At 46.0% G+C, this 58,744-nt stretch overlaps 1 protein-coding gene across 1 annotated transcript; it reads left to right on the top strand.

The window, feature by feature from the left end:
• The first annotated feature begins 31,403 nt into the window (after positions 1-31,403).
• Positions 31,404-58,437, top strand: THBS1 (thrombospondin 1). Its single transcript, XM_078602293.1, has 22 exons — positions 31,404-31,574; positions 31,824-31,927; positions 32,851-33,398; positions 33,897-33,978; positions 36,745-36,914; positions 37,660-37,788; positions 41,354-41,447; positions 43,524-43,694; positions 44,204-44,380; positions 46,059-46,232; positions 46,800-46,927; positions 47,085-47,228; positions 47,785-48,003; positions 51,132-51,239; positions 51,664-51,823; positions 52,352-52,470; positions 52,840-53,074; positions 54,163-54,390; positions 55,118-55,389; positions 55,874-55,971; positions 56,159-56,298; positions 56,424-58,437. The coding sequence occupies exons 2-22, from the start codon at positions 31,867-31,869 to the stop codon at positions 56,429-56,431; spliced, it is 3,465 nt and encodes a 1,154-aa protein (XP_078458419.1). The 5' UTR covers positions 31,404-31,574; positions 31,824-31,866; the 3' UTR covers positions 56,432-58,437.
• Positions 58,438-58,744: the final 307 nt, after the last annotated feature.

Below are 58,744 nucleotides of genomic sequence, written 5' to 3'. Positions count from 1 at the left end.
AGGATCCGCCCCTATCATACCCCATATGAAATCAGATTGGATATTTTAACATTATAGTGCAATCATATATTGGTCATATTGTGTCAAACAGTGGCAAGTTTCAAAAGTCTCGGCAAATAAAAAAAAATCTGCCTCGACTGCTTTTACGTTTATATATATGGAAGTATTTTTTGAGAATGTATAATATTATGACTTTTTTCGAAAAAGTTCTCAAATTTAAATTGGCCTAAGCACAGCCACTTTGTAAAAAAAAATCAACCAAACCGTGTTTATACAAATACATTGCTCCGAGTTATTCTGTAAGCCATGTTTATGACAGAGAAGCAAACACAGGATGCGTAGCTGTTTACTGGAGTCTTTGCATATGTTGATGAGAAAACTACGTTCAAGTGGTCAAGCCAACAAAATTGCATTTTCTTACACTGTTCACATTGTGATTAAACCGACTGGTGTAAGTGTACTTGGATTTGCCCATTAATGAACTCCACTCACCCCAGTACAACACAAACGGCCTCTGACCAAAGAAAGTGATCAGTGTCAATTTCAAAAGTCTCTACAAATTCATAAAATCTGCCTCGACCACTTTTATGTATTTATATATACTATGTATTTTTTTGTAAATAATTTTAATATTATTTTAATAATAACAATGCCATTTATTTATTCAGGAAGGTCTAATAGGGGTGTGAATAATGTTTTTTTAGGAGGGTCCTACATTGGGATGTTTTGCAATTTCCTTTTTTTTACAAGAATCTTTGTATGTGGGAGAAATCCAGGGTACCTGGAGAAAACCCACACTTCAATTGGGCCAACACTCCGTGGACTACACGGACGGGTCAAAAAGCCACGCTGGCTGTACTACCATATATGTACCATGTCACAGCCCCAGTGAGTTTCACAAATATCTACACGATCCATGAAGCCTTGCCTCCAAAGTGCTGAATCACAGGCGTATGTCGCTTTGCCTGTCTAATATCACGTACAATATATTTATAAAATGTTCCACGAGAAAGCCTTATTTAGCTGCCTGAATCTGAGGCATATCTGTGGAATCCTTGGATTTTCTCAAGGGCGTTGTCTGTGTATTCAAGGCTACATGACCAATCTGCTACGTGGTGCATGTGCATCTTCCGGATTATGGGAGGGGGTCCCATTCTTAATGCCCTTGATGCGACAGCAACTAAGTGGAATGCCTGTGAAGTCTTGTCTGTTACTTGCTGGCAACTGAATCATAGAATCAGCGGTAAATTACCAAGGCCACAAACAATATTACTATAGCTTCAAGTATTGTTACGAAAATATTTATACATTTAACGCTGAGCAGTAACCCCAGACGAGCGTGTATGTGTCCCACGCCATTACAAACTAGGTTTGAAATATATATTTGTAAAGTTTACAATAGGGGGTGCGGGGATGGGTTGGTGCAGTGGGGCAGCACTCTGCACAACGCACCCACCTGAGTTCAATTCCTGGCCACGGCTAACATCAATGGCAAAAAAATACATGAAATGGTTATTATAAAAATGGAAACTAATGTCAACACGGGAGTCGTAGCATAGTGTACTGGCCATGGTGAATCTAATATACTTTATCGAGTGTCTTCACTCAAGGCGCTTGACACATCTTCGAATACGATGACAGCATAGAATGATGTCGCTGACAGGGCCGTACACGAATTGAGGAATAAGATCTCAACCGGTTTTGCACCAACTCCACTCACCTGCACTGACAGGTACAACTAAGTATGGTCAAACAATCCCACGACCGACACAGTGAGGGAAGCCTTCATCCAGCAGTGGACTCACAATGGACTGTGATATTCTATTGACCCTTTGACTTTGCTTGAACATCACTCGCAAACAATCCATTTGGATTCCAATGTCATAGCTGTTTTTTATGCTCTCTTCAAGTTGAATGCTTTACAATGTTGATAAATCAACCCCATGTAGTGGGTTGACAAAGATCGGTTGTATGAACATTGTTTTCTAGCTTGTGGAATTAACAAGAACCGAATGCCCGTTTACATAGCCATGAAAGTTTCAGCAAAAAGTTCAACTTTAATTACTTGTTCCTCATAAAGTGTACATACGATTTTTTTTTTATGTTGATATTGGTATACAGGTTGTTCTACGTTATATTACTAAAGTTCTTGAAAACTATATTCACACAAACTCCCATAATACATCGTGCAAATCGTTGCACAAGCCAAACTATTTGCAAGAGAAATCCTTTCCGGTTTTCATAACATCGATTAACATAGCACACTCCCTCTCATTCCCCACAGAAAAAAAATACGTGCCCACCCATCCCTCCAGCTTCGCCAACACCCAATTTTATAGCAATTCCCAGGCTGATAGAAGGAATCTATAACAACGTCGTCTTGGCAACGTATTTCTTACACATCGAGATTTCAAGGACTGCAATGGAAACTTGTATTCATCTGCACAGTGAGTCACCGCTTCTATCTGTTTTACAAGATGCAGTGTAGTCATCGCCAGAGCACGTCAGCTCCTGCCTCATGGAATACTCCGTAAGGGTCCACATTGCAACAAACCTTGGGAATTCATTATATATTTTTTTTACGTTTGCAGTGATGTTACTTTAAATGGAAGTCAGATGTATTGACGCAATTTTCTATATACGAACCGATGCACAAATACGTGCTAGTAGTGCGGACCCACACAATTACCTCTTCTGATGTGTGAACGTTATTTGTAAGCAATCATTTGGCAGCGATTTGCACGGCTCATATGTTTAGCTGCAACTTTTAGCAGAAGGTCTCTACGGCAAGTAGAGTGCGTTGAATAAAAGTGGACGCATATAATATGAACACAAATGTATTCAAATATGTATCCAATGAAATGTAATGAACATAAATAAACTACGGTTACCACTTTGTCTCTCTGGGGTTTATCATGCATTAACAATTCATTGTCATAGATTTGTATACTGCCACATGTATTTGAATTTTGTATGCAAAAATAATACATCGTTTATTATTCATGCAAATTGTATCAAAATCAGTTTAACACGTAGACTTTCGCATCCAATATCATCCATAATGGAGGTTTTCGGGTTAAATCGCATAAATATAAATGTGTCGTTAAACCAACCACCACCCGTTGTACTCGAATGCTAAATGTTGTGGGTTTACTCTCCAACACACCGGTGTGCTGAACTAGTAACTAATTGGCATGTTTTCTTTACGTGACAAACCTTACTAATTGGCTGTGTTGCGTGGTGGCGGGTTTAACGACAAATTTATATTCATGCTATCCAACCAAAAACCCTCTTATGTATCCAAATCTTATTCTCATATTACACATCGGCAGATGGAGTGAACAAAACGGTACAAATCATACAGAAATAAAACATGAATAAGACAATACAAGACAGTAAAACCCGACACCAAAATAATAATTGAACATTCAACCAAAATTACAATTGAACATTCAACCGAACTGTGACACCCGAATTGTAACAAATAATTTTATTGCTGGGGAAGAGGGCAGTGGAGAATCATTACATTTCTAGAAAAGTAATAATATTAAGGTGTTTAATTATACGTGTTCATGGTGTAGTTGTACAAGTGGCATGGATTGATTTGTATACTGCGTGTAGTAGTTTTTTCGAAAATAAGACGCGACACTGCGGGAACGTACATAATAGGCGACGTTAAGGGCAATTGCTCTTCCTCCGAGTACGTAAATAAAAAGCATGTTTGTGTGAATTGTACACCCACTGCCAAAGCAGCATCACCAAATAAGCTATCCAGTTGTATTTTAATGACTGAGAGCTCATTAAAAAAACGCAAGCGGATATAAATATTGAACAACGTGTGAATGGATACTGGTCGGTAATAGGGAATATAGGGCGCCACTGCAAGATGTTAACTACCTCGCCTGGTATACAGGAGGTCGTGGGTTCAATCCTGACGCCTGTATATTTGGAGTTTGCATGTTCTCCCCGTGGTTGCGTGGATTTTTCGCTTCTTCTCCGGGTGCTTCGGTTTTTTTTTACCGGATAATAAACATGCGTTTCGAGTATTTTGCTACTACAAATGTCCACGTGATAAGGTCACTTCGCCGAGCCATCATCTGTGGCCAGGTTGCTTCTGAAAAAGAACGGAACTGCATAGCTCGGTAGCAATTCTTTTTCTCGTGGTGATGGCTGGGTGGTCAGGACGGACGACGAACGGAGTGGCAGCCAAATGAGGGACGGAGCGCCCGAGAGGGCATCCACCGGAGTGATGAAATCAGCTCGCGTAAGAGAGCGAGATTGCAACATTGCATCATGTGACCTCGAGAGAGGCCTCCATCCAGCAGTGGCAAGTTCACGTCTTATAATGAACGGTGCGTGGTTTAAGACCGCTCTGCGGCAAGTTTTCCATCACTCTGGGGTCCACCTTGCCGAGAGGGCTATTGCTTCCAACGCATATCTATAAATAAACATAAAAGTACCGTGACTAAGACAATTTGAATTGTACTCGCCGTGAAATAGATTAGTTAAGAAGGCCATGCCGAGACAGGCGGACATAATAGACAGACCCAAATGTGGGTGGGTAGATTCCATCAAATTCCTCTAGGAGTGTGGGAATTAGTGCAGAAAACACCTCTGCGTTATCTCTCGATGTGAACCGAAGGAACCTAATCATTGTTTAATAAACAACTGGCTCCTGCACACTTGTGGTTGTTTGACTTGCATCCCACTGGGATTTTTGCACACAGCGTTGGTGTACGGTGATTTTTTGCTGTCTTTTCTTGGATTTTCTGTTTGCACTCAGTCACATATTCACTTTAAGATGTTTTTGTTCATGTTTTTGTTTTTTGTTTGTTGCGGTTGCACCCGATTCAAGAGCCGAATGGCTCACAGGGCTATACCTAATAAATGAACTTGAACTTGTGGACATGTCTTTTTTAAATCCTTTATATTAAGTTCGCTTGCTTGCTTGCGTGCTTGCGTGCTTGCTTGCTTGCGACCGTGCAGATCTTTCGGTCGTTTTTTATCCCACTTCCCGTGATCCAATCGAGCTGACATTTTCCACACCGACTCGTTGTGCGAGACAATTAATGTTCGTGAAAAAAAATTCCCAAAATTTTACACTGTTTAGGGAAATCAAAATTAAATATTTAATTACCAATTGCTTAATACTGGCAGACAATCATCTGACCCATAGGTGGCAGCCATCTCAAGCCAGGGGACGAGAGGACTCTAGCCGCCACGCATATAAAGGATTTATAGTGAAAAACTTTGTTTTTACGGGTTAATTTTATTTCTTTCCATGCAACTGGTAGAGGGGGAAACGAGTGATACTTGGCACGCAAACAGGCCAGTGCAACACTGCCAAGCAGCACGTGTGTTGACTTTGAACATGTAATCTATTCGTAGTACAGCAGTAGTCATTACTAAAAATGGATACTGAACGTGTGATTCCATACGTGTGCACGTACAAAAACACCGTAATAATCGTCCACGATCAAATCTACTGCTGGGATGAAGGCCTCCCCACCCCCCCTCCCAAACCGACATCACCCCTCACCAACTCGCGATACAACAGTCCAAGCGACACCTGTGCAAGAGCCAATCTCATCGCTCCATCTCTGTGGCGGACGTGCCCATGGGTGTATTCGCATGAAGAACATTCACGGACGTGAAGCCAGTGATTTGAGGCACTGGCTTACTACGAACTGAGTTACCTTATCAAAGCCTTGGAAACTGAAACAGCTGGTGCCCGGCTTCCTCCATCCGTGAGTGCAAATGGCACAATGAAATCTCTCCACTGGCACATAACAGACGTAAAAACAAGGAACAGGCATAATGTGAGGTGAGCGCATAAAGCCAGCCATGTACATCGTGTTTCCTCCTCTCCGCCACCCTCATTACAAATTGACGAATGACAGATGTGGTGCCCAAGTGCCCGCTAAATTTAATTAACAACTTATTCAACAGGCGTGCAGGCTCGTAATGATGGAGGATGGTAGGGGGGGGGGTCACACGAGGATCCACTGCCAGGCGATGCCCCCCCCCAGCCCACGCACACACACACACACAATGTGTACGCGGGTGATGAACACCATCAGCTAATCAGCCCGTCTCAGGGCACCGAAAACTCCGTGGAGAAAGGAAAGGCGGTAAAGGTGCAGCACTGAAATGTCTTCCTCGTGCACCTGCTGGCGGAGAAAGCTCTAGAAGCCCATATAGAAGGTTTTCGTAGAGCCATCTCTTCCACACTTGGCCACGCTCGATCTCACCACACGTGACCCCGTCGATCGACTGGCCGTGGTTCATTCACTCATCCACACTGCCGACTTGGACCCAGGGCGTTGGAGGGGGGATGCGTAAGAAACTCTCCCCCCCCCCCCCCATTGTTTCAACTGCTGAGAGATCGATCGACACGAATCGGAGGGTCCTCTGTGTGGATTGCAGGCCGCGCGTGCGAACCATTACACCACGCCCGTGTCCGCGTAAAAAGCCCCGCTTGCTCGCTCGCCCGCCTCCGTTAAGGCACAAAGGCAACGCAAAGACGACTTCGTGGTTCACGGGGTTGAACGCCATAATTGCGGCAATCGCGCGCGGCAGATTGTAATAATTTTCCCAAGCGCTGTTTTGTTTCAATACCTTTGGCATCTTTCCTACCACAATAAACTCGAACACCGAGAACTGATACCACGGCAAATATGTGTAGTTTTTTTTATATCATCGCTGTTGATGAATAGATGTACTTTTCTTGAAAACTAAACAAAAAAACCCGTAAAGTTTATTTACATTCTTCTCAGTTATGTTTTATACTTCATTAAATACGAGGTTGTGTATACAATGTGACTGTTTTGTACATTGCAATGCTATAATCTTAGATTATATGTTTTGATAGCTGGGTGATGGTGATTCGTAAAGAGCATAGAACACGTGAGTTTTCGAAGCTGCGGCAAAAATAAGAAAACATTTCAGGCATTGGGCAATCCACTGCCTGCTGACTAATTCCTCCCATGTTGTATTGGTCATGGGGATTACTTTGACTATACTTCACCACGCTGATCAATGCAGGTTGGTGAAGGGGGTGGGGGGACTGGTTTAGATACCACATGCCGCTGATGGTAGTCGTGACCGGGAAATTAACTCAGACACCACGATCTTTGTAGCGCAGCGTACCAACTACTGTACCATCAACAAGGGTAAGTTACAATAAAATCAGGTTGTATAACGTTGTTATAAACAATACAGTTGTTACCTTCAACATGTATATACAATCACGACGGAACCACAGTATCTTCCTAACATTGTAACAACACATTTTCCTCTCGAATATGTTCTACACGTGTATTTGCAACAGCCTTTAAAAGCTTGCAGCATGTAGCGTTGTTTATTATTGGCGGAGTTGCTTTAGCACAAAAGAGATTGCCGATTAAATTCACCCCCCAAAAAAGAAAAAGTCTCGCTTGGTTCGAAGCTACTGACACGAAGATGACCTGATAGTCCTCTTGTTATGAACTTCTGTTGTTGTGCAGTTGTTTTCATGTTTTACATTTTTCTGCCGCAATTATTGAACATTGACACGCACACCCTCGGTTTGTAATCAAGAATCATCGCAAAGAACGGTTGACGTTTGCGCTTTATCGTCCGCGTACACAGGCTGCTCAAAAGGGGATGAATTTGCCAGAATAATTACGAGGCTCATGACAGCGTTGTGGCATTGCACAGCTCGTCGGGATTCATCTTCTTGGTTGTTTCGGTAAAGTCACGTAGAAGGGAAGTAATAAAATAATAAAAATAAAACATAATAAAATAATTCTCACGACGTTTCGGCCACAACGCAAGCAGCCGTCCTCAGGTGAACACCAGGTCTGTCGGGGAGACAGCGTCTGAATGAAACACCACCACGCTTGGAGCGTCTATTTAAGCTGGGTTGGAAGGGGGGAAGGGCGCCTTGACAAAATAATTTGCATATCAAGAGTAATTTAGCATATTTATGGGAAATGCAGGTATGTGATTAGTACTACTTGTGATGATGTCGTGATGTCATTTACCACCGTCCGAATCTTTACTGTGGCACTCATGCACATCACATTCATATGCAGAGGATTGTATACATTTGGCGAGCACTTGAATGATACATTAATAATGCGCATTTACACCTTTCAACAGTAACTTATTCCTATTTTTATCAATAATTACAATATATTGAAAATCAATTACCCTGCAATGCACACGTAGTTCTCTGAAGGTAAAAGGTGAGAAGTGCAGCCCTGCAATCACATGCTCATGACACTGCTGGCAGAATAAAATAAAAAAAACTATTTTACTGAGCGATTTAGATCTTCAACGAAGTGACTTATTACGTGTAAATCGAAATCAGCCAAATACTCTAAACACGTGTTTCTAAAAGTGGTGGGAAAAAAACAAGCGGACCCTGAGAAAAATCCACGCGACAACCGGGAGAACATACAAACTCCAAATGTACAGCAGGCATCTTGTTCTGGATCCAACCCACGACCTCCTGTATACCAGGCAAGGTAGTTAACATCTCGCCACCGTGGCTTCTTCTCGGGGGGAGGTCTCCACACTGGACTTTGTGTGTATCCATTTATATTGCTGTGAAATTCGCCCCATTGTTTTAACTGCATTGCTGAACGATTGCATCGGCGACCTTTGGATTGCCAGTCCGGTGTGCTAACCATTACACCACTGCAGCGTCCCTTTACATGAAAAAAACAAATATACCATATTTAAAGTTAATTAGGGCCATTCTCAAGGGAGCCCCTTTCTCGGGCTCCCTAATTGGGAATGAATGAGGCTGCTTGCACATGCATAAAAAAAACCCCAGCACTCTTGCCCTTAGGGATGCTGCAATGGTGTAATGGTTAGAACACCGGACTTGCAACCCAGAGGTCGCCGGATCGATCTCCTGGTGTGGCTGTTGGAAATAATGGTACACGTTTCTTAAATTCTCCCTGCCTCCGTCAAACCAGCAGTGCAAATTGGTGCCCCACAATTTGTCACTTAGCAGGTCGTGTGCGTTTGAATAACGTGTGCATACTCCCAGTGTGAAGGAGCAAAATAAAATATCCTCAACAGGGGCTTTCTAAGTGCGCAGTTGGCTACGTACGGTGCAAAAGAACGTACGTGAGAAAACACTTTATAGCTCATCGGATTCTTCCAGTAAAAATAAATATTCTGATTTATGATTCTGAAAGAAGGGCAACACACATACAAGCGCTCCTTCTCGTGCAGGTCGTTTCTGTCCGCCAGCAGTGGCTCGAGCTGGAAATTGCAGGGGATGCACGTCTATCCATGTTTACTCTTGCGTTGCAGCCCGCAGGCAGAGAGCGTGCATTTTGTAATTACACTCGTTTCAATGTGGCCCGCACAGCTGCACGTCAAGCAAAGGGGACTGCTTTACCCTCCCTGATTCTACGTTGCCACAGCCTCCTCGACAACAACAGTAACAGCAACAATAACAAGACAATAACAGCAACCGGCCTAGTGGCTGTGCACACCAATGTATGGACTCTTGATTTCGGCTAAAGTTTGCGGGTGGAGAGAGGTTGGGGGTGGAGCAGACAGAGAGACAGACAGGGCGGGGAGGGGGCAAAGGAGCTGATATGACCGTAAGGCCCCGTACGACAATGTTTCTCAATTCCAGTCATTGTTGTGATCCCCTCCAGGGTCGGGTCTGCCTTGTCACGATTACCGATCTTTTCTATTCGTATGCAAAAGCCCTCTGCGTGCTATTTAGGTGCAGTGGCCATGCGGGTGGGTTGTTTTGAGCATAATTCACAAACATGATCATTAACAACAACGGCAGCAAAACGGAACGAGAACCCTGATAAGTGCGCAAAGTATGCGCGGAGAGAGATGCGCGGCTTGGGATTGCACTGAGAGACGGAAATAGGAACACGGGGATTAGAGAGAATGCCGAGGCTACCTGCATCAATAGTTGGGAGGACTTGGGCAAAATACACCTCGTTAGAAGGGATCATGACAGCCAATGGATGGTCAAGAATAAAGACGGGGTGGAAGCCAATGAATGGAACGCATTGTCTGATGCCCAGGTGCTGGGTGTATTATTACATTGTAGGCAACGGCTCAGAGAGGCCTTCATCCAGCAGTGGATTGATCATGGCTAATGATGACACTGCACACATCTGATGGTTGGTGATCACGGGATGCTATAATGTGAGGGGACGTATCGTGAGGACTTGCTGACCCGTCCATGCCGGACATCTGTGAAAAACAGCTTAATAGCTCATCGGATTCCTGCCGTCTAAATAAAGAAACTGATTCTGGACTGGAGGTGACCGACACTCTGTCTATGTCTCACAGCAGGTGGGTGGTGGGTTATATTCACGTGAACGCAGGAATATGGCACAAAGTGTCTCCACATGAAGAATGCTTAATTCTTTTTTTATGGAATGGAAAGTGGGACGGACACTGCGGTTAAAAACTGAGAAGCACTTTCATGACTCTTACTAGCCAATATGCCAATTGGCACGTTCTGATATAACGATCCTCAACAAAGCAAGGTCGCAATAAAGTCGCGCAGCTCGTAAACATGAAGCGCGTGGAGGTACGGCAGTTTATTCTTTCACCATTTACCAGGCGTAATAAAAAAACAAAACCTCTACTGTAAAAATACCAGCGTGCCAGCTCTCTGATTGCAGTACCACGATGGATAGACAAGGAGCAAGTGTCTTCTTCGACCTCCCCAACATGCCTCAGTGTACGGTATTTTGATCAACAGGAACAAAAGCTTCCGTTTGGGCCCTCGTGATCAGCCTGTTGGCACAGTGGCTGACGCACAAAGCGAAGGTAAAGGTGCGGCCATGAAAATTATTGCTCAGACCCCTGCTGTTGGAAGGACTTCCACAAGACTGGGCCCCCTCTAGAGGGCCCCTATAGAGGGCCCCTATAGAGGGGATTTATGGCCAACTATTCCATGCTGAACAAACGTCTTGGAGGAGGTGGGGGGGGGTACCCAGACTTGACCCCACTACACATCATCTGCAGCAGATTGTCTAGTTGTGGGGTACCCATTTATAATACTGCTGGGCGGACACAGGCCGGGGAGGATTTGTTAAACGTTGCCCATTGTTTCAAGGAGGGTTGCCACCTGCTGTCCACGTTTGTCCCAGACAGGCCAGGAATTGGCATCTACGTTCGGGTGGCCGCAGTTGAAAAGGTGGCAACCCAAGTTTCAACTACCCCGTGCCTGGGATCTCGAATCCCATTCAACCGGTGGACCGCTGGATTATGAGCGAGCTAACCGGGAGAAATTACAGCGTGAGGATAATGGCACGCACCTCATTATGATTTCCTCCACTGTGTTCCCACGCAGCTTCTTGCCCTTAGCATCCAATGAATTCGAAAGCCGCGGAATGTGACTCTGCACATGCATGCTAAGCCACGCACGCCGGCTAGGCAGCCATGCCCCGACTTGAATGCGCGCTTTGTTGGGTGTAAGATGGCATGTTTTTGTGCATGCCTCGGTCCTCCCGACTTTGTAAACAGGTGAATAAAAAACAACACCGAAGCACCTTCCCCCCTCTCGAGAAAGTCTGTGCAAAGTCAAGTCGAGGTGGCCGCGTGGCAACAGAACGTGGCAACCCCAAGACAGGGACGGCCGCGGCGTGGACAGCACGCCACCTCATTTACAGCGCAGTTGGGAATTCCTAATAAACAGAGCAAAGGTCGTCAAGAGAACCGCATTGCATTTCGTTCACGTCGGAATGTGTTTGCGTGGAACGCGAGTCTAGGTTTTGCTTGTCAACAGCCAGCATCTATTTCTATCTCGGTGTGTTTACGAACATTCAAGCAACCGTGCTTGCTTTCCCTGAAAAGTGATTTATCTTAAAAGTTCATCGGAGACAACAAAACTGCTTAGGATGGTATGAACATAATTAGTGTGCGTACATCCACTAAACGGTTTGTGATAGTTTGGGAATGGGATAATGACTGAACATTTCCATCCATTTATCTATGTTGTGTGGATCATGTGTGGTTATTGGACTCAAATTCACCATGCTGCTCAGTGTATGTTGGTAAACGGAGACACAGGGCCGGTTCAGATAACAATTGCCACTAATGTTAGCCATGGCCAGGAATCAAAGTCATCGTGCAAGATGACCATCGCACCGATGCACCGTTGTGCCACCACGATATGAATATTCTCCGACACACTAATGCGAATAAACATTCTTGGTAACAGGTTCTTAAAAAAAAAGACGAACCATAATTATTTTCCAGAACACAGATGAGCTATATGTTTTTTTGAAACGTACATATTCAAGTTTGGTAAAGAGATGGGTCTGTAATTCCCTACAAGCTGCGGGTGCATGCCAGGTTTATGCAGAACCGAGATCCTGACCTCGTTCATGGAGCTTAGAAGGCGGCTGGAAGCGAACGCCACGTTGATGGTTAGTGGAAGCTCTGGGATTAAAGGGGTATCCAATTTTCGTTGTAAAAACCAACCGGTCAACCATCCGGGCCTGCCACTTTCCCCAAAGGTAACGACGCTGTGGCCTCGTTAAGTTCCTGTGGGCCTGCCCAGGTCCTCACACCATTGCGGGTCCAGATTGGGAAGGGGGAATCTTGCACAGAGAAGCATTAACACTTGCTTAGCAGGGGAGTCTGGGGTGTACAGGGTCTCGTAGAAGTTTGTTTTTTTCAAAAGCGAGCTAATCTGAAACGTACATATTTAAATAAAGGAACCCAGCTCTGGCTTTCTGTTGAACTGTCGCTCAGCCTAGTGTAGTCACATCCCGAAAAATGGACATCGCTGTACACGCAACTCCCTAATGAGACAGACTTCACAGACATCTCAAGTTTATAGCGGGAGGAAACCCCCACTTCTCGTGCAGATGTGATTTTTTTTTATGGCGGAGGTTCTTGAAAATTGACAACTTTTTATAGTGTTTTTCTCATCCGGCTAATTTTTTGTTGGGGTTGTGGATAATAAATAACTTCCAATATCCTTTTCCAAGTCGTGGCTGGCACAGTGAGCCACAAATCAAAATCTATTGAAACCGTCTGCTAAGTAAACTGCAACACATGTGTTCTAACGAAGAGACCAACCTTAGCAATTATATCATATCCTCTTTTACTCATGCAATCACCATCACCGCCACAAAAATTAACGGCAGTAATTAATTGTCATGCAATGAGCAGACTATAACTCACTTGATAAAGTTACAAATTCCCAGTTGTAAAAATTGTTCAAAACGTTGAGTTCAACTGTTTTGGGCAAGGTTACCCAACTAACCCACTTGATTAAATGCAACGATCACCCCTCATTGAAGTTTGACTCCTTGGTATGATATCGACACTGTAACTGGCCTACGGATAGACTGCTCCCTTACATGACAATGTGGAATTTCCAGTACTGGCTCAGTAGCACCAATGGAGATGAGCACTGGCCAATACTCATTGGAGCATTAAGGACAGAGTTTTTTTTAATAGTTAAACGGAATGGCACATGATAAAAAAAAAAATCCTCAAAATATATTTATTTGGTCAATAATTTTATAGCAATACATATACCATGTACAAATCGTGCAAATACAACTCCCACAGCCCATGATAATCCTTCTCTAGCATACTTCACAATGTGGCCGATCTCATCAGAAGTCAGACGCTAAGCATATTTGAGTCTTATTCTTTGGGTCTTTCGGTAAAGTCACGTAGATAGGTTAAAAGAAAATAACAAGAAATAACAAAAAACTACGACGTTTCAATCGCTTGTGTTGCGATCGAAACGTCGTAGTTTTTTGTGTTGCAATCGAAATGTCGTAGTTTTTTTGTTATTTTTTGTTATTTTCTTTGAACCTATCTACGTGACTTTACCGAAAGACCCAAAGAATATGAATTCCTGCAGTCACGAAAGCTTTAGGTCAAGACATACTTGAGTCTGGTTGGTATTTGGATGGGTGAAAAGCAAACCTGGTCAGGTGTTTTAGGCATGGGGTTGTGAGGTGACCAGAATATGGCATTGAATATGCCTGTCACCTCCTCTGTTTCCTGAGCACACAAAAAGCCAGATATTAAATAGCATTGTCCAATTATCCCAATGCAGCATTGTCATACGAAAAAAGAGTTAAATTACCATCCTAATTTTTCTTTTAAAAAAACGCATGCTAGTGTAAAAACATACATTATTTTAATGTCGCACGAAGCTGTGAATATGAGAGTTTGTACAGAGGAGCTAATGGGCCTTACTCTTCCTCATCCCTTCACTCATCAGAATGAGTTGCTGAGTGACAGTGAGAGGAGAGAGAGAGAGTGACGCACAAACGGGGGCGGGGGGAGGGGGAGGAGGCTTTCTTTCTGCAAGATCACGCAGTGGGCAACAGCAGCAGCGACAGCCACCTCCAGAAAACCTAAATTCTGCATCTTGCCCTATCCGTTGGCCTTTCACACAAACAAAAGGGGCAACAAGTGAGACATTGTTGTTGTTCTCTTAGTGCGAGAAGAGAAAAACGTCTCGCACGGCACGCACGCAGAAACAAGCCGTACTTTGTGAGCAAGACGCCAGGCAAAGCCTTACGTGCGCCGCCCGTTGCACCAAGTGACCGCGCGGGTCCTTTGTTTTGTTATGGAAAAACTTGCGCTTGTACTGTAGTGCGAATCAGACTCCCAACATACGAACGCATGTAGAAGCTTTATCAACACAAGATTGTGGTTTTCGCCAACCCAATCCCCCCCCTCTTCCTCCTTCTTCAACCCAAAAAAATACGGTTTGAATTCATCGTTAAATATCTGAATTGAAATTTGTATAGGTGGACAGCATTTGACCAAAATTCCCAGAATGTGCCCGATTGCATGAGATATCAGAATTTAAGCGGGGGTTTAAGCCTGGATAGTGTTTTTATGCGTGACCACAAGCACAGACAAGTCGTCGTTTTTTACAGGTTGTGGGGCCCAACCCACACTGACTAGCTTGGTGAAATATGGTCAAATAGCCTCCCACGACCTGCACGATGGGGATAGGCTGTCATTAAACAGTCGATTGACAAAGGCAAGAGCTATACGTGTACATAGGCACACAGTATATAGGGGTGGAGCAACGGTGTAGTTGTTCGCGTGTTGCGCTATGAACCCGGAGATCCGAGATTGATTCCTGGCCACAGCTAACATCAGCAGTGAGTGATGATATCTGTCTGAACCAGTCCTGGACTCACCCTTCACCAACCCGCACTAACCGGTATGGCAACGTACGGTGCGAAAAGAGTTCAACATACTGTACATACAGACAACACCCATGACCAAACTGTGTGTGTGAGCAGGGGGGGGGGGGTGCTCCATCCAGCGGTGGATTGATAAAGAGATGTACAGAACAGTGCATCTGAGTGTATAAGCAGTAAATCAATGTAGGGAGAGCTATGCAACGGTTTCTCAAAAGAATGGAATATAAATGTGCATTTTAAAGCCATGCAAAACAAGTCGCCCATTCAAAAGTGAAGTTCAGTGAGCATGTTGGTGGGGTTTTATCAGTTCTCTTGCAAATAACGATCATAACTACAGACAAGGTGTCCTTTATTGACATTCTATGCTCAGTTCAGCAAGGATGCAAAAATTGAAGATGTGGGCAGATAGCAAGCAGAATACCACGTGCGCAGAATATGAGGACAGACGGGAGTCAATTTCCAGTGGCAGTGTGGGCTACTTTTCAGGGATTTATCATCATCATCATCAACAGGCACGATCTATCAACTGCTGGATGAAGGCCTCCACTATACCATAGTTCATGGTCACGTATTCCATCTCGCTTACACATGAGCTAATCTCATCGCTTCAGCATTGTGGTGGGATTTTTTTTTGCGATAAAATACAGTGAAGGGTTACAAAAAAACTCCAGCTTTTGGTCCTTTCCATAAGCAATATTGTTTTGACAAGTTCTCTAATGTATTTGCAATAATGGTGACAATACAAATGATGGAAATTATTTGGTGATACTGTGTTGGCCGTCGAGCACAACCACAAATCACAAAAAATCTAAACACATTCAGTGTTAACACTGTAGCCTAAAAGTATATGTGAGGTGACATTCCCGGCACATAACTATTATTATTTGAACAGGTAACGCCCATTGAACCATATAGCCCTTGTTCAGAAGCGACCTGGCCACAAATGGTAGCCCAATGAAGTGGCTCATCATATGTAAATGTATAGCAGTCCAATTCTCGAAAAAGTATATTTCTAAATGTGGAGGGAAAACCCGGAGGACCCGGAGAAAAACCCACGCGACCACGGGGAGACACGCAAACTCCAAATATTCAGGCGTCAGGATCGGGATCGAACCCACGACCTCCTGTATACCAGGCGAGGTAGTTAACATCTCGCCGCCATAGTACTCCATAAGCAGTGAAGTCAGGCCTTTCTCCTCTATGAAGAAGGTCCATTGTCGAAATTATCACCCAATCTGCACTTTTAAATTTAAGGCAGTTTATTGACGAACGTGTTGAGCTTTTTGTCATTTTAGTGAAATACTGGTTTTTGAATATCCTTACATGCAGACTATTTCCCCACAAAACAAATAAATGAATAACGTAACTGATGAATACACCATTATTCTTGAAGGTTTACTTACAGGTGTGGCTAGTACTCACATTTATAATTTGCATACTCTTGTGCTCACTCATGCACTCAGCTCTTCACCCAAGAGTCCTCCCTGTATTTGTGTTTTCCCTTTCCCCAATTCAGCTACAGTTGTGTGAAATGTATCGTTCACTTATGTAAACGCCATCAGAATCAGCATAGCTTTGGTTAATTGTGTTTAATTTACATTTATTCAGTGAGCAATGGTTGGAGAAATCAGGGTGTTGGAAGTTACAATTCTAGTCATGAGTCGACACTGCACCTTATCCTACCAGTGGGTTGATAAACCAAGTGCCACTTGTGGGAAATCAACCATGATCGCCCTCTTGGTAAATCAATCGCCATAGGAACGAGGCATTTCCACCATTTGGCTCAGGGACGTGAACGGGTGATGAGCACTCCCTGGTGAGTCTTCGGTTCGTGCCGACTATTGTTCTGCACGATGTCCGGCGTTTCGCCCCACGTCCTAGGAAACTTCTTCAGGAACTGAAAACACGTCGGATCGTTGTACAGCAGAAGCGAAAAAACATCTACACAGCCGGAGGAGATAAGCACTGCCCCATATGCGTGTTTGACCAGGAAGCCTCTTTGATTTAGACTGCGATTAAAACCCTAAGCGCATGTGTGTCTGTGTGAGACTGAGCATACCCTCTGCACAATCCCTCAATTTAAGACTTTCTAACCGAGGCTTTAACTACTCACAAACTCCCTGCCGCAGTAAATCAAGTCGCTCCAAGTCCGGGTGGCTTGGCATGAACGATGGGTGTAGCGCAGGGAGATGTCCCACCCCCCCCCATCGGATATCCAGAGATTTACTGGCAGGGCATCAGTTTCAAGGTCTGGGGGAGGAAAGAATAAGATGGGAGATGGATCATCCATCTGGCCATTGTAACGACGACGACGACGATCACTGGTCTTGCTCACCTTTAACAAACCACCACAGGCTCCGGCTGCAGACGACGCTGTGTTTACATCGTACACCGAACTAGAAAGCGCTACCCACAGAGCCGCCCTGTGCATTTCACGAAGGGATTCGTTGCAATAGCCACCCAGAGGAGGTTGTAATATGCTTTTTGAATGATATATCGTCTGCATGTGTTCCTTTTCTTTCAACCTGACAATGGCCCGTTGCTCGTAAATTCCATGCGATGAATAATGCGGACAGCTGTATTTAAAGACTTCTACTTTAAGAAAACCTCGTGCTCTGCAGCTTATGGTGGGGGGGGGGGGTGTATTTAGCCATATTTCACCATCGTGGTCAGTGCGGGCACATGCACTTTGAAAACAATTACTTCTGCAGAAGTTAGTCGATGATGTGGTGGGTTGAAGTGTGGGTATATTCCCTCGACCAGAATCTCTGGTCAGCCTGGTAGTAATTGGCCACATGGCCTCTAAAGGGGCTCTCTAGGGACCCCTCTAGTGGTGGCTCTTCCACCAGCAATGGCTTGAGTAGACATTTAAGGACTGCACCTCTACCACGACTGTTCACAAGAGATTATGAAAATCATGTCATATAAACTGAACTAGCTATTAACTTACCTATTTGTACACCAAACTACCTACACACCTAATTACCACCCCGCCGACTTACTCAGCGATATATGCGTGCACAAATCTTCCTATCTATCGATATGATTGCCTACCTATATGCCCACCGACTAACCTACCTAATCACTATACCTACCCACCCACCTATCCAATTGCCTATTTATATGCCAACTAAAACTTTAACAACCCGCAATGACCGGCGCAGTGAAGTATGGTCAAACGGCCCCCACAATCCGCACTACGGAATGAGGACTCATTGACTAGTGGATTGATTTTGGGATGTTCATGGACACGTACACCCGCCAACCAATGAGTTAACGCACTGACAAATCCACCCATCCACCTACCTACCCAATCGCGAACATTGTAAACAAATTCATCCACGTTTTCACTTTAAATTATTCACTTTAAAAGTGCCCCCCTACCTCCCCACTGAAATTTCGTCTTGCGTGTTTACGCCGTGACCATTTCCACTGCGACTCGCCTTCTCATGTCATATATCCATGTCCACCCCACCAAGGAATGTACACTATGCTTGCTCTAACAGTGGCGGCCAGGCGTGTTATCTTCCGTGAAGGATTCGTGCGCTCCGATAGCAGACAGGCGCGGGCCCAATTCCTCTTAAATCCGCAGCTCTTGCGTGCACTTGCACCTGCACACTGCACGGCTCGCACGGTGCTACCGCCAACAATTGACAGGTGATGCAAGGCTCAGCAGCGGTGTGGCGAGCGGCGGCACGCCACTCGGAAGGGCGCGAGTTCAAATCCGGGTTTGCGGGTTGACTCAGCCCATCATCATTGCCGTCGTCGAGAGAAGAAAATGAAACCGAGCAACACTTTGTGGGGAGAGTCAAACAATGGCTGTTCGACGGATGTACTTGTCCCCGTCATACGAATGTGGAATTCACGCCACTGCCTCAATGGGCGCATCCCTCGATGCTCATTTGAATAGGACGCAAGTGGTTACCCGGCCATTAGTCGCTCACCTCTCTGCTCACCGCAACCACCCATGGCCCACCTACATGGTCCCGACCCACCTGTACAGCAGCAACGCTCTTGGATTCGAGTCCACGTTCTGGCTGTGGATGTATTCAAGAGGGACTGCAATGACATTCAATAGGAGAACTGTACAGGGAGGAGGAGAGACGCTGGGGGACTGTGGGCGAGTGATTGTGTAGGCGGTGGTGGAGCGGTTTGCGCGCTGCGCTACGAACTTGGCGACCCGGGATTCGATTCCCGCTCACGGCCAACTCCGGTGACGATTATCTGAACCGGTCCAGGGACTCCCCTAGGTCGACTCAGCCTCAAACGAGTACCTGGTGCGGTGTGTAGTAAACATCGCCACTGGGGAGACAAAGGCGTCCGGGTGTGGTGCTGGCCACACACCCCCTCGTGTGCCGTGCCAGCTTTCATCGGTGCTCGCGAACAGAGCACTTGCCCCAACAGCATGTTAAGGCGATAACAGGGGGGTGGGTCATTGTATTTGTGTAGGTGAGTGTGCAGGTAAGTGAGGATGCAGGGAAATGAGTGGGTGTCCAGGTGAGTGATACAACGATGGCATTCGGCACAAAGGCCTAGGATGCTTATGTACGCACAAGGAGCGTTCTGTTGTTGATTCAGATGAGTCAGCTTGCGCATAGTAGCCGTGGACTTTGGAAAGTCACGATGCATTGCGGTCTTTATTTGTTTATTGCAAAGCACACCTCTGTCTAATTCAATTAAGTGGCGTGCACGTGATTTCATTGAGCGTTGCGTGATATCAATAACAATGGAAACACAATTGACCAATAGGTTACACGTGAGTGAGTAAGCAGTGGAACGCTTACATCCATCCATCAGGGTGGTATTTTCTATGAATCGTGCATTGTTTCATAATGAATTTCCACAGTAGGACGCGGAGGAGTTGGTTATCGTAAGTCTTGGCACGTGTACCATATTAAACCACATTCACGCCACGTACGGTCCATGCACATTTGTCAATCCAGAGCTGGATGAAGACCTCATCAGCGCCGTGTCGGTGCTGGAGGTTTATTTGACCATACTTCACGATGGTCAGTGCGGGAGGAAGGATTAACTGCAATTCCTAATCCGTTACTCCGACCCCAACTCTAACCCGGAGCGTATTAAGTTTTAACAAACACAACAGCGCACATTGTTGTCGTGGCGAGTGTTGTTAGCGAGCACCTGTCATAAAGAAGGAACATCCAGAAACTTTTGCTTCAAACCTGTGACCCCCCCCCCCACACAATAGGCGGAGGAGAGGGCGAAATGGGAAAAAGTGGTTGAACTTAGGCCAAAGCGTTATTATTTTAAAGGGTGCTCATTAATAATGGCCGTCATTTATTGATTAGCTACATGTATTGATTACGATTGTAAGCGTTGGACGCGAGAGGCGATGTAAAGCTGGCGACTCCACACGTACTCTAGGAATGTGCGGCATATGCATAGACCTGATAATTGTTTTTTTACCCTTCTATCTGGCAACAAAACTAACACCTTTTTTTACAAGGAGTCATGTTTGCATAGACCACAATACCTGCAGTCATAATGCAAACAAAAAACATAACTCTGATAATGATATGCACTGTCCTTGAAGTTGATTGGTCAACACCCGAGACAGCTTTCCTTAGAGCCTAGTCTCACATGGGTTTGCATTATGACTGCAGGTATTGTGGTCTATGCAAACATGACTCCTTGTAAAAAAAAGGTGTCAGTTTTGTTGCCAGATAGAAGGGTAAAAAAACAATTATCATATTTTTTACTGGCAAATGAGGTTCCAATGATGTATAGACCTGTTACATTACAATAAGGCGAACTAAAAAATAGTCTACATCGACGAGGACACGTCTGAAGCCAGGTTTTTTTGTGTGTAGCAATCAGTGCAACAACACTCATTGCGTGAGTAATACAGATACCGTGGCTGTCTGTGATGGCTACGAGTCGGAATCTGTCCCAGCACGTTGTACATTTGCTTAAGGCTGTGGTGCTGTGTAAAAAAATAATAATCACCGCTTCCAGTTAAATCCAGATCACTTTCATCCACAGGCATTGTTTTATTTGCCAATAACGTCCGAGCTTAGTTAAAGAGTCGGTAAAAATCCACAACCACCCCCCTCTTGTCAATCCACTGCTGGACAAACGCCACACTCACCACGCCAGTGTTGGTCTTTGTGGTGGTTGTTTGACCATAAATCAGCACGCTGGTCAGTGCGGGCCGGTGAGCTGTGAGGAGTGCGAGGAAGGCCACAGGACCGCTCCAGATATCACTCGCCACTAATGTTAGCCGTGGGCATGAATCGAACTTAGGTTGCTGTGTTCATCGTGCAGTGCGCTAACCACTGTGTGGCCGCCCTACAATAAAGAAGCATTCACTACCAAACGTTAAAAATAAAAATGCATCATCTAGGATAGCATCGCCGAATGCAAATCTGGAATTAACGTGGTGTCGGCCAAATATCACAACTAGCTTTAGAGTCTCGACTCTAAGAGAGCCCCTGAATAGTTGGTATTTTGGTTTACTCTTTACTCGACTGCACACGACCAGGCCAATTAACTAACTGCCGTGAACCTATTTATATTTTGGGCAGGCAAAGGCGGGCGGATTTTATTAAACGTGCCCGCACTGGAAGATCGAACCAGCGACCTATGGATTGCAAATACATTGTGCTTAACCAATGACAACTATGGCAGCGTGTGTTACATGTAAACAATTATATTCTAAGGCGTCGTGTTAGTTCATGAAACAATAAGACCGATTAGTAATGGGAATAATAGGTACATTTAATGTTTGCTTCAACACGTGGCGCATTTGTATGGGGCACAAATTTGCCACCCAAAGCGTCACAAATTTTTTTTGTCGGCAAGAAATTATTCTTGGCGGGTAGAATAGACTCTGGTGTCTCAGCCTCCTGCTGGCCCGAGGTTGCTGAAATCGGGGCACCCGAAACACGGACAGCAGTGTTACGGAGTGCAAACGACGCTGGCTCTAAACATTGCAAGCAGACGACAAGTCGACTGCGACCGCAAAGAGCAGTACACATTGTACAACATACTCGAGCTGCCACGGTGCTTAGCATTCTGACAGGGCTACTCTGTTGTACAAACACGCAGGCAGGCAGACGCTTTACTTTTTGTTTCTGGCTCTCAGTTTCTGTTGTTGTAGTTCCTGTTGTTGTTTTACTGTTGACCCGGGCGTGTAAACATTCACCATAGCCGATGCACACGCAGATAGGGGGGGGGGGATTCCAATGACGTCACCGTGCTAATTCGGGGCCGCTATTCGACCAATTGATGCACTGTTTCAGTTGGTGTCGTTTTAGTGTTTGTTTTGTTTTTCGTAAAAAAATTCTATGTCTAGTTTCCAAAATGTTTTGCCTTACTAGCCCAAGTTAAAAATTTGAATATAATTAGCATGAATCGAAAACCATTGATTGCCATTCGATCGTGAGCCCTATTGATCGATGGTAATTGAAAGAAAAACCAACAACAGTGTATCGCTACACCACGCTGATGTAACCAACAGTGAGTCGAGTCAAGGCCACCGCCACTCCGCGTGTCTATAATTTGTCCCCGTATATCCCTAGAAGGGGGTGGAGGTGGATCAATGGCGCAATGCTTAGCGCCCAGGGCTAACGTCCAGTTGCCGGTCCTGGGTCCCACCCGTTCCGTCGACAACCCGCACCAGCCGGCTTGGTAAAACGCGGTCAAACAAACCTCGTAATGCCACGCGGCGTGGAGAGAGACCATCTCGCAGTGGACTGACAACGGTCTGTAAATTGTCATGAATAACGATTATTTACGACAAATTATTACATTCCTATATAGCCTGAACGAACCGAACATGGTTGTCGCAGCGATTCACGCTCCAAAACCCATCGACGTCTCGTAAATGCGCTCGACAAGGTTAGTTGATTTTACTTTATTAGACAAACAAAACAAATATGTATATAATGAAACGAGATAAGACCGCGGTTACTAGTGGACATGGATGATGCGATCAGTTTGGCTCGTGTCTACCGGTATGTGTCTGTTGTGTGCGAAGAGGCTCGCTTAACACACTGCACTCCTAACCCCGAAGACTTTGCTCCATTCCTATGCTTTACTTTCCATTGGTGGCTAAGGGCACTGTGGTAGCGAGATGTTAACTACCTCGCCTGCTATACGGGAGGTCGTCGGTTCGATCCCGACCCTGACGCCTGCTGCTGCTATATATTTGGAGTTTACGTGTCCTCTCTGTGCTTGCGTGTATTTTTCCCCGGGTCCTCCGGGTTTTCCCTCCACATTTAGAATCGATGTGCATTCAGAGTATTAGGCTGCTATACTTTTCCACATGATACATCACTTAATTGGGATATCATTTGTGGCCAGGTCGCCTCTGAAAAAAGAGCTATAAAGCTCAGTGGGCCTTACCCGGTTAAAAAAAAAATGTATAGTCTGGTTTAGAGTGACATCCGAATATTTTCTCAGCCCCCACCTTGATCGGTTCAGCCTTTTAATTGAGCACGTGTCGCCTCGCGTGTGCGCACTGGTGAGATGAAAGCGGTTGGGCGTGGTTGCTGCCCACTACAAATTGCGTGTCATTCTGGCCTCAATAGTCGGTCGCTTAAAATATTTGTCTCATAACGAAAGTAAGTGGGTATTTTTAAGTGTTAAAAATATATATATGTGTGTGTGTGTGTTCTGCGGTATGAGTGTGGTGGCGGCAGTGAGCAATGGTGAGCTGCGAACCTGGCGACACGAGTTCGATCCCTGGTCACGGCCAACATCAATAGCGTGCCACTTGAATCACAACATGTTTTCATAGCTGTCACCCCATACGGTTTACTCCGTATTCTTGTACTGTGCAGGGAAATTGAGTGTTCAGGTTTATACGGCGTACAGCCGTTTCACTACGAGCACAAAAGTGTGTCTATTTGTTTGTGTTTCTCCCTTGTGATGGGACTTCGTAGACTGAGATGTGTAAGAGGCACGGGGTGACCAATAAGGTCTGAATTGGTCTTTAATAAGCTCGGCGCTGATAAGGGGTTGACAGGTATGTGTTCTGAGCCTGTGCAAGGTGGCCTCTCCCTGAATTGAATTCCGTGCGTACTCCTGCGAGCGTGTGAACATCAGCCCTGGTGGGGCAAAGGCGGGTCACGCCGCCCTCTATCTCCACGTCGCCGGCGCTTCGGTCTCAGTGCGTGCTCAGTGAGACGACACTTTCTCTCAAGCAACAGCCGCTGGAGATAGATTCGTGAGTGGCCTTGTGTCTGCGCTGCGGGGTTTAGCGCACCGAGTCACGCGCCCATAGCGACCCGAGCTCGATTACCGCTCACGACGCACTCACAAGAGGCGAACGCGTGGGCCGGTCTTGGGCCTCCCCCCTAGATCGACTTAGCCTTAAATTAGTGCAACAATAACCCGGTTTGCGTCGGGGATGCGTTCCTGAAATGTGCGAACAAGTGTTGAAAGGACGAGAGGCGACGGCTAAAAAGCGACGTAAATCGGGTAGTGCAGTGACGACGTATTTGCAAAACGACATAACAGGATGATACGTAGACCGGGGTATTACTGTACTTGCTACGGTGTGTAAACGTCAGCACTGGGGAAACAAAGGCGGCCGGGCGCGGTGTTGACCATCCACTTCCCTTGTGTGCCGTGCCGGCCTTCATAGGTGCTCGTGAACAGCAACTTTCCCCAACAGTCAAACACTTCACGGGGGTGCTGCGTAGAATACGCACAGCTGAGGCACACCGCAGAACGGTGAGAGGTAACCACGACTTGGAATCGGCGTGGGGGGGGGGGTGGTGCTTCATCCAGCAGTGGAGTGATCACGGCCGCTGATGCGGACGATGATTTATGAACCTACAAGAACTGTCATTGGTCAGACGACATGGGGACAGAACCGTGGCAGATATGCCCATGACTTGAGGTGGCTGGGGGGGGTGGGAGACTTATCCAGCTGTGGATTGATGTAACCGCTGATGATGATGATGAGCCTGCAGGAACTATCTGTCGATGACGAGGTTCCCCGTAGTGACCGCCTTTTGCATATGTTAACCATTAGCCTCGCCTCGGCTGCCTCCCCCGCCGCCCACCCCCATAGCGAACCCACAGAGCGCCGGACGCATTCCTGAGCGCTGATCACTCGTGGATGCCTCCTCCTCCTTCTCTCCCCTTACTCTCTATCATTCTTCTCTCTCTTTTTTTTTACGATCAGTGGAAACAAGAAGATGCTCGGTGTAGTCGGCACTTTGCTTCGTTCATCATTTCGTTTTCTTTTCCAATGCTTTACTTAATGTGCCCCCCCCCCTTTTTCAACGAAATATTTAACAAAAGATTTCACGCTCTGCTCTCCTCCTCCTTCCTCTCTCCCCTTCTCCTCTCTCCTTCTTTTCTCTCTCATTCTTCTCTCTCATTCTCTCCTCTCTCCTTCTTCTTCCCGTGGTGCGCCGCTGACGTCAGGGCCGGGTGACGTGAGCACGGCAGGAGCGCTGCTCGCGCGCGTTCGTGTCCCAACCCGCACGCCCACCGACCCCCCCCCCGCTCCTTTCAAAGACACAGATCCCACGAATAGTCTGTGACAGACTGTTGGGGCAAGTGCTGTTAGCGATGAACAACTATGAAGGCCGGCACCGGCACACGAGCGGGTGGGTGGGTGGCCAGCACCACGCCCGGCCGCCTTTGTCTCTAGGGTGGCGATGTGTACACGCCGCAACACAGACTCATTTTGAGTCTGGGCCAGGACCGGTTCTGGCTCAGCCAGCGGGAATCGAACTCGGATGGCCGGGTTCGTAGCGCAGTGCTCTTACCACTGCAGAACCTACCTAACCACTTATCACGCACAGATCCCCTGTCCATCTTCTCTCCTTTCTTCGATACTCATCCATCTCCACACCCTCCAAACCCCATCACCTCCAGACCCACCTAACCACCGCACACAGATACCACTTCCCATACTATGTTTAACCATCGTACCGCAGGTCGTAACACTTATATTCCTGATTTTATTCTTGTAGCAATTAATTTTGGAATTCCCTCTCATAGTATATATTTTTTTTACACGTGTCAAATTACCCTGCCGATTAAAATCAACGTATGAACTCACAGCTGTTACAACTTTAATGGTGCTCTTTGTTGCTGGCCGCTTGGCGTTTATGGACCCTTGGACATGTGCACAACAAACTGTGATTTGAAACAAAACAAAATCACACCCCACTACTCTCGCTTCATTCCTTCCTTCTAATCTAATCCCTGACTCCTAGACAAAGATTCTCAGGCTGTTGAAGCAACGTGCTGTTCGTGAGCACCTGTGAATGTCGGAACGGCGCCCGATGGGTCAGGATAGTGCAGTTAGGAACAAACAAAAAACGCGCCGGGTCACCCTTCTTTTTAGACATATCACCAGGTACGGGACTCATTTAAGGCCGAGTCGACCAAAGGGAGGTCCAGAGCCAGTTCAAATATTCGCCATCGATGTGAAGCGTGAACAGGAATTTCTGCCTCAGGTCGCACGGGTTCGTCACCAATCTCTACGCCACTGCTCATGACAAACCCAGCCACCCACCCACCGACCCACCCCTCCCCTCCTCCTATACCCCCCCAGCTCCCCTCCCCCACCTGCCACGAGACCCACACAACACCCACCTAACCTCACCCATCACAGTCCATCCTCGCTGCCCGTCAGCAACGTGCCCCGAGACGCCCAGACGCCGAGACCAAACACGCAAGTCGGAAGCGCCAACTCCATATATGGTGCACGAGGAAAAGGGAGAGTTTCAGGGCGGGGGCTCGTGAATGCTATGCGATGTCCTTTGGGCGCAATCGTACGTAATGATGGCCGTACTGGTCAGCAGTAGGTAATGATAGCTGTAATGGTACTGATGAGTCCTAATGAGGATGAAACCGGAATATACCGCAAAGCCGTGTGGTCTTTCTGCTTGAAATTGTTTTTAAGTCGGACTATTTGCTCTTTTGAGCTGCGTGCGAGGTACGCGCAAGAATGGGTGATGTCATCCCGACATAAAAAAAACCGCACGCTGGGGCTCCCGTTACGCGTCGCTTCGATAGACGCCTCCTCCTTCTGCTTCGCGTGGACATCATCAAAGGGAGTGGTATGTCAGTGAAAGGTGGCCGGGGAAGCGGCCGCCAACCTTAGCGGAAAGAGTGAGCAAACTGAGCATTCCTGCACCTTTCCGCGTGTGTAGCAGCAGTGCCGGCGGCCCTGCCACGGTAAATAGCGACACGGAACGGATCGAACGCACGCGCACGTCTTTCAGCGCAACGTTCGAGATTGTTGTCTGAGATTCTTTGCCGAGGCGTCATCGGTATAGGCCGTGAGATAGAATTTCCTGTCGAGATAAATTATTCTCTCGCCTAGTCCTGCTCCTGTATGTCGATGAAGTAAAGTGGGACGACGTAAACATAAATAAGTCAATTCACGTAGATATGAACATAGTTTATTGACAATGTAAATGAAAAAAAAATCTACAGGGATGGATGGTCTATCGGCTAATTGATGAACGCATCGCTACGCGGTCCAGAGTTTATTCCATCTCACCCTTGCCGCACGTGAACTGCAACTGGCATGCAGTGCTGAAATGAGATATTGAACAGTCAAAAAACACTGCCTGAAAAATAAAAATCAAATCCTTGTCGAGTGTGTTTAGTGGTTTGTTATCGTGTACCACTGCCAACGAGGTATCATAAAATTTGTTGAATAGGATTTAGTGGCCATTCGAACTATTAAAAACGGGGTGTTTTTCTCTCTCCAGAAATTGGCGCTGATGCTGATGGTGGTGACTTCATGTCAACAGTACTTGCGTGATCATAAAATATTTCCCGTAGAGTTGTGTCATCTGCTAATAATCCATAACCTCACACAATAAAAAGCTGAAACTTCTGTTTAGGAAAAAAAAGAGAAGTTACTTATGATTGTTGAATTTGTTTTTACGCAATTTCTTTTGTTGGCACGAATTTTTCTGTTCACGGGCGATTACGAATATATCGATGTGACTTTTGTGCGTATGTTTTAATCACATGCGTATCCCCTTAAATCTCACAACCTGTTAGGCTGACGTCACTGTATGCAACACATTTAGTCGGGTCCCTGATCAGTCTCGTTCAGCGGATTAGTAACTCGAATGGCCTCTCAGGAATGTCACAAACTGAAGCTATTTGAAGGCAAAACAATATGTAGCAGAAAAAAATATATAAGCTGAGATAATTCTCTATTATTATTTTTATTTTCTGTGACCACGGGGAAGACGGTTTATTATCATTATCTGCGTCACTGTCCAGTGAGCCAGGTGCCATGGTACGAGGGCAGTGGTGTTTTTCTCTCTCCTTTTTAAAGTCACACTGAACAAAGTTCAGCCAGACGCAGTAACTGAACGCGGCTATTGTGGAAACGCCTGACGAGCGCTATTGTACGCACGCCGAGGAGGTTGTTGTGGACGACGCGATATGAGGAACCTCGCTGTTTAAGGTCACTCCTGGCGTGTTTCGCCAACCGCTGACGTGGCTTGTCGCGTTACGCGTGGGCATTTACTGACGCGTTGAGGGTTTCCCCCAAGGCCGTGTAGGTCCGTGGGTGGCAATTTCACACGCGCCTCATCGAATGGCCCTGATCAGCCAAATGCGAGGCGCACAGACGTTGGTGGGGTCATCACAGTGCATACACGGTGCGATTACTGATCTAGCTGAACTGGAGCTCAACAGCAGCTGACTAACACGTGTTTGATACACAGTGGTCATCCATCCAAGCAGTATCCATACTTAACCCCGCTTAGCTTCCGAGATCTGACGAGAGTGGCTGAATTACGGGTGATTCGTCAAAGCTCTTTGATTTTCAGAGACCTTTTTCCAAAGCCGAGACGCTGCCGTGGTTGTAATTGTGAGCGCGTCGAACTTGCAATCCAGAAGTCGTCGCCGGCTCGTTCTTTCCGACGCGGAAGTTGAAACAAATGGCCAAGTGTCCTAAACTACCCATCCCGCATGCCTCGGTATTGCCTCTGGAAGCTCTCTGTCGGGAGGAGACTCCCTCTCTCTGTCTGTGGCGGAGGCCCTTTCGCCAGCAGCGGTGTGAGCAAGCAATGGCAGGGCTGCACCTTTTCTTTTACCTTGAATTGGGCTCGCTCGGAATCTCTGTGGGAAATGACCTGACGAGGCTTCAGTCCCTTGTCTCACCGGAGCGCGAACGTGTTGATGCTTATTCATATTCTTAGTTTTTTTCAGTAAAGTCACGTAGGTAAAAATTTAAAATTAAAATTAATAAAAGTAAAATAAAAATAAAATAAAAAAACCTCCACCTGAAGACGGAAGCTTGTGTTGCCTCCGAAACGTATCGTTTTTTTTATTTTACTTTAATGAATTTTAATTTTTTACCTACGTGACTTTAACGAAAAAACCTAAGAATACTAATCCTTGCTGTCACGAAAGCTTCAAATCTAGAAGTGTTGATGCTTTTAACGCGCGCACAGCACCGACACGCACGGACAACGGAGTCACACCACAGAGACCCCCGTTTTGCTAAATTCCATTTCGTCTGGACCCCCCCCCCCCCCACGGCGCGGAGAAGATTGGCATTTATTTTCGGTCGCGGTCTACCAGGTGTGTTTAATGTGTACCGACGCTAAATTAGCATTTCAATGGGAAGATTGGCCCCTGGAATGGAAACACGCTCCGCGGGAGGCCTTCAATTCAGAGTTCGAAAAAACAACTTAGCTGCTGCATAGCGAGCATACTTGGCAATAAACATTAACTGACTAAAATCGCGGCATGTCGTGCATTTCTCTAGTTAACAATTAACGTCATTAGGTCATCGCAAACTTACTTTCAGAAAGCCAATCCGAGGCGTTCAACCTGCGGACACTGGGAAATATTGGTCAGTCTACATGCGGCATTTCGTACAGACGACGACGCTATGATTTATAATTTAACAAAAGCATCTTTCAATGAAGACTCTCCTTATGCCACTTCAGCCCAAGGCGGGTTGTTTGGTGGTGGTGGCTTTAACGACACATTTATATTTACGCGACAGAACCCCCCAAAAAAACTGTATTATGGATGATATCGGTTGCGAAAACCTACGTGTTAAACTTGTTTAACCATACTTCACCACGCTGGTCAGTGCTGGTTGGATGAAGGTACCGATTCAGATATCACCCGCCGAAAATGTAACTCCCTGTTGGCCATAATCATCGCGCGCTCACCATTTGCGTCAACTCGGAGCGCCATATCGAGGGTTCAAATGCGTTCAGAGGGTAGGAGGGGAAGGGGGGAAGGGGTCCAATATGCGTGCCACGGTTGTTGTTTTAAACCGGCGCTAAAACCAGGTGGTAAGTGGACGTGCGAGGTGATACTAGACCTTGTTCGTACGTTTAACTCCACTTGACGCGACGCCTCTGCAATGCGTGCCCATCCTGTTTAAACTTAGCCCCCACTGCAAGATCGCGTTCCCTATCGGCCCGGGCAATGTGCTAATTTCTTTTTTACTACCTTAGTTACCGCACCCCGCCGCAAACATCATCACTCACCGAAACTAAAAATAAGCCCCCCATTTAAGTCGTATTTGTTTAACGTGTTAAAATACGTCGCAGAACCGTCCGCCCTGCTGTTTCGTAAGAATAAGAAATAAGGGGGGGGGGCGAAGGAAGCGATTGCGATTTGGCCGCCGTCGCCCTAAAAAAATAAATTTTCCACTCCCCAATATTTTTTTCCTCGGTCTTCCAAAAAATAAAAATATTCCAAGCACGGCGCACGGGCGCCGCCACTCCAAGCCAGCCCACGCTTCTCTCGTCATCAACACCTGCGCGTCCAGCCGTGTGGGGGCCATGTGGGGTGGCGTGGAGCGGTGGGAGAGGGGGGGGGACCCCTCAACTTCACTTGCCCGAGATTTCCTCCCGTTTCGATTGGCATGGGCTCCGAGCGAGTTACTCAACTCGCCAACAAACTTTGAGAGAGGCCAGACAGCAGATCGCGGGGAAAGCGAGACGGACGGACGGTGGAGATTGGGGAGGGGGCAGATGAGGAAGGGAGGAAGGGAGGGGAGAGGAGTGTGAGAAGGGTTGATGGTTGTGGTGGGGGAGGGAGGGAGGGAGGGATGGAGGGGAGGAACGGAGGGAGGCTGGAGGGAGGTCAAATGGAGACGGGGGTTAGTGGGACGGAGAGGGTGGCTGGAATCCAACAGAGTGGGTGGTGTTTGCAGGGGACTGACACGCGGTGGGAGGGAGCGGAGTGAGACGCGGGGGCGACTCGAGTCGCTATAAAATCTGTCGCGCCTTCGACCTGCACACATCGAGGCGAACGCAGAAGCGACGTAGAAGACTGATAGCAGAGCGAGTCTTCCCGTGGCGAAGTCTCACTTCAGAGCTCTTAGCCGCATAGAGCGTATAGATACATAGGCTACAGAGACTCTCCGTGAACAACACTTAAACGGCAGTTATTTTGAAGCTTTGCCTGGTAGGTGTTACTTACTTACGCCGCACGCACTTTGTATTACATTTAAGCCACATTTGTACAATAATGCTACATTTTTCTGCCGCAATTTAATTTCTTTGGTGGATCGCTCCTTCTGTACAATTCGTGAATTGTACACGAAGAGGCAACGGGGACAAACCCATCGCAGCTATTTAACTTTGCCAACGTGTGCGTTTGCTGTGACCTGCTTCTGTTGTGAAAATCACGCGTTGTCCTCTTCCACGCTCTTAGATTTCCCGTGCCGCCGACTTCGCGTTACGCGACCGGACCGAAGATGGGGTCTGCGTGGAGGGCGCTCATCCTGTTGGCGTTTGTTGGCGCGGCTCATCCGTACGGTAATTCTCTCGCTCGGCACCGATTTATAATCCCCACTCTCGCGCCCTTGGCTTGGCAATACCGCGGCTCCCATTAGCCCCGCCGTGTTTACCGAGCCCCCGTGTTTACCGAGCCGAGAATAAAAGCGCCTCATTTGAATTTCAAAAACGCGCGCGGCGTCCGGCAAAAACAGTATTTTTAGCTCGTACGTGCCACTGCGGATTTGTTTTTTTTCGCACCCCAAGGTTTTACCACGGGACCTGTTGCGCGGCAGCGTGTGTGTATAAATAAATCGTGTGTATCGAATACAACGTCGATCTTGCAGAGAGACAGCTTGTATCCTTGCTATACGTTTTAATAGAGTGATCACCACTTTAAAATCTCTGTCCGATGTGTTTTCGGGTTTTGGCCAACGCGTGTTGTTCCTTGGCACGATGGGTCTGACTCAAGTCGGCTGCTACTTGAGATGCGAGCGCGCGCGCGCTTGAGGACGCGGGAGCGCGGAAAAGGAACCCGTGGGTGACCCATTGATGGCGAGATGTTAACTCCCTCGCCTGGTATACAGGAGGGCACGGGTTCAGTTCCGACCCTGACGCCTGTATGTTAAAGTTTGCGTGTTCGCCCCGGGCTCGCGTGGATCTTTCTGCGGATCCTCCGGTTTTTCTCTGCACATTTAGAATCGATGTACGTTTGGAGTATTTGGCTGCTATAAATTTCCACGTGATAAGCCACTTCGTTGAGCTATCACTTGTGGCCAGGTCGCTTCTGGAAAAGAAGCTAAATAGCTGATTGGGCTTAATCTAGTAAAATAAAAACAATAATTTAGTTTATTCCCTCCACGTATTTATTCCCTCCCCATCAACCTGCATCGCGCTCACATTGCCCCGATGCGGTCGGCTACCCCCCCCCACCCCCGCTCCCTCCCCTAACTCGCCAACCGTAGATTATGGCACGGATGACAACGGCGTGTTCGACGTGTTCGACATGAGCCGAATCACCCGGCGCACGGCCGGCGTCAAGCTGGTGAAGGGGCCCGACGCCAACAGCCCCGCGTTCAAGATCATCCGGGCCGAGCGTGTCCCGTCGGCCGAGGAGCGCAGCCTCAAGAGCCTGCTGGAGGCGATGCGTCAGGAGAAGAGCTTCGTCTTCCAGGCGTCGCTGCGCCAAGAGAAGCGCAGCAGGGGCACCATCCTCGCCGTGGACTCGGCCGACGGATCGGCCCGCCTCTTCGAGATCGTGTCGAACGGACACGCGGACACGCTCGACTTGGTGCACGCGCAGAGCGTGCGCTCCTTCGAGCACGTGGACCTGGCCACGTTCGCGTGGAAAAACATCACGCTGTACGTGGACCACGAGAGCGCCAAGCTGTACGTGGGCTGCGAGCTCATCAACGTGCTGAGCCTGGACGGGCCCGTGTACCAGCAGCTGTACCCCGACACCAGCCGCCTGCGCCTGGGCAAGGGCTTCGTGAGCGACAAGGACGACTTCAGGGTGAGTGTGGCAACTGTTGTCTTCCGTCGAGGGTGTCTCCGTGAGTGTCGTTAGCCGGGGACCACAAGTAACGTGACAGCCAATTGGTAACGGCATGAGCAACATGATCACCCATCACAACCGACGCGACGGGGCCAAAATGTGACGTGGTTTTATTTCCCCTAGCCTCGGGGCGCACGCATCACACGTAAGCGTCTAAAATGTGAATTTCAAAAGAACATAACATACCTGGGACGTCTTAGGGGGGCAATGGCTATTCGTGTCGAATGACGTGAACTTTCCACCACAGTGTAAACATTCTCACGGCTGGTTGGGCTGAAGGTGAATGAATGAGTGCGAGCCGCGCGGCATGAGATGAATGCCGATGGAGGATGGGCCACCAGACTCGTCATTCACTCTGCTCCCTGGGATGCGAGCCTAACCTCCCAATTCCCTCCACTCCCTCCCTCCCTCCCTGCCTATCCCCCTCTCTTGTTGTTTTGGCTGCCACTGCTGCAGGGCTCACTGCAAAACGTCCGCTTCATCTTCGGCACGTCCCTGGAGGATATTCTGAGGAACAAGGGGTGCGTCAGGAATGACGGTAAGGGAACGCGTGCGGGGCACTGTGCACCCAGCCTGGCACACAGCAGCCACTCAGTAATTCCCTCATGTCTTTAATTCCTGTTGCGACATCAACATACCACGAGTGTTAAAAACAAATACTGTTTTAGGTGGGGTATGATGAGTAAGTTGGTGGTTTTATGGTCTGGTTAGTGCCCCGGAAAACCACTTTTAAAATGTTATAAAAAAAAGTCAAGATGCTTTTTGTGGAGCAAGAAAGGTAATTAAATATGATCTCAATGGCCGACGAACTAACATATATATTTTTTCGCACGAGCACGAAAAGGAGGTCTGTTTGTTGATCTCGAGTATTTGATGTATACTGCAGAGTTAAAAATAAATTAACTGCCGAGTTAAAATAATATCTGTGAGATATGTTGGCAGTGAGGTGGAGGCAACTGACACTCCACTCCCACTGTCACTAAATTGCCGCCGGATTATCACTGCACAAACCTACATCGGTAAACTTTCAATTCGTTTGTCCATTGTTTGGCATTGAAAAACGTCAAGGCTGGTAAATATATGAGCCTATTTGAGTTAAAATAGGTTGTAAACTTTAGATCATGCCTAAATATATATATTTTTAGTAAATTAAGTCTACTTTTTGGTAGTGTTTTTTTTTGTACATACACATGAACGCCTCCATTGAGATGGCTGTTGTGTTATTGTATTGTGCTCTCGGTGTGAATGTTCACTGTTGGCCCACGAGCTTCAATCGGCAGGGTCGCTATGCCGCACTCATCACAGCTACTGGCTACGACCAAAGGAACAAAGCTCTAACGCTGCTGCTGCTGCTTGCTGATGCCCAATGCTCAGAAAGGGCTTTACGCATCAATGCCGCGCGCTTACCATGCGCCCTACTCAGCAGCGTCCCCTAGGGCACGTGCTTGCATGGCCACCTATAGCCCAGCCAACACTTCAGTTCTGCTCCAGATATATGTATTGGCTTGAGTGTTTGCTGCAAATGTAAAATGTATATTTAAAAATATATATATAATGCTGCAGTTTTAATGTTCTAATTTTCAATTTTACTGTAATATTTAAAAAAAAATCACTTAGTATTCAGTTGTTGGTAATGTAATATAACTTTATTGCCAGTTAAATAAAGTACGATTATATAATAAAGGTCAGTTCCATGATATTGTTTTTAAATAAAATAATATTTTAGTTCATAACCCTATTGGCTTTTGCAGCATTATTTTACTGCAGCATATGTACAAGCAAGCGAACTCTGGACCAGTTTCAACTTTCCAACTCTCATCAGCATAGTTTGGCTTCGCAGAGTGTGGGGCTTAAAGGCTTAAACCACGAGGCAACTCAAAGCTGGAATGGCAACACTGCAAAACATTGCAAATCTGGAATATGGCAATGAATTCTATACATGCAGTCTGTGCATACCTGTGACACAGGCGACAGATCCCCGCAGCCTTGTAGAATGACATAACCAGGCTAGGACAGACTGCCGTGAATTCTTCTTAAGGGATGGGATCGCTTTGTTCCGTAAGGCATATTCAGTTTGACACTTAACAGATGCTTGAGAGAAATATTTCACACATATAGCCCTTGTGTCAATCACCTGTTGGACGAGGGCCTCCCCACTCCATACGGATCCTGGGGGTTATTTGACCGTATTTCTCCACCCTGGTGAATGATGTTTAAAAACGAAAAATATTACAATCACAATAAAAAACACAGTCAAACAACAGGAACAACAACAACAAAACCGTTCAGCGGGTTGTAAATTTAGCCAGAAATGATTAAGTGTCAGTGATGTGGCTTTGTCAGCTTATAGCTGCTCTGACACCGAGGGCGATTTGAAGGGCAGGCATACCATGAGCCACAGAGGCATGCGGCTAGACTCACAACCAATCTACTCGCCCACTTTCTATGACCGCCAGCCAAAATATTATGAGCACAATGCACGCGATATGATGTACATGTGAATATGTGGGATTGGTGATGAGAATAATAAAAGCCAGCAGCTTGGGGTGGACCGCGATGATTGTGGTGTGGACACTATCTTCCGCGAACTTAGGAATCAACAGAAATGGGGCTCAGAGTGAGTTGAGCTGAGTTCAGTTGGGCTGGGTTTGTAGGAGTGGAGGGCTAGTCAATCAAGTGGCTTGTTGACTCGTTCTGGCTGCACGCACCTGAAAGCCGCTTGCACGCTTGCCTGAAGCTCGCCGCCACTTTCAGGCTGCTTGAATTCCTCGTGCGGCCATGCTATTGCCGTATTAAACCGCCTGTAGTACACCTGAGTCACTTCAGGACAGCGATGTTGTGCTAACGGATTACAAGCACAGGCGGACCACACTTTTGTAAAATACAACAACGAAAAATAATTGCACTTATGACTGGACGGAAAGGAAAAATAAAATGTTAACAAATAGCGCCAGAAAGCACCATTTTATTTTGTGCATGCGGTCTTAATTTAAAACTAAATAAAATAAAATCCTTGCAGCGTGTATTTTTTTTTTGCACCAATGCAAGATATGCAAATACTCTGCTTCAAATGCAAACCATCCGAATTTAATAAACGGCGAAAAAAGAACCTTATATTAAAAAAACAGCATGTATTTCACTTTACTGACGATGTTTTTGTTCGAAGCAATGAATAGTACAAGCAATATGAAATCACGTTGCACAGAGTCCTGCTAGACTTGGCTGCCCACGCTAAACAAACACCTGCCGTGCGCGCTGGGGGGTGCCGTTGGGTTTCTTTTTTCTCGCGCGTGCCAAAAATTAGGCGGCGGTTTCCTTGGGACGCCTGCCATCAAGACGGACTACACGGGGCACAAGGTGAACAAGGTGATGGAATTCTGTGGCATCTCCTGCAACGAGGTCAAGAGGATTTACAATGAGGTCAAGGCTCTGCGCAGCACGGTCACGTACTTGGTGGACGGCCTCCAAAAGCTGGTGAGTGTTACAAAATCTTGCTGACCACCCCCCCAAATAGAGACAAAGATCCCCCGTATAGCCTCAACAGAATGTTGGGACAAGTGCTGTTTAGTGAGCACCTATGAAGGCAGGCACGGTGCACGAACGGGTGGGTGGCCAACACCGCGATGATTTTACACGCCGCACCAGGTACTCATTTGAGGCTAAGTCGACGTAGGGGAGGCTCAAATAATTGTCGCTGGTGTTAGCCGTGAGCGGGAATCGAACTTGGGTAGCTGGGTGCGCAGTGCAGCGCGCCAACGCCTCCACTGCCCTCCCTCCCAACTCTCCAACCCTGACCCCTAAATTTGAATTTTATCGTTAAGTTTGTTCGCAAGGAACCCCCTGGTGCAAGTATTGAAAGGGCAATCGAGACAGGCCGGGGGATTAGGGTTATTCTATTGGATTGGTTTGCGAGAGGCAGAGTCACTGGGAATAGCATTGGAATCGCCAGCTTGCATATTCAATTAGTCATTAGTTATGATGCATTGTAAAAACGCTTTCCCATTGAGTAATTATGCAGTAGTAATAATAATATGTGTATTGTGGTGTTACACACTCAATTCCCAATACCTTTCAAATATACTGGCGTATCCATACATACGTACATACAAACACGCACAGACACCACATTCCACATACGCCTCTATTCCCTCTACCTTTGGCCTATGTGTGGCACAATAAACTGATGGCCCCTGCCCTGCTGTGCTCTGTCCATGCACAGAAAGAGGAGAACGAGAACCTGAAGAACACCATGGACATCCAGGAGAAGGGCAAGTGCCTGTACGAGGGGCGACTCTACGACAACCACACCGAGTGGACCATCAACAGCTGCACCACCTGCACCTGCCGGGTGTGTAGAAGCATGCACACACACAAAGGCCCCCTGTATAGCTTTAAAAAAAGACTGTTGGCGAGCACCTATGAAGGCCGGGAATGTGGCACACACGGGGGTGGGTGGATGGCATCACGCCCGGCCACATTTGCCTCTCCAGTGGCAATGTTTAAACACTGCATCGGGTATCCATTTGAGGCTGAGTCGACCAAGGAGAGTCTCAGTACCGGTTCAAATAATCGTCAATGTGTAGTGGCTGTGAGCGAGAATCACACTGACCAACGTGGTGATGTATGGTCTAGCAACCCCCACAACCAGCACGACTTGGGGAGGCACCTCACATCATCCAGCAGTGGATTGACATATTAGGGCTGTACACATACGTGTGCAAAGAAACATAAGTGCACCAAGTCTATTCACACTGCCACCAAACATTCCTGAGCTGTGCAAGATATGAGCAATAAGCTGCATCCAGAGCACATGTCTTGACACAAGCTGCTATTTCCCCATCAGCCTAGTGATGTTTAAAAACAAAACAAATAGGTTAATGTGTACGCTATTACATCAGTACCCAAAAAGCTGCCTTTTGTAAATCGAGTAAACAATTCCTGAGCATCGGCGTGCAGCAGCGCTTGATGATAGCACAAAGTCTTGAGGATTTTTGTAAAATCTGAAAAGTCTTCAAACAAGTACTCTGTGTACCAGCAGCCTGCTTTGCTGTGCCGTCAGTGTGTCCCCGCCTGCTCCGTCGCTCCGGCAGACTTTGCGTTGGATCCATTGGCAGGGCTGGTAGATAGGCTGAGACCACGTATAATTGCTACCAGAGATTTTTGGAAATATCCATTTCGGCAGAAGCGCTTGCACATTTGTAGTTTGAGTTTAATATTGCGCAACGGGTTTGGCAACAATATTTTGAGCATTTTTCTTCCAAATGCAATGTGTCACGGCACGCAATGATAGACAGGCCTCCAACACATTTATCCTCCGAGTTTTATTTACGGCAACTTTGAGCAATAGTTGTTACAATTAATTATACGAGTCTCCAATGTGCCAGTGATTGTAACATATGCGATTTAACATTTGCCAGAAGCTTGAAAGCAAGACCTGGTGCTATTGCTGGGATTCAGTTCATGAACATCACATGTTGTAAATCGCAGGCACAGTAGTACACCGGCCAAGTTTGTAAAGGGAAAGCAGTTACAAGGGTAAACCATATAATTATTTTAAGCTAAAAAAGCCAAGCTGCCGTTAATCATGTCTTTCAAGTCGGTGAGGGTCTTTTCTTCCGTACATTACGCCACCCGATCAAAATGGAATGGAAATCAGGTAATGAAAATTACAATTCGCAGACTTTATAGTGGCATAATTTTTTTAATGTAATGAATGCTGGCTTTGTCATTTGAACAAAACTATCAAAGTGAAATTTTAAGAGTGGGGGTGGCCGGGGAGAGGTGGGGGGGGAATAGAAAACCAAGATAATACTTGAGTAACCCAATTTGGGTAACCCATTTTAAGCAGCTCTCTTCACAACTCTTCACCATTTTTTTAACGTTTCGTAAGCAACGTGCACACACAAGGCCGAGGAAGGCAGCAGCGGTCACTTTTGGCTGGCGGGCTTTCATCGGCACTCTTCACAATTCTCTACGCCTTTTCTCAAAGGAGTGCCATTTCCTTCTGTTTTTCGGAGCTTTGGTATGAAGGGTCTGCGGCGGCCAAGAACGAGGACTGAATGTGGCTTTGACTGCGGCAAGTCTAGCCCTGCTCTCAGGACTTAATGCGAACCTTAGTGTGAATCTAAAAAAAAAAATCATCCGTGGCTTAAGTGTGGATCGGAAATGAAGGTGTGAAAAATAAAGCGCGGGGACATTTTTATGCCAATATTGGCCGGCGACACCGGTTAAGGCATCGCACTTTACATGTGCGTGATGATTCTTCTCCCTTAAGATTTCCAACATAGCAAGTGGCCCCGATTGTTATTTCTGTTGGACTTCAGCCAAGAGACCACTACGTGTGCATAGCGCAGCGTCGGCAGAATACGCTGCCGTCACAAGTTCGTTCAGAGAGAAATATAAAGCAGGCTCCAATTTATGTACATTAATTTAGAACTGAAAGCATGCAGTGATGCATGCACATTTTGCTTTGGAGTACTGCTAGCAAACCGCTTAAAAGATATCTGGCAAGCATAGAATAGTAGGCCAAATGCTCTCCAGAGGAGTTTTTTAGAACTCCCTCTCGTTGAGGCCCTTCCTTCAGCAGTGGCATGAGCAAGCAACTGCAGGGCTGCACCTTTAGCTTTTTTCGTTCATAAAGCAATACGCATTTGCAAGCCAGGAACATATTACAAGCAGCATGAGTTTTACAGGTGCTCATTAGCTGCAGCTTAAGCTCAGTTTCAGTGTTGAGGCTGGAAAGGCACTTTCCATACACAGCAAGCCAGAGACAATGTTGATTTGCTAACTTTTCCCTGCTGAGGCTGTGGTTTGGCCAAGGAATTACATTTTGATCAAAACTGATTTCAAAGATTATATAACTCCTGAATTTTTTTTTTGTTGCTTCATATTCACCATTGCCTCTTCAATGTTCTAAAAGTACGAGTAAGAGCAGTTAAGCAGTTAAATGTTCATTAATTAGTTTGTTCCTTTTGAATTCAGCATAGCTGTGTTGTTGTTTTATACCATGAATGCTATTCATCGAGGTTGATGTAAAATCATGGACCCAACTCAATAGTAAAAACACATCGGTGTGACTTGCTAAAAAAAAACATTTGATATGGCTGAATGAATGCATACATAACATTGGAAAAAAATAAGAAGCAGACAGCATGAATCCACCACATGCAACTCATATATTTCGCTACTTTCCGGGACCATCAGCCCATATTCATAAAAAGGATGAGTGTCATGCTGTTTTTTTCTTCTTCTTCTCCTCTTTGCACATTCCTGCCACGCTTATGGCATTCCAAGCCAGGAAAACTTAAAGCCACGAACTCAACAGAGGGCCTTTTGAGCATTAGGCGGCAAAATGAAATTTCGGTGGGGGGGGGGGAGTCTGCCACATCAAAATTCCCCATTTCCCTGCGGTGGTCACAGGCTCAACGTCGCGATGTTAACCGCAGTTATAAATACACTCATTCACAAGCGAAAGCCCGATCAGCCACGATAAATGTATTTCACTGTCTGCATCAGGTTTGCAGAGGCTTCACGCTGTGAAAAAATCAGCTTTCATCAAATCCAGAAAAGCACCAGTGTTTTATACTCTATCTTATTACTATGTCGAGTGTGCGGTCAAGTGTTTGATTTTTCAAAATTTACAATGTATTGTAATTTTTTTTATTTCTGCAAATTCCAGCTCACCTTTCCCGTTATATATACGTGCATATACAACACCACACGCAAGCATATACATTATAAGTATAATATTATCACATTATCGGCAATGCTCTATCCACTGTTGGATGAATGCCTCCCCCAAGCTGTCATCGTTTCTCGTGGTCCTGCAAACTGAATGGCCGTTACAAGTTGGATGAATAATTATTATGATCATTATCTGACCTCCCGGTTTCCTTGTTTGGTTTCGTCTGCAGGATTCCAAGACGCACTGCCGGCAGATCACGTGCCCTCCCGTCACTTGCGCAACTCCTCACGTCCCTGAGGGAGAGTGCTGCCCGACGTGCCTGCGTACGTCGCACGCTCTCTCACGCGCACGCACGCACGCACGCACCTCATCCTCACAATCTTCTTCTTCCTCGTATGGCTCGATCATGTCGATGTAGAGCAACAGCTAGAACTGTCCACACTGAGGTGGTTGAGCCACATTGACATTGTGGTGTCAGGTAGGAGTGGAGTGCATCTCTGTGATGATGCCCCCTTATGTGTTCCATGGTGCGGAGACAACACTATCAATGGCAGTGAAACACCAATATAGAGAGAGAGAGGGGCAGACAAAAGTGGGAGAACATTGATGCCCAAAGTGAATCAAGGAAACTGCAACGATTTGGGTGGATTTTCCATCATCATCACCGTCTTACAGGACAAGGTAGAATGATAAAAAAAAGAGGACAACCTGAGATTATTTGGATGACAAATGTGGTGATAACATGGACTAATGATGAAGTGACATGACACCTAAAAAAGACTCTGAATTGCAGGTAAACATGGAGAGAGTTGACAGCCAATGTTTAAGTGGCACACCCACAACCAAATGAAGTTAAGAGATTGATGATGATGACGATGACGAGTATGTTGGTAGCATAACTTAAAAAGGGTGTGCATACAGATTTTTATTGTGGCCTTGATTGCGGAACCTCATTTAAAAGCTGACAATAAATTTGGCAGCACGACCTTTGCCTGCAGGCTCCTCTTCCCCCTACTGGGTTATTTTGACAGCTGACCCTTGGCTGTAAAAAAAATAGCAGCTATAAATATGGTGCCATTGATTATAGGCCCACAACAGCGGAGATTAATGGTCTCTGTGCCAAGACTTCTAATCGATGGGGCAGTAACATATGACACCCAAATATGCTAAGATGACTTATTCCACCCCAACCTGCCCACAGACACAAAGCAGCGAAGAAAAACTTTATGCTGTTCAGACATTACAAAAAAATAATTGGTAGCGACATACTTATTTTTTTATAAGACGTTGATCCCCCACTAGTTTTCTAAAGCTAATGAAATTAGACACCAAATGCAATGCCTTTGTATGCCAGTGGCTACCTTGCAACATATAGACCCCCCTCCAACCCCCTTCCATTTGCCAAATCTGTTACCGAAATTATGATTGCTTGCCAACGCTAATCACATCAGTTCATGTATTTAAGCAAAACCATGTGGGCTAAGGATTAGTCGAAGAGCAACGTGCTAACACTAAGCCTTTAATGGCAGTCATCATTAACTAAAAAAAGGGTCACTGTGAGCTTTGAAATAAACGAGATGTCAACTGACATGCCAGATATTTTAATGATGGATATTGCACCCATGTTTCCTTGTGCACAACCCCAATGAGAGAGTAAGCAGTTTCATTTAAGCAAGTAGCTATGGAAATGGTCTGATAATCTTCTTAGCATTCACTCCAGATTTTAATGAGGATGTGGAAAACAGAGGAGTGTTCTCCCGATTGTAAATCTCCTTTGGGTGCTGATGCCACCCTTAACGAGCGCTTGCCATCATTAATGTTTAGTGCAACACAGCTTACAGATATTTACCGTCTCTTAGCCTTGCAAGCAAAACATAAAATACTCGGGAGAAGACAAGGTATTAGACAATTGTTCCATCAACAGGAAATTAATTTGGGTCATTGCCAAACTATATAACAACGATGTTGTTGGTAAACTGTAACATCGCGTACTTTTCAGCCACAGGGTGATGGTGGGTGACCTCTTGCCCATAACATCGGGTTACAGTGGCTTTATATCCACACACTAGGGGGGGGGGGCACTTGCCCCCATGCTCTGCTATGAACAGAAATATGTGCCGCACGTCTGTGAAACAAAAAACAAAAATTCAGAACCGCCATGTAGCCACAGACTACAGCAAATGAAAACCGATAAAACGCAACGACGGTGCACGGTGGCCAATCTGAAACCGACACAACCTCCGCACTTGAGAACCCAGTTTAATCACAGTCAGTCGAGCTCCCAGACCGGAACCTAGGATGCAAGCAATGTTGACTCACTGCCCCGATACCGGAGTCACCCCAGGCACCACTCAGCACACCGCTCTGTGACTCGTGTTGCTCTCCGCCATCGCGTGCAGTGGGCGACAGCGAGGCTGGCTGGTCGCCCTGGTCCGAGTGGACCGAATGCTCCGTCACGTGCGGCTCGGGCACGCAGCAGCGAGGCCGCTCCTGCGACAGCGTCAACAACCCCTGCGAGGGACCCTCCATCCAGGGCCGCACCTGCCAGCTCAAGGCCTGCGACAAACGAGGTACGGCATCGAAAACCGATGGCATTCGCCTGCGTCGGACTGATCGTTTTGGCTGGTACGTGGGCAGCGCACGCGAGTTGCCATTGGGCAGTGTGAGATTGACTGGCGGGGGGCGTGAGACGAGTTGAGGGTTTAGGAGGATGACAGATCATTTGTGCCTGCAACAAACAGCCTCACCTCAGACTCGTTTAATGGAACGTTTAGGCCACATCAGACCAGTCACTTTGGAGTGCGTCAATACGGCGGCTAATGAAGGGAACGTGCCTGTGAAGGAGCAAATTACATTTAAAAGTGTCAGACCGATCGCCGCATCACAGGGCCATGAGAAACGATGATGGACTGTGGGAAGACCTTCATCCACGGTTGATGTTCAATTCTTTCGCACCGTACGTATCCAACCGTGCTCATCGGAGGTGCAGATGTTGATGCCGACGACGATGATGATAATAAGAGGAACACGGAGTGGGCACTGACTGGGAATGTGCCGCTCGCTGTTTGCTTGTTTGCAGTCCGTCAGGACGGCGGCTGGAGCTTCTGGTCGCCCTGGTCGTCGTGCTCGGTGACGTGCGGCGCGGGAGTGAACACGCGCATCCGGCTCTGCAACTCGCCCGTGCCGCAGATGGGCGGCGACGAGTGCGGCGGCTCGGGCCGCGAGAACCAGAAGTGCGAGATGGAGCCCTGCCCCGGTGAGCGTGCGGAGCCGGCGTCTCCTGCCGTTGTCTGCTTGTTGTTGTTGTGTTTAGTTTGTTCTCATCATAACGCACGAAGTGCTCCCCACAAATGAACCACGACGCCTTGTCGATTTCGTAAAGCAGCGTAAGCCATCGCACAACACTCCGGTCATCCTCGCAGCAGCAGCGGGTTTTGACTAGCCGTCGAACACATACGGTCACTGCATCGCGCGCTTCCAGATGCGCTTCTGCGGCCGTCTGGAACGCTCTTCCTTCTGATATTAGCAAGCCACTGGAGTTCTGCACTTTTAAATCATCTACATTGAAAACTAATGTTATTAGAACTGCTTGTAGTGTTTAGTTTGTTGTCCTTACCCCGCACCTCCTAATTAGCACGGTTGGCTATGTACGGTGTGAAAGAAGTTCAACATCCATCCATCTGAAAGCGCACAGCATTGACCATATCACACTCGTTTTAGGCGACAGTAAGGATTTGCATCTGGAGGGTGCACATGAGCCATTTTAATCCCCTGCTGCAGTCTAGCCCAGAGGGACCCCCAGTGGCAGCTGTCCTTGTGCAGCATAAGGTGTCAATCAGTCTACAGGCTTTCCAATGCTATCCAGTAGCCTTTGTTGAAGCAAGCCTGACTCTGCTAACTAGACCAAGGAGGTTGAAACTGGTCCACAGTTTTCTTGCTTAAACAAATGCTGCTGTAAAGTATTGGTCCAGAAGGTTCACAGGCTAATGGAATAAAAACATACTTTCTATTTGTTATTGCAGATACTGTGTATATAACGGAAAGCCTGCTCGTTTACTCTGTTACCCACGATGCTTTACGACAGCACATAACGAGTGTTCACACAATGTCCCCTTTCACAAATATGTGACTATTTCCTTAAATGCTGTGGTAATACACGTAATTACTACTTCCAGTGCTCTGCTTAGTCCACCTCTGCTGTGAAATGGTGCACGATTGAACACGACAAGAACATCTGTTTCCAATGAGAACACGTGTAATCTTTGCCCGAGACAAGGCAGGTTTCTCTGTCTCACGTTTGTCGTGATTAGGTGCGGAGCCCTTAAAGGCCTGAGCTACAATGAACCGTTAATAGCGTTTATAAACATTACAAGCGGGGTTTAGAATGTCAGGACAAACTCGCACACACTCAACGGCACTTCATAACGGGGTTTCATAGGGACACTCAATCCTTCTCTTGGGGGCCTCGTAAATTATCTGCACGTGCTGGGGGAGGAGTCTTGTCTCAAGCGCGCGAATTGAAATGCAATGGAGGTTCCACCGTGTGTTTTTTTTTTTGGGATGCTTTGCAACTAATGTTGAAGAAAGTTAATGCGTTTTGTCTGCCTGTACCAGGGGATTCCTGTAACTCTCGGAGAGATGGTTCAATGTGAACAAAACCACAATAGAAAGTCGTGTTGCTGTTAGCGACTTACCTTTTTGAAAACCGGCCAAATTGATCAAAGGGTTGCCCAAAACTTCGAGACAAAAACCAGAGCAAAACAATGCACGCTTGCTAATAAGGAAACCCATTTTGCCCTGAAAGATATCCATACCGCGACTTAAATACTTCCGAGAACAAGCATTTCTCGAGAAAGCGTTTTAACGTAACCCATGCCGATGGAAGAATGTTTTTTCAACCCCCCTATCTCTGTCTCCTCTCGCTCCACCCACAGTGGATGGGCAGTACGGGCCTTGGTCTCCATGGTCGGCCTGCCCCGTGACGTGCGGCGGGGCCCTCCGTGAGCGGGCGCGCCTCTGTAACAACCCCAAGCCGCAGTACAACGGCAAGGACTGCCTGGGGTCCGAGCGCGAGACCGAGATCTGCAACAAGAAACCTTGCCCCGTCGGTACGGCTCTCGACCCATCCATCCGGCGTCCATCCACCCGTTCAGTTGCTATTCCCTTTGTTTATTCGTTCAATTGCAACTAATGACAAGGAACATATTTCCAATTGATGCGGCTCCCCAGGTGCCACCATAACTACCAATTCATCTCTGAGTTGCCTCAGTTATTCATCAAAATGTTTATTGCACATGGCATTGCTGGTGATATAATAATTGCATTTTTTATGATAGGTTTCCAATGGCAAGATCAGAACATTTCATAATCAAGGTTTTTGGGTTAGATCACGTTATTATAAATGTGTAATAACGCAATCTAACTGAAAAAACTTAATTATTAATAATACGTCGCAAAAGCCTACGTGTTAAAAAGATCAGAACACGTCAACATAATGAATTACAAATTCCCTTGTGAGAGGCAACAATTTGTGAAGCGAGGAAATATGCCAACGGTTCAAGGCGTGGTACTTCAATCCGTTTTCAGAAAAAAACAATGAACATTCCGTCGCATTATTGCCGTTGCACAGCTGACGTATGGAGACAGACTGCAAGACATCTGTTTTGTTTCCCCAGACGGGTGCTTATCCAACCCTTGCTTTGCTGGAGCAAAGTGCAACAGTTTTGCAGATGGCACGTGGAAGTGTGGGGCTTGTCCCAAAGGCTATCAAGGAAATGGGATCGAGTGCTCTGACATCAACGAGGTGACCGGCTTAATTAACTACTTCATTCAAATATTAGTTAACATCCATAAAGATTTGCATAGACATGTAGTTTGCTGGCTGAAAATCGAACGTAATCTCACACTCGGACGGAAACCTTTGCGCCCTGTGTAACCAGAATGTTGTTTTTGTCTGGCAGTGCGAGGTGGTGTCCGGAATGTGCTTCCGTGATGACCGCTGCGTTAACGAGGCCCCGGGTTTCCGCTGCATGCCGTGCCCCCCGCGGTTCTCGGGCAACCTGCCGTACGGGATCGGGCTCGAGGATGCCAAGCTTTCTAAGCAGGTAAAGAAATATATAAATGTGTGCGGTAACCGCTCAAGTTTACTACAATGGCCGACATTATTCTGCAGGCGATTATGCAAATCCCCTGCGAATTACACCACCCACCGACAATGAATGCCAAAAAGGCCGCAGGTTTAATTGCGTCAGGAAACAAGCTTGCTCCACCTGCGGTGTCTACTCCCAATCGATCATAAACCCCACTTTCTCTCTCCTGCCCTTCCCGCACACCGTATGCAACGATGCATCAATGGATTAATGAATTACAATTAGCTATTATGCTCACGACGCATAATAGCATCGAATAATGCGCCTGAGAAAATATTATTTTACAAACCTGTGCGAATTACGTGAAAATTATATGGCTAATTTCATGGAACGGTCGAACAAACGAGACTGAAAAAAAACCCAATAAACAAAATGTAACAAGAGGAAAGAAAAACGAGACAATCGCTGGGAGGTGGTGAATCGATGCATGCCTAAATAGCAGTCGGTGAACAGCCGGCAACCTGCGAGCGGAATGAAACCCTAACCGTCACCCCCCGCTGGACTTCCTCAGGTGTGCGAGCCGCAGAACCCGTGCAAGGACAGCACCCACAAGTGCCACAAGAACTCCAAGTGCGTCTACCTGGGCCACCAGCGCGACCCCATGTACAAGTGCGAGTGCAACCCGGGCTACGCGGGCAACGGCGTCATCTGCGGCGAGGACACCGACTTGGACGGCTGGCCCAACAAGGACCTCGTCTGTTTGGACAACACCACCTACCACTGCGTCAAGGTACGGCGCCGATTCTCCACCGCCCGCGCGCACACAACGGCGCTCCGGGGGGCTGCCGCGCTTTGCGGAGCGAGTCGTAGTTTAAAACCCGCCCCCTGTACCGAGGAGGTTGCAGCCCCTTACAGGCTAAACTGCCAACAACCAGAACGATGCTTATTTATATACACACGGTGTGTGTGTGTATATGCAAAGGCTTAAGGAAGGCTGATTTTGGGGAGTGTGGTCCGACTGGTGAAATGGGGCCACATGGCAATGTAGGTAGGTGGCAGCAGGACAGGAAGGTAAACTTTAACATTCGGATATCTTTGCGAGTTCCTCAAAATAAAGTTATTGTTTAGCATTTGCTTTGACCTCTTATCACAACACACTACCACCAACGCCATGAATGGCTCTGCGTATGACATTATAAAAGTGTCTGTTCCGTGGGAAATTGACCCAAAGCAATTGTACAACTACACGCATAATAGTAATGAAAACTAAACATGCGATTCATACGTAATGAAGTCAGTCAGCAGAAAAAAAATCAGCAGTTCATTCATCTCGGGCACATTTTGATTCAATTTATCATAAGGACAAACCCAAGAGGAAATCGTCAAGTAAAAATATCCGTCCCTTTTGAAGTCTAAAAAAAAAGGCAAGTAGCGAGCTGTTTGAAGTCTAGTGGAGGGGAAGAAAACACCTTTCAGATTAAGCATTTGTCCCGTTGATGGGGCAGCCACTTTAGGTGGCCGCACTTTCATCACCCATCGCGAGTTGCCGATGGGACGCAACAGACTTTGGCGGCTCATCAAAAGCGGCATCTTCGCATCCCCCCCCCCCGCCTCAGATCCGATCCCATCCAGCCACTCTTGTATAACCCTCCCGCATCTCACGTAACAGACGCACGAAATGAAATAGTCGCTAAATGCCTTTTGAGGCCCCAACACATGTTTCATTCGCGCTGGACCGGGTGCCGAGAGAGCAGCGAGTGAGCGCCCCGCCACTCACTGCCTCTGGCCGAGGGGTAACGCGATACAGCTCTTTAATGTGCTCTCCCGTCTGCCCAGCGTCAACATTTGTGGCTGCAATGCAGCTCTCTGCCAAACGCTACTGTAATGTTTTCTTTTGGAATTGGGCTCCCTGCTGCTCGAAGAATGTAATAAATGGATCTCTGTGATTGAATTCCTGGGCGGTCTGGATTGAGCCGGTTAAGATGAAGGTTGATAATAACGATTTGTTAGTGTTGGGCAGCACAAAGGTAAAAAACAACTATATAAAAAAATAAAGTGAAGTTGCATTATACAAAGCCCTGTTAAACGAATAATGCATGATTTCAAGAATGATAAGAAAAGTTTTTCACATGTTATTTGTTGTATATATATGAAAAAAAATTGGCCTCATTTTCAAGAAAACATTCTGCATACAGGCTCATTAATTTGTACGTACACCCAATTAATTTATGTGATAAACATTTTAAAGAAAGCAAACACTTAAAATAATATTGCGCTCACCACAGAAATCGAATTATTGTGTGATCCACTCTCTCTTTCAACACAAAGGGAAAAGGAGGGGTGATTTCTTTCTTACAAAATTAAAAGGTGGCTTAAGTTAAACCCCCGAAGTAAGCTATAAAAGTCAGCCTGTTTAATAAGGGTGGAATTTGGTGGTGTCTTTTTGAAACATGACCTCAGTGTTAAAATAGATATTTGTCACTGCGATATGGATCACAGAAAAAATGAATTATCAGAACAGATCCAGCTGTCTTGGTTCGAGGCTTGCTTATTTGTCTGTATGAAATAATAAAAAATATATACGGTTTTGAAAAAAATGTCCAAAACTAATGATGAGATTGAAGATATGGAAAAGATGGTGTACTTCAGCCAAATCCAACGTTAAAAAACCCAATGTAATTACAATTAAAATCAGATTACCATTAGGGTTGAGTTATCCACATTTCCCGCACCTCCAATTAACACGGTTGGCTATGTACGGTGTGAAAGAAGTTTAATAAAAAAAACCCTAATAGTTCACCAAAGTGGGGCATTATGACATAAAGCATAAAGTTTGTTGAACCGTTAAAATTAATATACATTTTTAAACACTTCCTTCTGATAATTGCGCCTAAGTACACGATAATGGTCATAAACGAGTAGGCCAAATACGCTCTAAAGGGGCTCTCTCGCGCTCCCTCTTGTGAAGGTCATTCTATTTGCAGTGGCATCAGCAAGCAATTGCAGGGCTGCACCTTTACCTTTAAGATGCTATTGATAGGCGGATTTGACTCTTTAACTACCAGACAAATACATTATGCTAATAGGCAAGTAGCTGCGGGATGGAAAGCACTCTCTGCCACTGTAATCTGGCAACCACTCAGCCCTGAGAGTCCAGTTGCTGGCTTTAAGTGCCCTCATTGGTGCTGTCCGCAAGGACTTCCTGAAGCAGGCAAGCACATTGTACACAACAAGGAGCCCAAGGCACGCATGGAATGTGGGTGAAACTGCCTTTAAATAAGCTATAATTTCAGGCTTACGACCTCCCTGTCTGCACCTCGGTCCAGATCAGACCTGCTTGATGCTTGGCAGAGGTTAGAACATGTGCAGTCTAACTAATATCGTCAAGTGCAAACATGCTGAGCTGCATTAGACATTATTGTACCCATCAACATAATTACAATTTATGACAAATTGCCGTTGTTAATTTCACGGGGACATTAATATCTCAAATGTTGTGGTATTTCCATTGCTGCAATATTAATGAGAACTTTTAAATCCACACAAGACATTTTATTTAACAGCGTAAGCATTCAATTTGATGGGGGCAATGTAATAATCTATTGAATTGGAGTTTTGAATCAATCCTTGACTGAACTGAATATGATCTATGTAGATATATATATTTTTTCAACCTGACCTGGAGTGATCTTGCCAATACCACCTAGTAGCCCAGCAGCATTTATTTAACAAAGCCTACCTATTCTGATCGAGACCCAGAAGGTCAAAACTGATCCAGAATTTGCTTGCCTTCGCCAAATGTTGCTTGAGAGGGCTGGAGAGCCGATAGGACAGACATATTAAACAAAAATGTTGAGACACAGAATGGACTTCTTGCTTATATTTGCCGGCAAATAAATTCACTTTTTTTGCCAACAGGACAATTGTCCCAACCTACCCAACTCTGGCCAAGAGGACTACGACAAGGATGGCGTTGGAGATGCTTGTGATGACGACGATGATAACGACGGGATTACCGACGATGGGGTAAGTGCTCTTGATACAAGTCGTTGTGATGAACTCAGCTCGGCCGTCCTGTCCACGCACATCCAATTATTGTTGCCACCAACAACAACAACGTAGCTCAATGCACTGCTGGACAAAAGCCTTGTCAAGCCGCCACCATGTCTCACCATCCTGAGATGCAACAATCCACCTAACATCTGCGCACGAGCTGATTTCACAACTCCATCTCCTCGGCAGCCGTCCAGGGTAGACGCATTCCATTCCTTGGCTGCCACTCCGTTATTAGTCTTTATAACCATCTTGTAATTAACACCATAGGCAGCTTTAACACAATGCGGCTGTGAACTCAAAGCAACCTTCGCCAAGCGAGGTCACTGGCCGGCGGCCGTCTTCTGCACAGCGGCCGGTTCACTCATTAACGCCCGAGTCGCTTGCTCTGCCGCAGGACAACTGCCCCATGGTGTTCAACCCGCGGCAATACGACTACGACAGGGACAACGTCGGCGATCGCTGTGATAACTGCCCCTACGACCACAACACGGACCAGGCCGACACGGACGGCAACGGCACCGGCGATGCCTGCTCCCCGGACATCGATGGCGACGGTAAAGTGGCGGCGACTTCCCCATGGCCTCACGCTTTCGGCCCGCGGATATTTTGACATGGGGGTGGGGGGGGGCACTAAGCAACGGCACGTAAATCTCCGCCGCGTTCGCCTGCAACCGACAAATTACGAAAGCGACACTTTAACGACTTCACGCTCTCTCAACACGCAATTGGCGGTGGGGAGGTGGGGGGGGGGTGTAATTATTTTTCACGGGGCGCCCACATACACGGGGATGGGGTTTTCTTTCAGGCGGGATTTTAAAAAAGGCACGCATCAAGTGTCACGGCATAGCTGGGTGCGGAAGTTTGCTGAAGGCGATCACTAATCACTCCGTGTCTGAGCATGCCATTACTGCATTGTGAAACCTCGTAGATGAGTCGAATTCCATTTTTCCTGACATTTCATACACCGTGTTACTCAGTATGCCTACGTCACACACAACCACGCAAAGTGCTTAAAACAGATATGTGTTTTCCACTGATTGGAATGCTTAATAACTTAATTGTTCAATCACTCTTCGTTCCAGACATTCTAAATGAAATCGACAACTGCCCCTACGTGTACAATGCCGACCAGCGTGACACTGACCTTGATGGAGTGGGTGACCAGTGCGACAACTGCCCTCTACAACACAACCCAGACCAGGTGAACACACCTCTCAGTTCATTGCCTGGTAGCTACGTGTATTCCGCACAGACGTTTTGTCAACCCACTGCTGGGAGATGACCTTGGTGAGGCTTTAATCCAGTCGTGGATTGATCATGGATAATCATGAAGATATTGGCACACTGCAGTTGAATATGCTGCTGCATATGGTTAAGATAATTTAAAGAATAGATCTAAAGCAACCTTGTGGTAAATGGATCACATGTAATTTTACTCTTAAACCAACCGTACCTTTTCATTAATTGATTGACTTTGCATTAGTTTGAAAATTCAGATTTGAGGCCACCGTGAATACGAATGCTAACGTTTCCCTTCCCTCACCCTGCCCCATTGACCCCGTGACCCCAGTCCGACGCCGACTCGGACCTGGTGGGCGATACGTGTGACAGCAACGAGGACATCGACGAGGACGGCCACCAGAACAACCTGGACAACTGCCCGTACATCCCCAACTCGAACCAGGCCGACCACGACGGCGACGGCAAAGGGGACGCCTGCGACCACGACGACGACAATGACGGCGTTCCCGACGACAAGGACAACTGCCGCCTCGTGGCCAACCCCGACCAGCTGGACTCTAATGGTGAGCGTCGCCGCCACCGCCGCCAATGTCGCCACTGGAGATGGAAGAATCGCTTGGCGATGCACCAATTGTCACAATCGTAACCTGACACTTCCGTCAGAGGGCACGACGTGGCGAGATGTTAATTACCTTGCCTGATATACATGGAGGTTGTGGGTTCGATCCCAACCCTGATGCCTGCTGTATATTTGGAGTTTGCATGTTCTCCCCGTGGTCGTGTGGATTTTTCTCCGGGTCCTCTGGTTTTTCCCTCCACATTTTGTAAACGTGTGTTTAGAGTATTTGGCTATTATAAATTGCCACATGTTAACCCACTTCCTTGAGCTATTATTTGCGGCCAGGTCACTTCTGAAAAAAAGAGCTATATAGCTCAGTGGTCCTTACCTGGTAAAATGTAATTACTTTAGTATACTGTAGTTTAGTTTAGCTCATTGGCGGGCGTTGGGGCTGAAAAAATTTGCCCTGTGGATGTTCCTTCTTGAGACCAGTGTCACTGCTTATTTCGATCTCAATCCCTTTTTTATGGATCGCTTTGCAGCTGCAGATCTCCGCCTGGGTTTCCGTGTTCCTCTATTCCTTTTTTCCTGCCAAGTATTTGTTGCATTGCCAAGTCCTGGATCCTTTCCAGGCTCATTCTCCTAACGTGTCATTTTATTTTCTTCATCGTGTAAATAAGGTTAAATAAGGTTGCGTATCCTCCTGCTTTATTACATTGCCAATGTTGAGTTTCTGCGATGTGATATGCTCCTGTACTAGTCAATGATGGGTAAAGCTGTGCTACTCTGACTACGAAAAGGTGATATGTACGTAGAGATTGTGGTTTGTATACAACACCGCTTGAGTAGAAGTTGTCAATTTAAGCAGACCACTATGGCTTCTAAGCTCTCTATAGCCACCGATATGGCTTGCCAAACATCTGCCCATCAGTATAAATGTAAAAGGGACATTTACATATTTGGAAAACATTCACTTCTGGTAATTAAGCAGTAGCTACCTAAATGAGTTTATAATAATATTTATAATTCGCTAATTTGTGGAAGCTTTCTCAAAAACCAACCGCCTCGTGTTCTCTCTCTCTGTCGGTCCAGGCAATGGCCGTGGCGATGCGTGCAAGTACGACTTTGACAACGACACCATTCTGGACATTGACGACGTGTGCCCCGAGAACTCTGGCATCACCTTCACGGACTTCCGCAAGTTCCAGATGGTGCCGCTCGACCCGAAGGGAACGGCCCAGATCGACCCCAACTGGGTGGTGAGGCACCAGGGCAAGGAGCTGGTGCAAACCGTCAACTGCGATCCAGGTCTCGCTATTGGTGAGTGCCTGTAAAGTCACCCGCACCGGGCAGCTCCTTCCTTGCGTAAATCGTGGAGGGAGAGGGGGTTAAATTGCAAATGGGTCGGTGACGCAGAATATATTTCCACATCCAGAATACCTCTTGCCCGTGACTCTGGCTATTCACCATAGGCTACCGACTCCAATTTACCGGCAACTCTGAAAATATTTCAGTGAGAAATTGAGCCAGTAATTATCATCGTGTAAAATTTTGTTTCAACAACACTTTGGATGGCAATGGGATGCGATAGTTTACGTTTTGAAATGAAAATGTACCTTATAAGTAGTAACGGTCGAACAGCATGAGGAACGAAGCAGAAAGAGAAGTGATATGATCTGCAGTGTCGTGGTGGAATCACAGCATGTATGTTGAACTTCTTTTGCACCGTACGTTGCCAACCGTGCTACACAGAGGTCCGGGAGGACGACAAACTAAACACAAAAAGCAGTTCCAAATTAGTTTTGAATCGAGATTTTTTTTAAGTGCGTAGCTCCAGTGGCTTCCTAATATCAAAAAGAAGAGCATTCCACCTGAAAGCGTGCGATGCAGTGACCGTCTTTGTTCGATCGCGAGCCAAAACAGTCAGTCTGGTAGACCAAGTCCTTGTCATATGTGAGAAACCAAGGGGGTTTGATCCTGAATGAAGTGGGCTGTTTTCTTTTGCGAGATGCTCGTATTGAACAAAAGACATGTTCTCGACTCGCAGGCTACGACGAGTTCAATTCGGTGGACTTCAGCGGCACGTTCTTCATCAACACGGAGCGGGACGACGACTACGCCGGCTTCGTCTTCGGCTACCAGTCCAGCGCGCGCTTCTACGTGGTCATGTGGAAGCAGATCACGCAGACATACTGGCAGAACACGCCCACGCGCGCCCAGGGCTATGCCGGGCTGCAAATCAAGGTGGTCAACTCCACGACCGGTCCCGGCGAGCATCTGCGCAACGCCCTGTGGCACACTGGAAACACCCCTGGGCAGGTATGTTCATAGAAAAGACGCACATATTTTTGTTCATGCTTAGCACTGGCTTGTGGGATTCATATATATATGCATTGTTATTAAAGCAGCTTGTGGATTTAATGATTAAAATGTTTGGATGAAGTGGAAGTTAAGAAGGCTCGTTGGAAATTGCAGCGGCTAATCAGCGAGTTTTCTAATAAGTTAATCTTGTAGAATACAAGGCTCTTCGTCATTTTCTTTCAAAAATGTTAACAAGTTGTTGTCTTGTAAGTTTTTATAATAAAGCTGTAGGCTTGTCATATGTAGCATTTGAGTCTGTATCATCAATATTGCATGCATTTTTAGGACTCCCTTCTTGTGAATGTGCAATGCAATATGACAATATGAACATGAATAGTAATTATCCAGAATTCATAAAAGTACAAGCTTGATAAAACTAAAAGCATTTCACGTGCTTTAAAACTTTCCTTTTTTCATTGTCAATCCCTTCCCTCGTTTGTAGGTTCGTCTGCTGTGGCATGACCCCAAGGTGATCGGGTGGAAGGATTTCACTGCCTACAGATGGCAACTCACACACCGGCCAAAGACTGGCTTCATTCGGTAAAATTCACGAGAGAAATCACGTTAAAATAATAAGACCATGATGTGATGTAAAAGTGACAACACTTGTACACATTTACAAAATAGTAATTTACCTGCCTCAGCTGTTTAAGTGGCCATATTATTTATGCACATTACAGAAACGGACATTTGGTGCGTTGTTTATGTTTCAATTTTTCTGTTCCAGAGTTGTGATGTACGAAGGAAAGAAGGTCATGGCCGATTCGGGACCCATCTACGACAAAACCTATGCTGGTGGTCGTCTTGGAATGTTTGTCTTTTCCCAAGAGATGGTGTACTTTTCAGATCTCAAGTATGAATGTCGAGGTAAGACATGCGAGCATTGGACCAATATTTTTCCATTCACATTACTAAAGCCAAGACAATTACTGGTCTCCAACTGGGAATGTGATGTCTAACTTAATTCTTATTTGTCCATTTTTTCTTTGCAGATTTATAAAATGTCTACAGTGCTCCGGAAATAAACATCTATCTCAGACAAGAATCTGCATTTCTTGGAGAGAAAAAAACTTCTTCTTCAGAGATTCTGCCTCAGCTTTGGCACCTGCCCCAAGTTTTTTCAAAACTATTCCAATACATTTTTGCGATTCTACCATAACCTCACAATATAGAGTTGAGGATAACAAAAACTTCCCAATTGCTCTATTTTATCAAAGTCCATGTTGATATTATGAATCAATAACTATAAGCATATATTTATCGATCATGGGTGAAATGCACAAGTGTAGACACTTGAAAGTGAGATTTTCCAAAGGCTTTTTCGACAGATAGTTTGTGAAACACAATTGTGTGCATACGTTGATGAAAATGTTTCAGTATCAAGCCTATGCACAGCAGTTTAGCACAATTGTATTATCGTAGTATTTTAAGGTATTAAAAGTCATTGTAGATATTTATTTTTTTAAAGTACGATTTATGTAAGAAGCGCCCTCGTAACATTAACAAAAGTCGGCACGTCTAAGATAAAAAAAAATCGCGTTACACCTAAAAACGTACCAAATAATGAGACATCCGGTCAAAAATGAAAGGCTTCCAAACACTTTTGTACTACACTAGTTAATGCACAGAACAGAAGTACGCTCCTGCGAGAATGGTTATGCATTGTTAATACCAGTATTCACGCACAGCAAAGTCTCATGTTGGTTATTGTAGGGTAACATGTATTTGTAAGTGTACGCTATGGGCTACTATGGTTTTGTTAAATTAAAGCAAAGTACTGGTTAAACTCGTGCGGTGCTTACCTAAATGCCTTCGTTTGGAAGGAATCTTGCTTGATATTTCAGTAAACTCTTATAGAAGCTTTCAAACCAGTACATAGTGTAGGTATGAAAATAAACTATATGAACATGTTGTGGGAAGATGCGATTGTTGTAGATAGAAAAAAGGTCTTTTTTGTTATTTGTTAAATTACTGTATTAGATTATTTATTTTCCGCCTTTTTTTATAAAGACAAAAGACCTTTCATTGGGTCACATTGTGGCAAAGTATGAGAGTTAATGCTAATTTCATTTTTTAAGGAATGAGATTGTAAATATGTTATTTATTGAAATGTTTTAACACTTAGTGCTTTATGGAGCTGTATTTCTAATGACCATGGAACAAAGAAATATCTTGTCATTCAATTAACGTTATTTCCAAGTTAACATTTAATTTGATTGCATTTTACTGAATGGTTATGTATTTTTGTTGGACTTGCATTAAGTATTTTTTTTAGGTTAAATAAAATGTCGCATAAGCATTTGTCATTAAACATCATGTGTAACAAAAAATATCAGTTTTATTTTATTCTGTACACAATTTCCACAGTGAAATGCAACGCAAATTCTTTCACGCACAGTTTAGAGGTACAATTCTCAACATTTGTTCCAAATTTTTACTCTTCAAAGATTTACATCTTGGTTGTTCCCATCCTATGATGACTACATTGCAAATTGACCAATCTCAATATATTGAGTACCTCAAATTCTGAGCTTGGATTAATACATCGCCTGAGAATAACATTAACTAAGCTGTACAGAATATCTTCATTTTGCAAATAATGAAGCTGCTGTAATATAAGGGCTTTAAGCTAAGTGTCATGTAAATATAGTCTCTTTCAAATTCTGAATTTTGTTATTTTTATTAGACAATACGTATGTTTAACTTCTTTCGCACCGTACGTAGCCAACCGTGCTAATCGGAGGTGCAGGGGAAGGACAACAAACTAAACACATTCATCTCTGTCCTACAATAAACAAATGCTTTGTTAAGATCTAGTGGACATGTGTAGATAGGAAAAAAGTAATTTATATCTTCTTAATGCAAGTAAAAACATTTTTGCACAGCATAACATTCTTTTCTGTTCAATACTGTATTCAACTATGATGGTTAATTTTGTATCGGTCTCACTTCTGTAAAATGCATACTTTGTAGGCCGTCATAAATAAAAAAAGGTTATTATTGCAATGGTGCTTTGTGTGCTCATCAGAATGTGTCAATGATTATCATGGATGCTGCAAAGGTGTAATGTTTGGCACACTCGACTTCCAGAGGTCGCCGGTTCCACTTCCCAGCGTGCCAGTTGAAACAATGGTGCAAGCTTCTTGAATCTCCCCCCACCACCTCTGTCCAGCCAGCAGTATACATGGGTACACCATAGTTAGTCAATCAGCAAATTGTCTGTGGTTGGGTAAAGTGTGCGTGTCCTCCCACCTCTTCTAAGATGTCTGATCAGTGTGAAGGAGTCGGCCAAACATTGTCTAGACGGGCATTA

Source organism: Lampetra planeri, chromosome 18, assembly GCF_965212315.1.
Source record: "Lampetra planeri chromosome 18, kcLamPlan1.2.h2, whole genome shotgun sequence".
Classification (NCBI taxonomy): domain Eukaryota; kingdom Metazoa; phylum Chordata; class Hyperoartia; order Petromyzontiformes; family Petromyzontidae; genus Lampetra; species Lampetra planeri.
This window is presented reverse-complemented; position numbering and strand designations above follow the sequence as displayed.

Excerpts from the sequence above, each read along its gene's own strand:
- THBS1 (XM_078602293.1), top strand. The coding sequence starts at position 31,867 with ATGGGGTCTGCGTGGAGGGCGCTCATCCTGTTGGCGTTTGTTGGCGCG. Across the intron at positions 48,004-51,131 it reads CCACCTACCACTGCGTCAAG|GACAATTGTCCCAACCTACC; the intron begins GTACGGCGCCGA and ends TTTTGCCAACAG. Across the intron at positions 55,390-55,873 it reads CTGGAAACACCCCTGGGCAG|GTTCGTCTGCTGTGGCATGA; the intron begins GTATGTTCATAG and ends CCTCGTTTGTAG.